The sequence below is a fragment of the Lycium barbarum genome, chromosome 12 (genome assembly GCF_019175385.1).
Source record: "Lycium barbarum isolate Lr01 chromosome 12, ASM1917538v2, whole genome shotgun sequence".
In the NCBI taxonomy this organism is placed as follows: domain Eukaryota; kingdom Viridiplantae; phylum Streptophyta; class Magnoliopsida; order Solanales; family Solanaceae; genus Lycium; species Lycium barbarum.
This window is the reverse complement of record NC_083348.1, coordinates 95,980,639-96,051,969: the sequence shown is the minus strand read 5'-3', so window position 1 is coordinate 96,051,969 and position 71,331 is coordinate 95,980,639. Positions and strand designations below refer to the sequence as shown.

Here is a 71,331-nt window from a genome sequence, read left to right as displayed (position 1 = left end):
TTTTTATGAATATTGATTGCGAATTGTTCTATGGTAGGTGTTAATTAACGATTCTCCCTTATCCCACATGTCACGGTTCCTTGAATCATAGGTTTTTGCGAGGACTGGAACTTAGCAACACTGATTTCTACCCTCTATTTTGTTTTATTTGTTTGCAATCATTGAGGAAATATTGTGTAGTTTTACCAATCTGATTACAAGATAACTTGTGCGTGGCTCATAATCCATTGAAAACTGTGCCAATATTCACAACTTTATGAAAGCATGGAGGATCGGCTATTAAATTTAAGCTTATGCAGTTAGGTTGATTATTTCACTCAGTTGCAGGTTCGAGTGCATGCAGCATACTCTGTTTAAAGTTTTTGTATGTATTTCACATTTATTACTCTTAAATTATTATTTTTCCCATATAATCAGCCAATAAAAACAGAATGGAGAAAAGTTAAGAGCTACAAAAACTAAAACAATATACTTTATAAAGACTTCAGAAGGAGTCTATTGACTAATTAATAAAAGAATAAAAAATGTCATGAAACTCAAACCATGTAGCTAAAATACCTTTAAACTTCCAAAAATAGTTACCTGTGCTGATCACTTATTCGGCTATATGATCGCCTTTTCTGTAGGGATTTTTACATTTACACAGTAGCCCAACAAATTATACAACAAAAAATAATCATAATATTTATACTTTTACAAATTTTAGTCTGTATACAGTATATAATAAGAATGTACATTGATTATACACTGAATATACACCAATGGCAACTAAATTTATTACATCTAGTCGGGCGAAAATCCTTTTAGCAGACTAAAATATTAAGATATCTTTTTTCACAAGCTACGAGAAACTAATATTCTATTCTGACATGAAAGTAACATGAGGTAAATAAGATTGCCAATTCCTAGGAGCGCCTCAAATGCCAGATTCATGGAATTCTGCAAAGTTAATTTATCCGTAAAACAAGAGTAAAAGATCTTCTATAACGAAAAGGTCTTTTGATCACATTATTTCGGTCATAATGATCCAAATGAGATAAATTCAGATGATTATTTAGGACAAATTTAATAATTTATGCTTAGTTAATGTTATTTCTATTTTTTTTTCTCAAAGTTTATTTTAATTTAAAATTATATAATAAAAATTTTGATAATTTTTATATAAGTATGATCAAATTTTGATCAAATTGGTGTGATCATTTAATAACTCTCCTTTTATAAACCCCAACACATTCAGTTCCCTCAATCTTTCCGCCTATCAGATCCCCAAGAGATATGTTTATAACGAGATTAATTGGCCATAATAATGGCATTGGAATGTGAAGCCTCGAAACACCGCCCCTTCCTGTATTGTTGGGAGAAACTACCATAATTATGAATATGAGTATTATCATATTCATAAATTCAAGTGCCAAAGGCACAGAAGCATGAAAGAGGTCCCACGCGTTTTGCGACAAAAATATTGGGCCAAGAGTTTTCGAGCCTAGTGGGTTAGTCCCGTCCTTCAATTTAAGGGTCATTTGCACGATTGTCTTTAATTTTTGGCCCTCAAATTGTTGGTCTTTAATTTATTCCCTTCGGCCCTCAAATTGTTGGTCTTTAATAAATTAAGCCTACTCGGACAAAATTAAGCCTATTCAGGCAAAGGTTTACCTTAAGGCAAACTTTTACCCAAAATTAAGCCTTAAGACAAATCTCTCCCTTAAGGCCTAACTTTGCCCGGCAGACTTTTGCTTTAAGGCAAAGCTCTGCTTGAATAGGCCTAACTTTACCGGAATAGGCCTAATTTTTGTTACAAACCTCTGCCTTGCGATTTTTTTTTTTTTTTAATATTTGACTAACGGGGGGTTCGAACCCATAGGTTTTTAGGCGAAGGAAAAAAATTAAAGATTTCAATTTTGAGGGGCAAAAATTAAAAATCAGTGCCTTTGAAGGACATTCCGCACAAAAGTCCCAATATTGAATGGGCCATTTGCACCTTTTTCCCTATTTTGTTCCGGTCTTTAATTTTTGTCTTCCAGGATCGAAGCCTAGAGGGCATAAGCTATGCATCATAATATGCACAAGTTATGCTAGCTTCCTTAAAAAATTTACAGCGAGCTAGGCATAAGTTCGATTTTGAAGGAAAGAAATAAAACACCAGCTTATTTGAAGGACAAAAATTAAATTAAGATCAGTTCATTTGAAGGCCAAAGCGTGCAATTAGCCTGCCAGAGGAAGGCCCATAACTTTTACTGCCATGTTATGGGCTGGGCATTAGTAGTCCATTGGAGCTCAAGATTTTGGATTAATATACCAGCTGGCCTTGTTGAAACAAGTTGAGCTTCTGAGAAAATGAAGATGGGGTTCATTGTGCACTTATGTCCCTATTTCGTGCTGGTCTTTAATTTTGCCCAGCATAACAAATAACATTTTCACATGTCATAAGTTTATATTTTTGTATTATAATATTTCATAATTTATGCCCCACATGACTTCTGCCCTTAAAGAACTTATGCCCCGCTAGGTATAAGTTCAATTGCTAAAGGACAAAAAATTAAAGACCAACGCATAGGAAGGACAAATCTTGCAATTTCTTCCTGGATTGACCTTCTAGGCTTTCATTATAAACTAAAACAAACATAGGAAGAAAAAACAAGCAAAAAAAGCTTTTTTTCCTCCATAAAATTATAATTTCAACTGATTGCATAAAGGATCGATTCGACGATATAACAAATGGAATGTATTTACTGTTATATTTAGTTAGGACCTTTATAAGCAGAACAAATAGCAATATGTAATATTTTTATTAAATTGCAATTATATTTCTATTGTTAGATCATTTTGTAGAAGAGATGGGTTTTATAATATTATTTTCCAAGAAAAACTTCATGGTAATAACCCGTGGATGAATTATATTATACCGCCTATCCTACTTTATGGATATTTAATAAGCAAAGGTTGGTTTAGAATAAAATAAAAAGATTAGCAAGTAGCGAGGAAACGGTGATCGTGGAGTGGTTGTCACAGCTTAGGCTAATTTAGTGCTATAATCACGGATTTGTTTGTTGTTTAATTATTTGATATAATAAAACTCAGAGACTACATTTATTTTAGTAGTTGCTTTTTGAAAGTTATATAGTTGTTTCTGCTGAGGCTTCAGAATTCCCTCTGACTTATATATAGAAAGTTATCGAAGTAAGCGCTCTTTGTCATTTGAATTTTCTATTCACATTCAATTTGTTAATTGAATTCTCCCTATCTCTGATCTTCTCCTCTAATCCCCTAATGTAATAGGAAAGAATGAAAATAAAATGAAAATAGCGGCACTTCCCTGATTGTAAAGAAGAATAAGGAGCTTCTTGTATTGTACTTGTAAAGTTGTTTACACTTTTTAAGCCTACTTTCGAACACAATAATTGTGACTTGGGCTTTTAAGTTGATAATATTGCAAGTTGTAGTTAGATGACGTTACTACTTCTTTAATGAACTCTATGATGCAATAAATATGTAATCATATCAATAAATAATCAATATTCAGATATACAGCGTCGCTTCAAAACAAGAAATAGAAAAAGAAGTAGAAGTTTAAGTCTTTATTTTGAATAGGCGTAAAGTTATTACTTTGAATAAAATGAAAGTCAGCTATTGGGAAATTTCTCGCATTGTTATCGAGAAATTAATGTGACAGATTTCTTGCCAAAGTTTAGGTGATTTTGATGAAAATGCATATTATGATAGCATTGGGCAAGTTCCCATTTCGAATGAGAGTTCTTCTCTAACAAGACTACAGATTTAAGGGAAAATTTCAGAGACCTTCCCCTATGTTTTGCTTCATTTCACCGAACTCCCTTCACGTTTGCAATATTACGGCTATCTTCTATTTTAACTTTTTGTAACAACTACTTCATTCTATTTATTACTAATGAAAAATAATATACCTAGACTAATTTGTCCTCTGTTCAATTCAATTTCATTTTTTTGTCCTTTATTTTTTTTGTTTCAATCCTTTTATGTAAATTGAGAGGAGATCAGTTCACAATTATTTTACTCTACATTGTTAAAGATATCTGGTTTTTTTTTTTAATTATTTCTTTTATTTGGGAGATCTGGCTTTAATTTCTTCAAGTCCTCGGACTGCAGAAGAAGTCTTCAAAGATGACAGCACTCGCCGTGCTGGGATAATTCATGCTTGAACTAATGGTGAAATCATAAATAAATGCATGCTTTTGCCTGTAAAATAAATGAAATTGGATTGAAGAGAGGGCTGAGTATTTGGAGCTCACATTTTAAAAGAGATATTGATAAAATAATAATTAATCAAAAGAACATGATCTTAGGGAGGGCAAATCAGTTCATGTATGTTACTTTTTCATTAGTAATAAATAGAATAAAATAATTGTTACAAAAAAGTTAAAATAGGGGAGGTAGCCGTAATATTGCAAACGTGAAAAGAGGTTAGTGAAACGAAGTAAAACGTGGCGGAATATCACTAAAATTTTCCCTTATTTTAATTCATATCCTTATATATGCTCGTCCCAGAACGTTATTATTTCTTACAAATAAAGTAGTTCACGTACGTACTATAACTTGATATTGGACTGGGGTGATTGTTTCAAAATGAAATAAAATGGAAAAAGACTTAAATGATATCCTCTGCTGACCGGGTAAAAATTATAAAGTGAACAGTTAGGTAACAATCCACATCAAGATGAGAAACAGATCCTAGTCTTCAAGATAGACGAAGAAATGTATGTATAAGAATATGTCACTTCTTTCCTTGCGGAGTTCATAGTAAAAAAGCAATAGATAAAGAGGGTTAGGGGTGTGAATGGTTCGGTCCGGTCGGTTTTTTGCAAAAATTTATATCATATCAATTTTTTCGGTTACTCTAATTTTTTCGGTTACTTTACTATATATAACTAAAATTAAACTTTTGAAAACCGTTCCAATGAGATCGGTTTTTCTTCGGTATCGGTATGGTTCGGTTAATATTCGGTATTTTTTTTAAAATCACCTAATGCAATACAAAAAACAAGGATTAAAAAGTTATGGAAGAAACAAACTGAAAACACTACATTATTGATGCTCACAAATACAACGACATCTACTTATAACTTATAAGGAACGCACTAAACGATAAATACGTATATTCGTTGCTTCTAAAAGAATATTAAAATTATTAAAAACTAGAATTATACAATGAATTGATGGATCTTGCAGCTAGCAAGCAGCAAACCAATAATTGTATCAAGACATGAAAATTGGTGTTTAAAGATTATTTTTATCATATGAAATTATTGAAAAGTAGAACTATATAAATTAATTGTCATATAGGTTATAGTGGAAGTGAAGAAAGAGTAATTGTACTAAAAAAATTAGTTAAAGAATTTGCAATATGAAGTTATATGTAGTTACTACCATTGCTAATTGGAATAAGAACTTTAAAAATTTAGAAAAAATATAAACAAAAAGAAGAGGAGGAGAAACCAAACCTTTTCTTCTTTTGGAGCAGTTGATGATATTATCGTATAGTAGTATTTCAGACTTTATGTATTTGGTTTCAATAGGGTCGACAGATAGGTTTAAGTTTTAGTTATACCTCTTTCCATTTAAATTCATCCCAAGGACAAAAAATCTAAAGCTATGTATTATAAATTATGTTACATAAAATATATTTCTACATATGTATTTATTCGGTTCGGTTTGATATTTTTTATACAATAAAAAGTTCACCCTAATTATTCGGTACGGTTATTGATTTATTTAAAAACCTTCAATTTTATTAAAAAAAACCTACAAATAGATTCGATACGATTCGGTAGGTTCATTCGTTTTTTTGAAAAATCATGGACACGCCTATAGAGGGTAACAGTTTAACTCCGGTTGACAAAGTAAATGAACTTGCAAGTTGAATCAACTAAAAGGAAAAGTAACACCAGGTCAATCTTTTTGGTGTTTAATTTTGTGCCCCACTTTTTCATCTGCTTTTGACTTCATTTCTTAGTTACACCAATCAGCAAGCCACACTGTACTGCAGTTTTGAAAAAAATATGTCAATATCCTGTCAAAGAGCCGAGTGGAGGGTGACGAATTTTTGCCTAGTGAAAATCTTTGATCAAATACAATTCTAAATCATGTGAGTGGACTACATAAATAATTTATATACGTTCTACTCTATCTAGATTTATTTATTACACTAAGATTCCTCATCACATCAATTATTTTTTTCATAAATAACCAATTTATTGCAACTCTTTCTTCTTATTTAGAATTAATACCAACTATCTTTTGAATCGAAACATAGGTGCAGTTCTTATCAAGTAGTACCATCAATCTTAAACATAAAAACTGAAAAACAAAAGAAACTGTAATTTCATTGGAGAATGGTACGTAAGAAAAGTGCCGTGTGACACTACAACAAATGTGATATTTAGCTACAAAATCATTAGCTACAACATAAAATTCGTCATTAATTATTCACTTTTTGTGACAAAAATTACATTTTGTCTTTAAATACGTGAGCTACATACTTTTAGAGACGAAACTCAAAATTTCGTAGCAAAGTTTCGTCCACTAAAGTTTCCCTCCAAAAAATGAGTTGGCGCAATTTATTGAGTAACATTAGCTACGAATTTTAAGTTATCAGTGACACATTATTTTGTCACTAATAATGTACTGAATTTGTGACAAATCATTATTTATCTTAAATTTGGACACAAAAAAAGATTCGTCACAAAGAGTATGTTCTTACAATAGCGACAAATTAGAATCTGTAGTTAAATGTTGTAAGTTTTAGCCACAAAATTTTATTTTTAATTGTGACCTTAGTTTTTGTCATTAATAATATAAACAATTAGTGTCAAACAATTTATTGTCTCTAATTAGCATGCGACTTAGTGACAAAAACGTTTTGTCACAAAATATGCAACGTTTTAAATAGCGACGACTTCAAATTTGTTGTTAAATAAATTCAACTATTTGCGACGAAAAAAATTCGTAGCTAAATAGAAATGATCTTTGGCTACGATTGTTTATGGTATGACAAGCGACAAGTGACAAATACTTTTCCAAGTTCTCTTCATAGGAACTAGAAAGACGAAACCATAGAATAATGTGGTAACGACAAGGACGGCTCAATAAAATTTTTGGCCTAAAGCCAAATCTTAATAAGAGACCTTAAACTTATTTTTTAACAAAATTCATATATACTTTTATTTGAATTAATTCTTCTAATTTTTGAGATAGAAAGTCATCAATTATTTTAATCAAACATAATTGAAATCAATGACAAATATATTCAGTACAATTAATATATCTTTATTTGAGAAATTTTTGATATTAGGTAAGACGTTATTAATTTTAATTTTAAAATATTTGTTTCTATTAAGTCAACAATATACAAAATTGTACTATACACAAATTGTGTAGATCAACAATTCGTTGATATTATACAAACAAATAATTTGATTCTGTAATCTCAAAGGACTTACTCTCTGACTTATGAATAAATCAAATGTAACAAAGAAAAATACTTGATTGCAAAAAAATTGAAACTAGAAATTGAACTCGTTTTAAACAGTATAAACGAATGGATGTACGAGGAGGAGTGAGAAAAAAAGAGAGAAGTAAATGCACTACTTAATTAAAGATAAAAAAATTATTTTAATTTTCTCACTTACTCGAAAAATTTAAACCAAATCCAACAAAAAAAAAACATAAAGTTTAAAACCTTCTAATATTAATAAATAGATAAATATAAAAATTTAGGGCCTAAAGCTTTTAATAAATAAATATAAGAATTTGGAGCTAAAGCTTTAGCGGCTTTATGCTTTGGCCGACCCTGGGTAACGACATCTACATTTTATGATAAGGCAAGTGTCAATGCAAACATAAAACATAATGTAAGGCAGTGTTTTGATTCCACGAAGAGAAATTATTCGAAGATAATGTGGACTTGCAAACCTATACTTGGTAAAGGTGTTTAATGTTTATGTATCTTTAATTAAATATTTACCACCAATGTGAAAATCGAAATATATCAAAAAATGAAAGCACTGATGAAAGAAATTAACCAACTATGATTTCAAATAATTATGATAAAAGCACTATAGTAATCAAAAACTATACATACCGAAGCGTGATTTTAATCTTTTCAGCGTCAGTGAATTCTCAAGATCCACTACAAATTTCAATACCCCCGAAGTCCTCTCGAACTTCAGACTAAGGATATAGCAAAGCATAACCTCCCATAGGCAGAGTAGATGAAAATGATGTTCAAATTATTCCAGACTAAAATATAATAGAACACTGAACTATAAGAAAGAGTCCCGACCCTGACGAAGATCCAACCGTACATCCACAAGTGACAACACACAAAGAGCATGACTATGTCGATAATGCCACCAATTAGCATTTACACCCCCATATTATGGGAATCCTACACTTACACCCTCTGTAAGGTATATCCAAAACTAAGTATATTGAAATATAATTATTAAAAGATAAATTAGAATCATAAATAGAAACTTTTTTTTTTAAAATGTAATTTTAAGATAATTTTGAAGTGAAAGAACAAATATACAAACTAAAATAAAAATCATATAATAAAATATTATAATTAATAAATATACAAATAACTTACATGTTAAAGTGCGGAAAAATTATTACTATTAATAGTCGGTATATCTTCTTTTAAGTAATTAATCTGTGTTCATTTCTTATTTATAAAGATACATGTTTCAAAAAAATCTTTGTTATAATCAATTGCATGAATAAAGATATCCAACAATTTTTTTTTATCTTTTTATGAAATTTCATAAATTTAAAGCATAAAACTTCTTATTTTAATTTTCTTTTGAATATTATATTTACTTTATGAATATCCTTCATAGGGAGTGTAAGTGTAGGATTTCTATAGTATCGGGCCTAGAAGTGTTTAATTTTTAAATGTGTATCCAAAACTTAGTAATATTATTAGAATGTTTAGTGTAGTTAACCTTGTTATTATTATAAAATAAATAATTATTTCAATGTCCCTTTTGTGTTTTTACTCTTTTTCAGATTTGCACCAATATTAAGCGGCAAAGTTGCCTCTTTTTTCTTTTCCCAAGTCCCTCTTTTAATATTCAAATGGCACGCCTCCCCCCCATTTTCTCCCCCATAATCTCCACTTCCTATCTCATAACCTCCAATGTTTACCTCTATTTAATAGTAATACTAGTTTTTTTCATTATATTTCAGCATGGAATGCAAAAGACTATATCGTCAGAGTAAGATAACACCCCCCCCCCCCCCCTTCTCTTTACTTTTTGAAATTAAGAAAAAGAAATTGAAGGAGTTTTTTTTTTTTTTTTTTTTTTTTTTTTTTGTGGTGCAGTATATGCAAAGGAATGCAAAAGTGTAGAGTTTTGTTCTATCAACACCAATTCGAATTCATTCATTGGGATTGAATTTTCAGGAAAGTATGGAGTATTTTCCGGGCAGGCAATCGCTGGTGGAGATGGTGTCTCCTACAAGAAGACTTTCAATTGAACACTAAAATGATGAATAAACGGCTAATTTACTGTGTAACTTCGATTAAAATTTGGAAATATTATTTTTTTAGATCATGATATCCAAAATTGCACTAACATCATCTATTCTTTTCTTTTCACACAGGTACATGAAGGTGGAAACTAATTCAAGAGTAAAAATTCTAGATGAGTGAAGCTACATGAGCATATGAGGAAGCAACATATTTTGTCTTTTAATTTATCAATATTCATGTATTGCAATTACACTTTCATGTTGAATAGATTTAATTTCATTATTATTTTTTAAATGTAAGGAATTTGTAATGAGATATTATCTCAATACAATTTTAGTCATTCTTAATGATTTTTTTTTAGTACCTTGCACGTTTTATTATGTTATCCTGATTTTGTATATTAAAGAATAAAATATATATTTGCTCAGTTGACTTAATAACTTTATAGAATGGATTCTATTTTTTGTTAATCCTTAAGGGGTTAATTTTGACATAATGAATAAATTAGTACCATTTTTAGGAGAATCATGTTTTCGTTACCAACAAATTAGTTCGTAGTAAATGATTATCTTTGGTGACAATAATTTATCCTGAAATCATCACTAACAATCACAATTTATAGTGACAATTTTATTTTGTCGGTGAAAGCAATGTTTTTAGCGACGACATGATTAATTTCAACTACAAGATTTTTTTTGTCACCAATTTGTACATTTAATGACGAAATATTTTTTGTATATAAAAGATAGCTTTTAGTGACAAAATTACAATTTTTCCACTACAAATTACATATGACTTTAAAGACAATCATGATTGTCACTAATTAAAATAAAAGTTAGTGACAATGTTGTTTCGTTGGCATTAATTGCCTTTTTAGTGACAAAAACACACTATCAACCACAATTTTTTTTATTTTTTTTTGACGAACTAGTTCGTCATAAATAGTATGCCTTTGGAGACAAAATGAAATTTCGTAGTTAATGCAACTTCATTTAGAGACGACGCACTAAGTTGTCTCTGTATACATTTAGCGACCCGCATTTAGGGACGAATGGTTGACGAAATTTTTTTCGTCACGGAAGATTTTTGGTGACGAAATATGAATCTTTAGTGACAAAATAAGTCATCCCTAATAATCAAATTTGTTGTAGTGTGACTAGCACTTTCTAATCAAAGAATGGGCAATGGGTCAGTATGCTCATGCAAAAGGGGCTTCCTTCGAACTTTATTTTGCTACGTGGGACTGCTTATTCTGCCTAGGAAAATAAAGAGCAAATAAACAAAAGTTTTAAGAATGCCAAATGCATGGAAAGCTAATTTGAATTGTGATTTTCAGTGCTAGGGCTCTTTCTAGGGTAAGGATATTCTTCGTTCAAATCGTCTCTACCTCAAAGATAAGGACCACTAACAGTAAAAATAATTAGTCCATGAAAAAAATATACTTATGTGTATGTCGTGCTAAAAACGTCGTTACTTAAGAATATTGCAGTTTCTAAGAGAGGACAAACAAGTAGTACAATATTGTTCATGTTGAAAGGCACCACTTGTGATACGGTGACATTGAAATATCGGAAAGCGATAGTTTCACTAAGTGTTGCTAACATGACTTTTATACATTAATTTTACATATCTTAAAACTGAAGAAAATATCCGACATTTCAGTCTTTCTGTTCCTGCTGGAACAACATGGCACGGACCTTATTATAAGTTCTTCCTCGGCTTATTGTTATTTGTATTAATTGAACTCAATATAATACTAAGAAGAAACTGCCATTTATGGATACCCTACATGCTAAATCCAATCAAGTTGTGGCCAAAACTTTAAAGTACCTTTCCAACTTTCATTGCCATTTGCCTTTTCCAATGGAGATTTCTAAAAATGCTTTTGTCGTACGCACACCTCAAACTCTATGGACCATGTATTAAATTGAACTATGATCAGTTTATTAATGTATCAAATATATATTGTACGTACAATGATGTAAATTAGCAGTGCAGGTCACTATCTCTAGGATTCCATACTCACACCAACCATATGAGCTGGTACAAAAGCAATCTAAGAATACATAGCCCGTATAGCTAAAAATATGCTCGCATACATCGAGTAAATACAAAGAATTTTATAGTACTGTAGTAATCAAGATGAAATTGCTAGTGGAGCAAAACATACAGAAACTAGGAAAAGTAACGTACATATATATATGGCTAAAATGTTTTACTGTTTCAACAAGCCCAGGTACCTTGGCTCTTCAAATACATAATAGGGTGATACGGTTTCGAATAAGGATGGGGGGTAATTAACAAGAGGGCTCAATTCTTCCCAGCTTGTACTTTGATCTTGTGATGTAGTGGTGCTAATAGTGCTGCTATTGACCATTTCAAACACACTTTTATGTATTGGCTGAGAATGAGTACTAGTACTGTTAGCCACGTCATCCAGCCCAACGGAAATGTAATTATTATACTCTTGAAGATTGCTGTTGATAACTCCGTTGCTAGGGTAATAGCCGCTGCTTGTCACTGAAGAAATATTACAAGTGTTTCCATTTAAGGGATTCATCGATGCAAGCTGATTGGTCGAGCTAATTTGACACAATTGATCGTGGGCAAAATAAACCTGATCACTGAAGTATTGAAAGTTGTTGCTGTTTGAACTGCTTTCTGCCAGGTCATTTTGTGGAGCAATTAGTGCAGAGAAGAGTAGTGGTTGTACTGGAGGCCAAGAATATGCATCGATAGCTTGCTGACTAGTAAAGAAATTTTCGTGTTCCTTCATCGTTTCTAGCTTATTGTGATTGTATCCGGTCCGTGGTCGATGATCCTTTCGCTGCTTATTGCCTAGTAGTAACTTTTTCTTCAGCCTTGTATTCCAGTAATTCTTGATATCATTATCCGTTCTTCCGGGTAATTGTGCAGCAATAATGGACCACCTTTGACATTGAAAAATTGTAACATGTTAATGAATTATATATCGATATATCAAGATGCTTAAAGTACCAAATTAAGAGAAGTAACAGATAGGGAATAAACTGTATAATAAAATAGCCATGAGGGTAACCCTACTGAAAAATGAGTGATGCAAGTTATTACCTACTGCCGATACTCATATAGAGACTGCAGATTATGTTGTCTTCCTCCTTGGTGAACTCTCCGTGTTTGATGTTTGGCCGGAGATAATTCAGCCATCTAAGCCGACAACTCTTCCCACATCTCTTAAGACCTAATTAAGCCATATAAAAACAAGATGAACTCTAAATTAAACCTCATCAAATTCTACAGAAAGAAGCAACATCACATAGAAATGTTTGCATGCTAGTAGGACTTGCAACGATAACTTGTTGATCATATAATTAAGAAAAATAAAATTTACCGTCTCTAACTGTTTACACAATTTCATCATTACTCACCAACTTTCTGGGGAAGGGTAATCCAGTTACCACCAGTGCCATGTTGCTCAATATAGGCTTTGAGTTTGGAATCTTCTTCAGGTGACCATGGTCCTCTCTTGACATTGGCTTTGTCACAGCAAGGAGCTCTACCCATTTTGATCTCAAGTATAATTAGCCACTCCTGCTGAGTCTTATCTCTGAATATTAATCTCTTTATTTATATAGAAGATAGACAGATGGAAGAGGGGAGAGAGTGTGAGGGTAAAGATATATGGGAGACTATAATAGCTGGAGAAGGAGAGACATGGGGATGGGAATGATTAGCGGCTTTTTCAAAAAAGTGGAAATGGAAAAAGATAGTAGTCTTTTATTAGATATTAAAATAATAGGGGAATTTGAATGCCAGAAGAGTGAATCAAATGTTTTCTCATTGTCTTACTTAGTATATCGGAATCTATATACCATCATGCAATTCATCATCCACCTTCTGTTCACACTCACAAATACACACACTATTTCTCTGATATCAAAATCTGGTATTACGTAAAGTTAGATCCTGAACGTTCATTTTTGGGTGTGTATACTTGGACATTTACGGTCCGATTTGCTTTACGAATAGTTTGTTCTTTACTTTTAGTTACTAGAAAGGTACTTTGGAAATAGTGATGAGTTTTCTGTTTGGGAAAAACTTGAATTACGTACATTGGTATTGAATTATTATGGGGGAATTAGTGAGGTAAAAAGAAAAAAATAATGTACGGTCCGATCCATGGAGTACATAGTGTATGCATACAACATGCATAATGGTCTAAGAAACACTGTGCCTCATTTATTCATCCTAGCTGTATGTGGAAATTTAAAATGGTACTCCAATTTATTTAACTCTTGTGTTATTATATTAATAATTGTTGGAAATTTTTTAAAAAGTTGTTGAAAAGTTATAAGGTAGAAAGAAAAAATATTAGAATTCAATTTTACCCAAAAGGCCGAGAAAGGTATGTATATTATGCCGAGCAAGGTATGTATATTATCTTTCTTATTACATTGAAACTGACAAATATAATTACTTTAGCGGAAAAAGAAAAAAGAAAAAAAACTAACAAACCAGACCTAGCAAACTAACAAGCTAGACCTAGCAAAAAAGTTTCCTATTCCTATATATTCTCTTTGCATATTTTCTATGTCTCTAGATCTCAAAATTACTATCCAGCACCTGATCAACCCTTCAAGTGCAGATTCCCTTCATGAAATTGATCAGCAATTAAAAGATGAAGATTCAAGAATGGAAAGATAAGAGTGTTGACAAACTTTGATTTTCCAGTTACATCTTACTTTCCTCTACTATTCTTTAAGTCATATACAGTATATAATTAGCTGTGATATCTTCGTCAATTCCCCTAATTAATTATCAGTTTTCCATTTTCTCCAATATAATTAAATATCTTATGGGGCCAAATACTAATGTTCAGTTCCCTCTAACTTGAGGTCAATTTGGTCCCGTTCTCTTCAAACTCTAGTTGGAATAATTCTTCATTCGATAGGGGGGATAAACTCTAGGTAAAAATAGAGAAGTAGAGAATCATTTGCTGATAAACCTATAGCTAGCTAGCTACAAACCTACAATACATTGGTGTGACACAGAGGTGTATCAATGCTAACGCGATTGGTATAAGTAAAAATTGAATCTCAAGCTTGAGAGACTAGCCTAATAAGCTATAGCAATACAACGCTCCACTCATCATTACAGTACAATGTGAAAGTAAAATTAAATGTATACTCGTTGTTTCTTGAGGCTAATACTTCCACCGCTTCTAAGAATAATTCAGCGTTAAGTACTTATATTCACCAGGTTGTACCGAATTAATGAATACAAGGTACATCTATATTCATTAATTAATTAAGTCTTAAGTATTATAAGTACAGTTTTTAATGTCTAAGTCTAAATTATTTGATTTGATGTTTACACTGAATACGAATAAGTATTTTATCTAATGAGCCGTGGGACTTTTGTCTCCAAGCATATAATACATGTAGATGAAACAAATTAAGAAAAACAGGCGCATGATGCTCTGTCTAGGCCAAAGGAAGGAAGATACATCATAATCCTGTATACGTGAATGATGAATATATCTTATTTAGAAGAGGTGATTGAAAAGGAATTTAGGATTAAAAATACATTCCACTATCACATCTTATGCCACAATTGTCGTCACCGGAATTGACTGCTGCCCCTACTTTCCTATTGCTGTAGTTTCTTGGACGTCATCTTCAGCTTTCAAGTTTTAAACTTACTGTAAAAGGAGATTCATTTTATTCATCGTAAACTATAAAATAAATAGCTCAAGGCTACCAAATAGGTTTTTTATAAAAAAAAAAAAAAAAAAACTACCAAAAAAGTAATCTTGGTTACGTATAGATGTTTTTCTTCAATTTTAAAACAATGGAAAAATTAGGTGGACTCTGGTTAAAAAAAAAATTGAAGAATATTATTTGCAAAAAAAAAAAAAAAAAAAAAAACAGTTTTGTACAAAAACTATTCTTCAATCAAATGCCAAGAAAGAAACGTTTTAACTTTGGAAAAAACTAAAAGCTACTCTCGAATAGTCATAAATACGACTCTGTCAAAAGCAGAGGATGAAATGTATATATGTCCATTAAACTGTTACTAATATTCTATACTAATTCTTTTGTTCCCGGCCGGGATCACCATTAAGAACGAGTAGTAATTAATGGTCTTGAGACTTGTTCTTGGTTTTCCAGGAACAATTTTGAGTTCTGTGATGGTTATTCACGATCTTAAGGGCCCGCTTGGCCATGAGAATTTTTCACTTTTTTTCGGAAAATTATTTCATTTTATTTGAAAATCAGTGTTTGTCTATGAAAATTCCAAATAGAACTTGGAATTTAGAAAACAACAAAAACTTTGTTTCCACTTTTAATACATTCAAACAACTAAATATTGTTTGCAAACATTATAACCAAACACAACTTCATTTTCAATTCCAACTCCAAAATTCCAAATAAAGTGAAATATTTGGGTTTCATGGCCAAACGCCTACTAAAGACTCGGTACTTATTTTTCCTCTATGCAGTCACAATTTTGAGTAATTGCCTTAATAGAAAAATTCACCAGATTATACAAACTGTAAAGTTCTTAGTTTCTCTGAAAACACATGGGCTTAGTAGCAATAGCAAAATTTCCTTTGCATGACGTCAATTCCTTCCTTTCTGAAATATATATATTATCAAGGGAAGAAGTCAAGTAAATAACACCTGGAGTGCAGCTATAAAGCAATGGAGATGAAGTTGTTTGGTACGTGCTACCTGCACACACACACAAAGGAAAGGAGTAAGAAAAAGTCCATCCTAAAAGTAATCAATAATTCGGTTTCCATAATATAAACACTGGATAAGAATGTCACAAACATGAGAGAGAATATATGGTGGTGGCCTACTCCATGGACTGTTTCCTCCTTTCAGTGTTGAAAAATCTATATCTGCTTTCTTAACAATTTTTTAATTTCCCGAATCATTATCTTTATGTACTTGTTTTTACAATTAACAAGTTTTATAATAAGGAAAGACAGTGAAATTCAACACCCATTTATAAGTAAATTATATAAAATAAAAAGCCACCTTTGACTTGTTGCAATTTTCATCGCCCAAAGTCAGTCCTCAGACATCGCTCTTATTGTCGTTCTGTTCATACACCTTTCTTAAGCGCAATATCTCTCTATGTGATATCCCTGTTTTTTCTACATTTTGTTTTCTAGTGGTTTTTGTGAAGAGTCTCACAAGCCCTACAGGCTACAGCTTCTATCCTAATGCCTTTTTTCTCCTCTTGTCATGACTGGAGTGGAGTTTTCCCAAGCTCCCAATGCTATTTTATTTCTCTTCCTTTAATTAAAACCTATATATTTGTCTAAAATAACGATAATATTGCGAAAGTTTATGATAAAGCTCATATAAGTTTGTCCTCGTTGATGAGAAGACAAAAGAAAACGTGGAATTACGAGGAATAAGATAAATAATGAGGAAAAATAATAATGATGATGCATGTGTAATCTGTAAAACATAAAAGTTAATGAAGAAGATTGTGATCTACATTGGCAGTAAATTCTCGAGGTCATTCAGCAAACCAAAGAAAAAGAAAAAGATAAAATTAGACGGATGGAACATGTAATCACAGGTTATGACATGGACAGAGTATTTACTATTCCATTTGTGAAATCCGTTTGAAAAGTAGAAATATTGTGGTCACTTTTCAGTCCTATCTTTGAAAATTAGCTATTGTCTTTTACGGGTGAAATTTCATGAAAATTGATAATGTATTAAAATTTCACTTGTAAAATTTGAAACTAAGTGACAATGACTATTTTTCAATTACTAAGATAGAAAAGTATGAGTAGTTATTTGTGAATTTTACCTGTTTGAGAGGGTAAGGATATGATGGGCTTCTGGTGGTGATTGAGAGCCATATTCAATTTTTTGCGCGGAGTGCCTTCTTTTGGCCTGGTCTTTATATTTTGCCCTTCATTTATGTCTTCTTTAAATTTTGCCCTTGCCGCCTGTTTAATGAAAGTTTTTTGACAAAATTACCCTTACCCCATTAAAATCCTTTTTATATCGTCATTTGCCCTTTTCTTTTCTTTTTTTGCTTCTTCTTTCCTCCTCTGTTTTGTGTTTGTCTCATCTGTTCTAAAACTTAGGTACGAATTTGGATCTTTTGCTCGTTTCAATATTTGTTTTTATGTTAAATTGTTATTTGTTGAATTGATATCCTTGTCTTCATCGTTTTTTATATTTAATTGATCCTTTTTTTATTTAAAATTATAGTGTTTTGTTATAGTGTCTGTATGATTTTTTGAACTTTAGTTTCATTCCCCATGTATATATTTTGGTTTTTTGAATGTCGTATTATGAATGTCGTAATATGTTTTAGTTGATTTTGATATGCGTTTTGGTTTTCTCTTTGTTGAATCGTTGAAGTTTTGCCTGTGAACAGTTGTTTTATGTTGTTGCTGCTGTTTTTATTTAATAATCTGGTTTTTGTGAAGAATGTGTTTGTCTGAGGCAACATATGTCGGGTCCGGCAGAGTTCTTGGTTTTTGAAATTGAAGTTATGCCGGTTCCGGCATAAAGTTATGCTTGTTCCGACATAACTTCATGAATTAAGTTAATTTATGTGTGCTTGGTTTTTTGGTGTTGTCTTGTTAATAATTTTGGTTTTTATGCAATCTTATGTGTTTTTGGTGTTTTGTTAATAATGTTTTGTTTTGGTTATGAAAAATGAAAGTTTGCCTCTCACGGCATACTTTGTAATTTTGTAAACTGAAGTTATGCCGGTTCCGGCATAAAGTTATGCTTGTTCCGGCATAACTTCATGAATTAAGTTAATTTATGTGTGCTTGGTTTTTTGGTGTTGTCTTGTTAATAATTTTGGTTTTTATGCAATCTTATGTGTTTTTGGTGTTGTTTTGTTAATAATGTTTTTATTTTGCTTATGAAAATGAAAGTTGTCTCTAACAGCATACTTTATTCTTTTGTAAAGTGAACTTCTGCCTCCTCCGGCATACTTTTCTAGTTCTTAACACTTGCGTAAATTTTTGTTTTGCTCATGAAAATAAAAGTTTGCCACTAACAGCATACTTTGTTCTTTTGTAACGTGAACTTCTGCCCCCTCCGGCAGACTTGTCTAATTCTTAACACTTGTGTACTTTTTTATTTTGCTTATGAAAATGAAAGTTACCTCTAGCAGCATACTTTGTTCTTTTGTAAAGTAAACTTTTGCCTCATCCGGCATACTTTTCTAGTTCTTAACACTTGTATACTTGATGTTTTGCTTATGAAAATGAAAGTTTGCCTCTAACAGCATAATTTGTTCTTTTGTAAAGTGAACTTCTGCCTCCTCCGGCAGACTTGTCTAATTCTTAACACTTGTGTACTTTTTTTATTTTGCTTATGAAAATGAAAGCTGCCTCTAACAGCATATTTTGTTCTTTTGTAAAGTAAACTTCTGCCTCCTCCGGCATACTTTTCTAGTTCTTAACACTTGCGTAAATTTTTGTTTTGCTCATGAAAATAAAAGTTGTCTCTAACAGCATACTTTGTTCTTTTGTAAAGTAAACTTCTGCCTCTTCCGGCATACTTTTCTAGTTCTTAACACTTGTATACTTGAAGTTTTGCTTATGAAAATGAAAGTTTGACTCTAGCGGCATACTTTGTTCTTTTGCAAGGTGAACTTCTGCCTCCTCCGGCATACTTGTTCAGAACTTTGCCTGATTATTTTTTGTCAACTGAAGTTACTATAATTTCAAGTCTAAGTCATTGAGCATTGTATACTGATCAAATGGAACGTATAAACTAATCAAAATCAGAACAAAGCAATAAATTTGATCAATTCTATGTTGTTGAGTAAAATTATGATTCGCAATGTTGAATCTCAACTGAATATCAGTTGTTTAGTTCATAGAAGATGATTTGTTGTTATTTTCAAATATTAACAAATCTAAACTTAATAAAACATCAAATTGAGTTGAATTACGTTCAATATATTATGTATTTATCTTTTCCGATGTTGTAGCACCAAAATCAATGGAGATTTCTCCGGTGAAATGTTGGAACGATGGAACGATTGAAAGGTTTGTTGTTGAAATGATGGATAGGTTTAATTGGATGTTTGGGGTTCGTTACAGACTTTCAGATTTTTATATGTGATGGGTAGGGGTAGTAACGTCTTTTCTTATTATTTTTTAGCTTAGAAGGGCAAATATTAAAGACCACGCATTACGGGGGCAAAAATTAAAGACCAACGCATTTGAAGGGCATTCGCGCGAATTGCCCAGCCATATTTGGATGTGGGCTGCCCAAGGGGAAAGCCCAATAAACTTCATATTGGATAGCAGCTACTTACTAAGTCGGGCAATTCGCAGGAATGTTCTTAATTTGGGGTGGTCTTTAAATTTTACACATTAAATTGGTGGCCTTTAATTTTTGTCCTTCGTTAGAATTTTTGGGTTTCGGCTTCAAACCCCCGCTCAGTCAAAAATTAAAAAAAATTGCAAGACAGGGTTTTGCATGATTCGGGCAGAGTTTCAAACTCTACCTTAGGTAAAACTCTGCCTTAAGGCGGAATTTTGCCACATGCAGGTAAAATTCTGCCTTGCGAATCCAAACCTCTGCCTTGTGAAATTTCTTCCTTTTATTACTGAGCTAGGTTCGAACCCAAAAACTCGAGTATTAGACGAAGGGCAAAAATTAAAGACCACCAATTTTGAAGGGTCAAAATTAAAGACCCCACAAGAAGAAGGACAATCCGCATAAAAAAAATGTACTAAGTCCAATCTTAAGTCCTTTGGATCAAGAAACATAATTAACAATGGCTCTTTCCACAACTACAACATACTGGATAATTTACGAGAATGACCTTAAAAATGAGTGATTCTAAACTTTTGTCCCCATTTGTTTCATAGAAAAACTTCAAGTTTAACAAGTTTTTTCCTATGGCCAACCCTTTTAACTTTTAAAGTTTAAGATTTGGCCATGGAACAAGCGGAGGTGAAAAGTTCAAGATCATCCATTTTTGAAGTCATTGGGTGTAATTTCCTGTCGAGGTGATAGACCTACACGTTGCTAGAAAGGAAAGCCCTGCATTATTTGCTTATCTATCTGTATGGGTCGGCCCATTTTCAGAATAACTATATCATTGGGATCACTGGTGTATTTAACCTCTGCAAAATTCTTAATCTTCTTGCACCAATCCAAACTATGAGAAGACCCTTTGTAACGTTTCCACCAGTTCGTTTAAATTAGCATGTCAGGAATCATAGATGAATGGAGGAAGGCGGAAGAATTATTAACATTTTGATAGATTGTCCTGACAGATAAATTCTGCTGAATCCAAGGAATTATTAACATTCTGTAGTTCATTGCATATGGATTGTTTGAAGCAATGAAATGAAAAGACAACAATGGAACAACAAAAAAAAAAAGAGCAACAAATATGTTAATACCAGAACATTGGTCAGGAAAACTAAACACAAAATTCGGATTGGAACCAAACAGATTTCAACAACCAATACCGACATGTTGTATAATCATTTTATCGTATTTAAATCTAAGCGGATTACATTCATGATAGGGTATATTATTTGAACAAATAGAGTAAAAGAGAGACAATGCTGGCCTGTTTTAATCATATACGTAATATACCTAAGATATACCCACAGTGGTGTGTATATCAAATGTATATCGAATGTATATTTTCTTCTTATCTTGATAACCCACTGTATATCCTATGTGTATGCGGTTTTAAATATGTCCTAAATCCTGTAAATTCATTCTAATCATCCAACTACAACAGACATCTTTCGAATTCCATTTTTTTGGCGATTAATATCCTATCCTAACAGCTCCCAAACATCAAACAAACGATACAACAACAAAGAAAATATATAACTACTAAAGACGGCAGAATAACTTGAATTCTTAAACCGAGCAGAGATTAAAGACGATAAGCGATAAATGTGTCGAAGTTTACCTTTTTTGTGCGCAGTGAAGTGGGTGTCGACGTCTCGAATCTACGCTCGAACCGAACGAACCCGATTAAAGTAGTTAAAGTTTCAAAACCAAAAACGAAAAAGGTTGAGTGATTGTTGGTTGTTATCCTTCGAGTAAGGCTCCTTTTTATGATTAAAATTGATGTTTTTTTGTAGGGTTTTTGCGGTTCCAGCTCCTTGTTGATTCGGGTTTCTTGCTAATCCAAATCCTCTCTATTCTAAAAAAAATTCCCCTTTTATGTTGAGTGATTTTGTTCTTTATAGAGAAATATGAGGAGAGAGAGAGAGACGAAGGAGCGGAGGAGGATAGGCATGGGGAACAGAGGGAAGTGGAAAGAGCAGAGGACAAGGAGAGGTGAAGGGAGCGTGAGAGAGAAGGGAGAAGGGGTGTGCGGCTGTGAGGGTGAAAAGGAAAAAAGAAAGAGAAATTAGGTTAGATGTTGAGATGTAGTCAAAAAACAAAAAAATGTGGAGCCCATTAAAGAAAAAGGGGAAAAAGAAATCAGATTGTGGGGAGATGTGTGGCGTGGAATGGAAAGAGGAATACAAATGCAAAGTTTTCTTTCTTTCTTTTTTTTTTCTTTTTTTTTCTTTTGGGGTAGATAACTATTATCAAGAATTTACCCCTTGTAAAATAATATTTTGATGAAATAAAAATTATAATACGTTGTTTTAAAATATGAGCTTCAAAATGAGTCCAACATTGATATACTTCCGAGCAATTGCTTATGAGGTGAAATTTGTTGATTCTTCCTCCTCTATTTAATTATTCTTGGGTTTCTAATTTAGTAACTAGTACAATATATACTATGTGAAGACAATTAATAATTAATATGTAGAAAATAAGGATTTAACAAAGTGTTGTCTTGTAATTAATTTTAACTATTCTAAACCCGAAAAAATGGAACGATGACGAATATTTAAAAATTTGTGATAAAGTAATGCTCGTGATGTTGAAAATGAAAGTAGTGAAAATAATAGTAGTGAAAATAAAGTATTTAGCTCGTCAATAAATTTAGATGCCCGAGTGAATAAAATTAAATAAGGGAGGGACAAAATTGGGTGTCAACAGATGCCCCTCTTCGACCGGAGATGATGTAAGAATCTTCGGGCGAAGAAGTTGACGTAGTAGCCAATTTTGTTTGGACCGACGAATATGAATTTATAAGAAAGTACGGTTTAGGAAAATTGATGGAAAATATTGTGAGGACCGAAGGAATTATGGAAAATTATGGCCGAATCTCAGTTTCGAGTTGCCTACATATCTCGGGCTGCACGAGGATCAGGCCATGTGTAGTTCGAAAGTTTTTGTGGATTCGTAATCTTGCGGGTATTGTAGACAGGTGATGAGAACGTTCAAGAATGGAACATATGCTTATAGCCTCCTAATTATAAATGTGGCGCGCAACACACCTTTAAGTAGGACTCTAATGGGCACGATGTAAATTCTTCAAAGATGCCCCAGTGTTGAGTTATGGAGACACTGGGGTGTAGAAAGGAATATGAGATTGTGAGAAGAGTAAATTTAGTAGAGTTTTAGCGGAGGATGTGAAAGAGAAATTAACCTATGTATCACGTGTTTGTGGACATACGCGGATTGAGTTCGAGAGTAGATTCGCGACCTTTGCTTGTGAGTTTGGTATTCCTCTTTAGCAAATTTGCCCCAATTCACTGCGTAAGATAAAGTTCCACGTTGTGTTGCATCTCTGCTGGTTGTATTTTCTGCCAAAACTGAAATTCATGTCAGAATTAGTAATAAAGTTGAAAGTGTAAAATTATAAAGAGTGTAAAACGATAGTAAATATGAGTGTGGGAATAAAAATGAAGCCGTGTGGCCAATGTTGTCTCTGGTTGTCTTCAGGGACTAGAATGAATGCATGATGCGTATGCTGAGGATGTGATAATATCTCTAGTTGCAGTTGAAGATGACAGTGATAAGGCCTCCGGCTGTCTTCCGGGACTCGATGATAAATGATATCTACGAAATTTAAGGTGAACTCGTTAAAGTAGGTAAAGTAGATGATGAAATAAAGAAATGAAGTAAGGAGTGAAGTAATTGTATAGCCGTTTGGCTTATGCGAGTGAGGCCGTATAGCCATGCGATGTCTCCGGTTGTCTTCGGGGACTTGATAATGCGTCTCCGGTTGTCTTCGGGGACTTGATGATGTGTCTCCGGTTGTCTTCGGGGACTTGATGTTGTGTCTCCGGTTGTCTTCGGGGACTTGATGTTGTGTCTACGATTGTCTTCGGGGACTTGATGTTGTGTCTCCGGTTGTCTTCGGGGACTTGATGTTGTGTCTCCGGTTGTCTTCGGGGACTTGATGTTGTGTCTCCAGTTGTCTTCGGGAACTTGATGTTGTGTCTCTGGTTGTCTTCGGGGACTTGATGCTATGTCTCCGGTTGTCTTCGGGGACTTGATGTTGTGCCTCCGGTTGTCTTCGGGGACTTGATGTTGTGTCTCCGGTTGTCTTCGGGGACTTGATGTTGTGCCTCCGGTTGTCTTCGGGGACTTGATGCTGTGCCTCCGGTTGTCTTCGGGGACTTGATGTTGTGTCTCCGATTGTCTTCGGGGACTTGATGCTGTGTCTCCGGTTGTTTTCGGGGACTTGATGATATTCCTGTAAAGTTCAAGGTAAATCATTAGAGTTGATGATGTGTAGCCGTCTGGCTTATGCATATGAGGCAGTATAGCCAAGTGATGCCCGGTTGTCTTCGGGACTTGATGATGCATCTCCGGTTGTCTTCAGAGATTTGATGATGTGTCTCCGGTTGTCTTCGGGGACTTGACAATATGGTTAAAGCTGGTAAAGTATATGATAAAGTAATTGATAAAATATGGAGCAAAGCGGTAGAATGGCCGTTTAGCGTATGATGTTGATGGTATCGTGACAGGCTGAACTAATGACGTGCGATCCTGATTTAATTCGCCTCCAACTTCGTCAATCTACAAAACAGGTATATAAAGTCATAAAGTTATTGTGATAAAATAAAATTAAAGATAGAGTTAGAAATAAAGCCGTTTGGCTTTTTAGGCGAGGCCATATTGAGCCAGATGATGCTTTTCTGCCATGATTGATAGACTTGACTGTTGATCTCGCGGTCTTAAGTTCCTGCACTCAAAGAAAAATTCTTAGTTTGGGAGGGGGAAGTTGATTCGTGTTGACTCGAAGCTTGACTTTGTTGGTGCTCCGTTCGTCTTGTTTTTTTGGATCTTGAGATCTCCGTTCAAGCCTCGGTAGATGAACAGTAGTGAAACAATTGCAAGAAAGTATTTTATTTGAAAGGTAGGTATGTAGGTATATGAATAAGGAAACGTGACTATATGTATATAAGTTGTTAAATATAAATATATATATATATATATATATATATATATATATATATATATATATGTAAATGTATGTATCCAAGGAAAGATATATATGTATGTAATGAAAGATATATGTGTAAATATATGTATGTAAGTTGTAAAATGTTCTGTCAACTTCGGACTGTGACATTTCTAAAGCAATTGGTTTATAATATTTCCTGTCTGGTAGCCTTAATCTTGCCAATGTCCCCGTTTTTTTGTCTATAAAAAAATATGCCCCAGTTTTGGTTCTGAAGGGTGTACTAAATTTATGTTGCGGTGTGACCGAACCTTATATGGGTTGCCTACGTATCCGCTGAGGAATCAGGTCAGAACGTAGTTCGTAAGGGTGAATGGTCTGAAGTTTTTTCTAATAAAGGGACCGAACCCGATGTGGATTGCCTACGTATCCCACCAAGGGAATCAGGTCGGCGTAGTTCTACTATATCTATGGTAAAGGGTTTGTTGGATTTTATCTAGGTGTGACGGATCTGTATGTTGATAGTCTATGAATTCCTCCGGGGGAATCAGGCCCTATGTGGTTTTCTTTGTGTAAGGATTTTTTGGATTTTCTGTTATAGCGCAACCGAACCCTATGTGGGCTGCCTACGTATCTCACCATGAGAATCAGGTCAGAATGTAGTTCGTATGCATGCAAAATCTTTTGATTTTTTGTTCTAAATGCAACCGAACCCTATGTGGGCTGCCTACGTATCCACCGAGGAATCAGGTCAAGCGTAGTTCGTACCTGGTTGTTAAAGGAAAGGTTGCAAACTAGGTTGTCTTACCTAATGTCGTCCTTTGATCTCTTCTTGGATTGCTAGCTTTCAGGCTTATGTCATCACCCATCGGTTATTTCAATTCTTTTGAGTGGAATCTTGTCTTGTCCCCTAGTTTCTTTGTTACTCTCTCGGGATGTATGTTGTTTATTTGTTCATTTCATGTCACAATCGTAGAGTTGACGTAGTAGAAAATAACAATATTAGATGATTAAGGAAAAACAGAAATGCATTCATAAATTTATAATCCAAAAGATGAAGCAAAGCAACAAAAGTTTTGAGCATGATTCCAGCCCTTTTAAAAAAGTTCACTACATGTTCAATCTACCAAGACTCCTGACGAATCAGGGACGGAGTACAAGTCCAGTTCTTCAGAGTCTCTCCTGGTTCTGCACCCTGGATGGTTGGTGTCTCAGTAGTTGTACCAGCAATCTTCACTGGCACTTGTTTTCGGATCATCCTTACAGGCGCAACGATCGTTGATGACATGCCCCTCTCCATCTTTTCCAATTGGTGCAATGGCCTCCTTCAGACTCTTAATTTTTCGATAATTATCATGTTCACATCGGCGTTTCTGTGAGTAGGGAAAGGGATGGTCACCCATATCGGGTTGAGCTCTAGTGAGCTGGATTGCTCCTTCTTTAATCAAGGTTTCGATTTTGTTTTTGAGGCCATAGCAATCCTCAGTGGCATGCCCAGGAATTCCAGAATGATATGCACAATGCTTGGAACTGTCAAACCATTTTGGAATAGGATTGAGAATTTTCCCTTCAATAGGTTGTACCACGCCTGCCGCTTTCAGTCTTTCAAATAGTTGAGCCAAAGGTTCAACGAACCGAGTGTAATTACGGGTGTTTTTTAGAACAGGGTTTGGACGGGCTTTATGTGCGGTATGTGGTCGATTTTGGTAAGTGGGAACTTGAACAGGTGGTTTTTGATAGTGAGGTGCTCGAGATTGGTGGTAATTTGTTTGGGTGTTATAGACAGGGTAAAGGAATAGTGGAATCTGGTAGGGTTCAACGTAATGGTAAGGGTAGAAAGGTTGTTGTGGATGGTCAAGGTGTGTAATGGCTTGGTTTAGAGGAGTAATTGTACGTGGTGGGTTAGTGTTGATGGGTAAAGGAATGTAAGGAGTATGACCTAGTGATTGATTTGGTGGGTTGACGGGTGGTGGATCAGGAGTAGCATGGGTAGTGTAGGTTGGAGGTAAGTTGTTACGGGTAGGTACAATGTTTTGCGGAGGAAAATGTTCAGGGGCTGGAGATTCAAGTGATGGAAAACGAGGCGGGTTTGGTGCGACATCCCTAGGTTCAGGAGGCGGACTTTGGAATGTGACAGATGAGTTGGTCATGTTTCTAACCCGATTCAGTTCTCTGCGTAGATCCTCAATCTCTTGAGTTAGGCGGGCGAAATGTTCATCCCGTTGGATAGTGGTGCCATGTTCAGAAGTCTCAGGGGGATCATTAGAAACCATGATGTTTTCCGGACCAGTTGAAATAAGTGCAGCTGGATCAGACGTAATATTTGCCTTTCCTTGAACAACCCAGCTGCGTTGAGGTAACGATGATGTCTTTGACCTTGTGATGTAAGGATGGTCGTCCATCGAGTGTCAACACGAATCAACTCTCTTTTGGGAATAAGAAACATAAAGTATAAATGATGTTAGTCTCGTGAACATATCTAGGTAAAGTCATGATCACGTAAAGTCAAGTAAGGCATGTGGCAAATAATTCATCAAATAGAGTCAAACAAGTTGTCAAACAGATGTAAACGATTATATCAAAAAATAATAACGCTTCCTAATATGCATTTGACCTCTTTGTGCCAGAGGTAGGCCTAACGTTTGTTTGAAGGGTAAAGTGTGCCATAATATGTCATCCCGTTGCTTTGATTAATTAAACAGATTCTATTTCTCAAAAAATAAAGTACAAAATAATGTAATATTTATTACATGTCAAATGAATACAACATAAAGTGTTTCCTAATCTAAATAAAGTAAATAAAATTTATATGCCTAACTTCTAGATCCATTTGTGATGCCCTTGATCTTCGTCATTTGTTGTACTCCGATGCAAATGCATACCTGTCATAGAAACGTTAGTCATTCTCTCCTTCCTAAAGTTTAATTAATTAGAGCAAATAGTCAATATTTAGGCACAGTTATCCTTCAAACGTGCATATAAAGTATGATTGGTGTCACTCGGGGTCGTGAACCCGCTTGGACGTTCGGGTAAAAGTCATCTAATGGGCTTAATATACCAAGGGTATTAAACCTCCTAGGTTATGAAATGTATGTTCTTAATAAAGTGTGTTGGTTTAGTTCTATCTTAGGCTGACTAAGAGTTGGCTTCTTATGACACAAGGTTCCCCCAAGCGGACAACTTGGGAGTGGAAAGTATGTGGCCGTCGACTGCACCGCTGATCGACTAAATCCACAAGATCAATCCAACTAAAGGGATAATTTAGTAGTGAACGGGCGCGAACCGCGAAAGCGTTTCAAGTGTGTGAATATGTGTGAGTTATCCAGAAGTGGAGGAAATATGAACGGAATGACAATTTTATCAAAGCAAGTAACACATAAACAGTTTATATCAAACAAAACAATTAATAGCACGTAAAAACAGTTAACAAGTAATAAACACACAACCTATTTAAACTAAGTCCGTTATGGTTAGAACCTAGGTATCTCCCCAGCAGAGTCGCTAAGCTGTCACACCCTATTTTAACCCGGAAGAGTTAAAGTTAGAAGTACGACGTATTGGAGATTCCTATGTTTTTTTGGTTTTAAGGAGTCGCCACCTAATTATTTATGGTGAATTAGGACACCTAAAGTTTATTAAAGTTATTTTTTTAAAGTTAGCCCTGTTTAAGGTCTGCGAAACTTAAGATTCTAAGTAAGGGTTCAATTAGTCTAAAGAGAATGTATTAGGCACCCTTTAAGACCCATTAACAATGGTTAACCGACCGGACTTATGATTGATTAGGCTAAGTGTAAATATAGTATTGTAGGAAAGAAAATAATTTTGTAAATATAGTTAAAGTTACAGGTAGATATATAGAAATGTTGTTTGAAAAAATAGGATTTGTAGAAGGTAATAATTTGTATAAAAGAATACTTCTAATGTTATTTTAAAATACGACTTATAAATGTTGTTAAAGTTTTAAATGAAAGTGTAATAGTGTTGTTTAAAATAATACTTGTAGAAAACACGGTAATTTGTATAAAGAGTTTAGTTAAAGTAAACTAAAAGAGACAGAATATGTGATGTTTATATGTATTTGGAGAAAAGTGAGCCATGCGACTCACAAATTCAAAGAGTTATTAAGATTAATGTTGAATAAATATTAAAGGCTTCATATAAATATTAGTAGTTTAATATATATATTGTGCTGAGATTGTTTCAAATAATTATGTATTTCAAGTGTTGGAAAGGAATTAAAGTGAAAAGGGCTATCCGTTAAAATTGGCTTTTCATTTCTTAGAATTAAGTTAACGTTAGTATAAGATTGATTACGTTTTAAACTTCTAAGATAGTAAGAGTAAATCTTGATTCTCAAAGTATGTAGTCATGCCATTCTAAAATAAATTATTCTAATAATAGAAAATGACAGTATAGATATTATAAGTAGTTGAAACTTATGGAATTAATAGTTGATTTTCCTTAAATTAACTACTCATTATTAAAACCCAAACCCCACTAATTTCGCTAAGGTTTACTTAATCTAAGCAAATAAACAAGTAAAAGTATCAGTCATACAATTACCAATTAAATGCACAAAATAAAATAAAATAGGGGAGTAAAATGATTTAAATGGGCTCAGCCCATTTTGGGCTGCTGCTGTTCGCTGCCACTGCTATGGGCCTCGGCCCAGAATTTTATTTTTTCGCTGCAGGTGGGCTGACTCGAGAAGATTTTGTTGGGCTTTGCCCGAAGCCAAATGCGGGAGGAGATGACAAGTCGCTCGGACTCGTATGCGAGATGTCATGCATAGAAAATAAAAAGAAAAAGGATTAGTATACGATCAATGGATAATGTTAAAACATATAAAACACGAACTCAAATAAATCGGCAGAGCATATATATTCTATGTAAATATATAGTCATCAGGTGCCTAAACTGCCTTAAACAATTTTAAGGAAAACCGCTTAATGTTCAGCAATAAGCATTTTAGCACCTCTATACTCAAACAAAAAAAAGCATCAAAGTGTACCAAATAATTCCCTGAAGAACAACAATTTGCACCGTTAAACTCATTGATTCCTTACTATATATACCTTTTACAAAGGTATTCCCATAATTAAAGTGTTTGGTAAAGTGGAAAGTGAAAACAAAATAATGGACCATTCAAGGGACCCTCTTGAACTAATTCTTGACCAAACGGCTGACACAAACATGACTATGATTTTTTGAAGTGTATCAGCAGCTATAAACCTGTAGTTCATTGCATATGGATTGTTTGAAGCAATGAAATGAAAAGACAACAATGGAACAACAAAAAAAAAAAGAGCAACAAATATGTTAATACCAGAACATTGGTCAGGAAAACTAAACACAAAATTCGGATTGGAACCAAACAGATTTCAACAACCAATACCGACATGTTGTATAATCATTTTATCGTATTTAAATCTAAGCGGATTACATTCATGATAGGGTATATTATTTGAACAAATAGAGTAAAAGAGAGACAATGCTGGCCTGTTTTAATCATATACGTAATATACCTAAGATATACCCACAGTGGTGTGTATATCAAATGTATATCGAATGTATATTTTCTTCTTATCTTGATAACCCACTGTATATCCTATGTGTATGCGGTTTTAAATATGTCCCAAATCCTGTAAATTCATTCTAATCATCCAACTACAACAGACATCTTTCGAATTCCATTGTTTTGGCGATTAATATCATATCCTAACAGCTCCCAAACATCAAACAAACGATACAGCAACAAAGAAAATATATAACTACTAAAGACGGCAGAATAACTTCAATTCTTAAACCGAGCAGAGATTAAAGACGATAAGCGATAAATGTGTCGAAGTTTACCTTTTTTGTGCGCAGTGAAGTTGGTGTCGACGTCTCGAATCTACGCTCGAACCGAACGAACCCGATTAAAGTAGTTAAAGTTTCAAAACCAAAAACGAAAAAGGTTGAGTGATTGTTGGTTGTTATCCTTCGAGTAAGGCTCCTTTTTATGATTAAAATTGATGTTTTTTTGTAGGGATTTTGCGGTTCCAGCTCCTTGTTGATTCGGGTTTCTTGCTAATCCAAATCCTCTCTGTTCTAAAAAAAACCCCCCTTTTATGTTGAGTGATTTTGTTCTTTATAGAGAAATATGAGGAGAGAGAGAGACGAAGGAGCGGAGGAGGACAGGCATGGGGAACAGAGGGAAGTGGAAAGAGCAGAGGACAAGGAGAGGTGGAGGGAGCGTGAGAGAGAAGGGAGAAGGGGTGTGCGGCTGTGAGGGTGAAAGGGAAAAAAGAAAGAGAAATTAGGTTAGATGTTGAGATGTAGTCAAAAAACAAAAAAATGTGGAGCCCATTAAAGAAAAAGGGGAAAAAGAAATCAGATTGTGGGGAGATGTGTGGCGTGGAATGGAAAGAGGAATACAAATGCAAAGTTTTCTTTCTTTCTTTTTTTTTCTTTCTTTTTTTCTTTTGGGGTAGATAGCTATTATCAAGAATTTACCCCTTGTAAAATAATATTTTGATGAAATAAAAATTATAATACGTTGTTTTAAAATACGAGCTTCAAAATGAGTCCAACATTGATATACTTCCGAGCAATTGCTTATGAGGTGAAATTTGTTGATTCTTCCTCCTCTATTTAATTATTCTTGGGTTTCTAATTTAGTAACTAGTACAATATATACTATGTGAAGACAATTAATAATTAATATGTAGAAAATAAGGATTTAACAAAGTGTTGTCTTGTAATTAATTTTAACGATTCTAAACCCGAAAAAATGGAACGATGACGAATATTTAAAAATTTGTGATAAAGTAATGCTCGTGATGTTGAAAATGAAAGTAGTGAAAATAATAGTAGTGAAAATAAAGTATTTAGCTCGCCAATAAATTTAGATGCCCGAGTGAATAAAATTAAATAAGGGAGGGACAAAATTGGGTGTCAACATATGTCTTAAGGAAAAGTTATGCTTTGTGAGGCATACTTTTAGTTATGTCTTAACTAAAAGTCTGCCCCATAAGGCATAACAAGGAAAAGACTTTTAGTTAAGGCTTAATTAAAAGTCTGCCATAAGTATACCAGACCCGGCATACACTTATTAAGGAATAACCAAAGTTATGCTGGACCTGGCATACTTATGCCAAGTCTGCCCATAAGGCATGAGTATGCCGGGTCCGGCATAACTTTGGCTATTCCTTAACAAGTGTATGCCGGACCCGACATACACACGACCCAAACCTTGCTTTGCGATTTTTTTTTTTTAATTTATGCTTGAGCGGGGGTTCGAACTTAGAACCTCATTATTTCTGCGCGAAGCTCAGGATTGCAACGCGAAAGACAAAAATTAAAGGCCAGCAATATGGGGGTAAAATTTAAAGATCACAAATATGAGGGGCAAAATTTAAAGACCACGCCAAAAGAACGGCAATCCGCGCAAAAAAATATGGGCTGACTACATATATATACATATATAGAGGGAGTATTTACAAAAAATACCAATACTTTCAAGTTTGCAAAAAATAAGATTAGAAAACTTACAAACCCTATACAAAATAACAAATACAGTAAAAGAAGTTAATATACGGTACAAGAAAACCCAAAGATCGCGGTGTAACCGATTAGTATCCTGCTCCCCATAATTTCTCTCCCCTTTTTTTTCTCCCAGATTTCAGCAATCCACGACAATTTAAAGTAGAAACCATATTTTCACCATCATGGTTGAAGAGTCTTGAAAATTCATTTAACTGTAGTTGAAAATTGCAGAATTCATAAAACATTCAATATCAAAGTTCCGGATAAAAAATTGTGTATGTTTCAATGGCAGATGAGACAATTCATTCAATAATGGTACAACACAATGGAAGATGGGACGCATCAGGTGTTCATATGTTAATGCTGAGTTTCTTATTATTTTGTTTTTTTTTCATGTTATTTTTTATTATTTTTTTGTCGTTTAAAACCATATGATATGTATAGTTGTGTATAAAATATGTATGAATGATGAATCTAATATGTATATATTTGATTATGTAATGTGTAGTTAGTGTATATGCACTTTGTATTATATTTGTATCATATTGTTCGTATAATGTGTATTTTGTTTTAATTTTTTGACAGGTAGATACGTAAATTTTGAAGTTGAAGGAATATTATACGATTCCAAATCAAAGTTTAGTGGTTTGGTAACAGTGATTGCTGCTCAACTAGGAATAGATACAACAATTCAAGGATTGGAGATTAAATACATTGTTAGTGACAGATGCCCGCCAATGACCATACACAACGATATGGGTGTCCATGTATATTTAGACCAAAAAAAGGAAAACAAAACTTCTTCAGTAAGTATCCTTTATGTATTACATTGAGGGATGTAGCTTTGGATTTAATTGAAATCCAAGACGATGGAGGCAGCGGTTCGAATTCTATACAATCCGTACCTTCACACGATGGAAAAACTGATAAGTTGAATGCCATGGTTCCCAGTGTTGATTTTGAGGTTGTGGAATGTGAACGAAATGGAATTATAAGCGAATATCGATATGAATTTGTTGCTGAAAAACAAATTTATAAGGACAAGGAAACAATTGTTGCGGTTATGAAGAACTACGCCTTTTCGAAACAATTCCAATTTTGGGTTAGAAGATCTAGTTCTAAAAGGTATGAATATTAATGTTATTTCAATATGTTGAATAATATGTAAGATATAATTTTTAAACAATCCTTTCAATTATTTATGTTTAGGATTGTTGTATGATATATGTATGAAAACTGTATATAAAATTTGTTTCTGATTTTTTTCTTTCTTCCAACAATAGCTATTGTCTTGAGTGCCCTGCGGACGATTGCTCTTGGAGTTTTAAATCGTCAAGTTTGAATGATTCAGGGCTTTTCAAAATTAGATCATTTTGTGAACAACATACATGCTCATTAAAGGATAGGATTTATTCAAGACGTCAAACAACTACGGCGGTTGTTGGAATTATGATAATGGATAAGTATGAAGATCCAAAAAGAGTATACACACCAAAAGATATAGCATTAGATATGAGGAAACAACATGGTTTAACAATGACTTACATGCAAGCTTATAGAGCCAAGGAAAAGGCATTAAACATGTTGCGAGGGGATCCAACTGAATCATACAATAAGTTACCGAGCTACTTTTACATCCTAGAAAAGACATATCCGGGCTCAGTTGTTAGTTTGGAAAAAACAGCAGAAGACCGTTTCTTGTATGCATTTGTAGCATTGGAACCTTGTATTAGAGGATGGGAGTATTGTAGGCCTATAGTAGTTGTTGACGGCACCCATCTAAAATCAACTTACGAAGGAACTATGCTAATAGCAAGCACACTAGATCCAGGAGGTTTGTATTATTATTTTTTAAAATTTATGCTTAAATTTCAATTATAAATGACCGTATTGATTGCATATAGTTTTTATACAAAAACAGGTAGTATACTGCCACTAGCATATGCAATAGTTGATTCGGAGAATGATGCATCTTGGACATGGTTCTTTGAGAGATTTAGGATAGCTTTTGGTGGAAGGGAGAATATGTGCATTGTATTATATAGACATGATAGTATATGGAAAGCTTCTGCATTAGTATATCCCGGGCTGACTCATTATGCATGTATTTAACATTTGTGGAATAATTTACTTAAGAAATGCGGGGGAAATAAAGAACAGGTCAGGAGACTATACTTTGCATTAGCTAAAGCATACACTCTTCAAGAATTTAGTGAACTCATGGGAAGGCTGGACACAATAGATAAGAAGTTGGGTGTATACTTATTTGATAGTGGGTATCATAAATGGTCTCGGGTACATGCAACAGTGAAAAGGACATGGACGTTGACTTCAAACATTGCTGAATCTATAAACAGCAGCATTGCCAAAGCTAGAGAATTTCCAGTCTGTAAGTTAATGGATTACATGAGACAATTGATTGAAACTTGGAATGAAAAACACAGTGAAGAAAGGAGAAATGCATTCACTGATCTTACTAATGAGTACAATGAAGCTTATGAGGATAACAAGGAATTATCACACCGTATGACTGTAAGTATTTAAACTTTATGAATAGGGTATGATTTATGTATTTATGTTGTATGTATTTATGTTGTATGTTGTATGTATTTATGTTGTATGTTTTTTGTTAAATTTCTGAATTTAAATTGTGATCCAACTTTTTTATGGTAGGTAAGGGCTTCCACTGAATTCCTACATACAGTGACAGATGGTATGAAGAGATTTACTGTGTGTCTTTGAAGTAAGATTTATAGTTGTGGAAGGTTTCAACTTGATGAGATACCATGTGGACATGCTTTGGCTGCTATAATGTACAGGCACCAACATGGAGAGGACTACTGCTCTGCCTACTACAGCAATAAAAATTTCAAAGATACATATGCCATACCAGTGGAACCTCTTCTATGCGAGAGTACATAGGAGATACCATTTGATGTGTTGGAACAAATTGTTTTACCACCAGATTCTAAAAGACCTCCAAGGAGGCCATCGTTGAAAAGAATGAAACCATTTTATGAGGTGAAATTTAAGAGGGCAAAGATGACACGTAGCAAGTGTGGCATAGAGGGGCACAACAAGAAGACATGTAGTAATTTGCCCAAATGAAATTAACTTCCATATAGCCAATTTTCTTATTTTTTTACATTCACTGTTAGTAGACACTCATTACTTTATAAATTCTAAATTTATTTTGACGCAGCATTGTCTATTGTAATATGGCTAGCAAGAATTTTTTTTTTATTTCATGGCTGGAATTTTTTTTTGTTCCATGTTGTTGTAATAATAAACTTGTTTTTCAATGTAATTGGTTGGAGTTTTTTTATTTTTTTGGCATATTTAATGCATCAGAACTTTAGTTGTTTAGTTTGACTGTAAAATTTGTATCAAAACCGTTGAAATATCATGGCATTCTATTTAACAACTCACTATTGTATAAAACTTCAATCGGTAGAACTTTAGTTGTTTAGTGTATCAATATTGTATAGATAATGTATCAGGAGCTTTAGTTGGTATTAGTTTAGTTGTTTAGTGTATCAATATTGTATAAATAATGTATGACATAACATGTTTCATATTAAAAGGAAAGTGTTATGTTAGTGAATGATCAAAATTCTTGTTAGTGTATCAATATTGTATAAATAATGTATGCACCATACATTAGAAATGACCGTATTGATTGCATATATAATGGAAATTGTATCATTAGTGTATACATTATTGTATAAATAATGTATGAAACATATGTATATATAATGTATGCAACATTATGTATGGATATTGTATCATTTAGTGTATCATTATTGTATAAGTAACGTATGAAACACAACAATTTTCATATATATATATATATGAAACACAACAAATTTCATATCTTTTTAGTGTATCAATATAGTATAAATAATGTATGCAACATCTGTATATCTATATAACACGTTTCATGATGTATAAAATCTTATATTGTTTAGTGTATCAATAATGTATAAAAATTAAGATGGAAGAATTTTATTTGTTTACTGTATCATTATCGTATAAATAATGTATGAAATATGTATGGATATTGTACATTTTATGTATTAGAAGATCAAATTTGGTTGATCATTGGTTTAATATAATTTATATACTTCATGTGAAAACATGTGTATATTATAGATACTGTATATTTTGTGTATTAGAGAACAAATATGGTGGATCATTGATTTAAAATTAAGAACTGTATTAACATAACTGCATTGGTAAACAAATTAAAAACTAATGATATAAGGTGTAAGAATAATAAAAGTATCATATTAATCAAACTTAATTCACCAACAAAATCAGTCAACTACTTAGGCCAACACCAACAAAAATCATCTTTCTTACACCAACAAACTAATAACTAGTCACTAATTCTAAGAATTCTAAACTTTTCGTTTCAGTCTCGGTAAATTTCTCCCTTTCAGGTACTGGTTCCTTGCAAATTTTTGGACCACCCAATCTGCTGGTAACATTTCCTGTTACTTCACTCTCACTAATAGCTCCATCATCCTGCTTTTTTCTTGCATAATCCCACAGCAGGGCACCATACCTCCGACGATGAAGAGCGGTATCAAAATCTTCTTCAGAAATTTCAAATACACCTTGGCTGATATATTCAATAAATGCACATATGTATAACCCACAATCATTGTAAATAATCACAAACATAATGAAACAGTTAATATTTAATATGTATGAACACCATTATAATACGTTAAAAACATTATATAAAGTAGAGATACATACTTAGATTCTGGATGTTGTTCTGGCAAATGATCCACAAAGACATATTCCAAAGGATCATCAAAGCTCTTCCCAACATATGATGGTTCAGTTATCCAGTTTATGTCATTCCTTTTCCCATAAAATCTAGTGCAATTGAAAAAGAGAGGTATCATGGTGGCCAGCCTTTCAACAACTTCTCGAATTGAATTAGTATGCATCGCCCCACCCGGGAATGAATCATATACATAGAGACACCTTCTTTTCATACATAAAACAACCAACACCCAATGGTATTCTTTGCTTATATTGACTGCGATGAGCACATTATCAACTCTATCCCAAGCAATATTTGCAATCAATTTAAACCCACGAATAATTTTTGCCACATTATGATCAGCAGTAATAAAACGCTTATCATTTTTATATTCCTTGTACTGCTTGTGGATAGCCTCAACCCACTTTATGAAAAAACAATCTGTTGTTGTGTACACTGGGTTATTTGGACCATACTTTGCTTTTTTCCTCAAGTAATACATAATGACATCAACATGCTGAAAAAAGAATGTCAATTAAAATATAAGTAAGAATGGTAAAAAAATTCTGTTATTAAGTATTCAGTTTAACAGTCATATATCAGTTTTTATAATATGCATACTGATATATGCACATTTCATACACATATGGATATCTCAAAACAACATTCCACACAAATTTCATACATATAAACGTCAAAATCATATAATCCACATAGCACTTGTGCCAACAATGGCCACACACATATCCTAATGCCATCTCAACATAAACTACCATTCTTGCAACACCCAAAAATTCAGCTTGAAAGTATTTTTCATACAACAAATAAAAAATGAAATAAACAAATCAGAAGTTTGGAGACAACATACCGAGTCTTCCCACGCTTTCCCAGTTTGAATGACATTGTAGAACTACTCCATTTTGTCAACTTTCTTAACTCCCAAATCATAAGGATTGACAATCTTGTTGTCCTTTAAAGTGTATGCTGAAATTCTGGAACGCAAAAAGCCATAAATGTTTGCAAGAGAAATAGTTAAATAAATAATATATTTTATACATACCTGTTCTTTCGTTTAGAGACTTTAGCATATACCCAAGATGTAAATTCATTGAGCAGTGCATCATCAACTTCGAATCCATTGTAATTTGCAAAAGGATGTTTTATGTTGAAATATATAGGTGATTTACCCGAGCTGCTGCCAGCTGAACTAAAACCAACATACGGAGATGATTTGTATTTTCCAGTCTTTCTGAGTCTTGGCTGTTGTTCCGGAGTGACATTGTTAGAATAGTAACTATTTTCAATAGCAACAATCTGGGTCTCGCTATATGCAGGCAATTCAATGTCATCTAGAGTAGGGGTTTTGGAGACAAAATTGCAGAAACTACCCATTTTATCAATTTCAACAACCACATCATCTAAAGAAGTATCTGCAAAATTCAAAATTTCAAAAAATTTAATAAAATATATTTCATAAATATTTAAAAACTGTATGAAACTAACAGTGTTAGCATCTATACAATTTAACATCCCCATCATGCACAGTAAGTTCATGATTCAGACAATTCACAAGTCAAGCATGAATGTACATGAAAGTTAACAGGTAGTATTAACACATATACTATCAGATATATACATGAAAATAAATGGAAAGCTACTGCATAAAACCCTCTGTCAAACAAATACATTTCAATGAACAGTGAAGTCCTTACCTAAATTAGGAACATGTTCAGTATGAATCATTGAGGCTTCTTGATGAAATAGACAATTATCACCGGCTCCATCATGCACACCAACTACATTTTGCATAAATAATTATGTCCAGAAGTTAAATACTGAATTGACAATTAAATATATTTTTTGCAACACTTTTTATATAGTTTTCCGAATGGATTTATGGGTGAGAAATATGATACCTACTAATATAATTAACACCAAATGGAGTACACTCGAAAGATTCAGCTAAAACTCTATTTAGACCATACATTCATACAAAGTAATTTCAATTGTCATGTAATTAAAATGAAAAATCCTAGAGAAATGATGCCAATATATTCTCTACTAAATAGAAGCTATGTTAATACACTTTATATATAGTTTTCATATATGATTTTTTAGATGGACGTCTGGAAGATTCTAATTATATCAAGCAAAAGAATGACCTTGAATCTTCAATTCTTCTTGATCATGGAGACTCTTCAATGCTTCTAGATACCTACTAATATAATTAACACCAAATGGACTACACTCGAAAGATTAAGTTAAAACTCGATTTAGACCATACATTCATACAAAGTAATTTCAATTGTCATGTAATTAAAATGAAAAGGCCTAGAGAAATGATGCCAATATATTCTCTACTAAATAGAAGTTATGTTAATACACTTTATATATAGTTTTCATATATGAATTTTTAGATGTACGTATGGCAGACTGTAATTATATCAACCAAAAGAATGACCTTGAATCTTCAATTCTTCTTGATCATGTAGACTCTTCAATGCTTCTAGATCATCTCGATCATTATCACATGCTTCACCAATCCCAGCATGCATACCAGCTACACGTTTCATACAAAAATAAGAATGATAATTAAGTTTAAAAAAATATTAACTGAAAAAAATTTCATACACATTTTGATACATCTATGATATATCTATTTAAGGATGTGAAATATGGACATTAATATAATTTACTTGAAATTAAAAGATTACTTTGGGTCTTCAAATATACTGCAGCTTGACCAGATATTGGCACACTTCCATCAAGCCCACCAACCACACCCTTAGCCGCTTGTTGATCAACCTCAGCTTGTATGTCATGATACTTGTCATTCTGGTCACCACTATAGGTTCTTTTTCCATCTACAACCTTAACACCTCTAGTACCCTATATATTAATGTATGCTTTATTAATTTAAAATTGAATTAATAATATAGAGGAAATCCATCAAAGTTTTTTTTTTTTAAAAAAAAAAAACATCATATTCATTATTTTCCGTATGCCTGCCATGTAAGGACTTGATCTCTGTAAGTATGTCCAATATTGATTTATCCAAGTGTTGCTTCAACTGTTTAAAATCATCCTCTACCTGAAATAAGCAGTAAACAATAAATTTATGATCATTTGTTTATTTCAATAGAAAAAAAATAATGAACTTTATAATTTATAATATCCGACAAATACCTTCTTCTGAAATAGTTTCAAATCTTCACGAACCTATAAAGAAGTAGAATTTATGAGCCATATATGTGTTAACCGACTCATAATCATTCCATACCTTTTTAAAAAAGATAAAAAATAGTGAATTCGATACCTACATTTACAACCTCATTCTTCAATGCCTCAAACTCAGAACCATGTACAGATGGTGTATCGCTTGTGGTAGTACGTGGTCGTGGTACATCTGGTAACTCAGTGAGAAGTGGCAATTCATCGTTTGCTGGTGTGATGTTGGAAAAAACCACCTAACAAATACAAAAAATTACACGTGTATTCATGCAGGTTAGCAAGTCTATTAAAACATTCAGATTTAAAACGTGTATTAAAAGTGAATGAAAAATGTATGTATGATGTTGAAAGTGTTCTTATTTACCTGATTCCCATAAGTTTTGAACATCCCCCTCTTCAGATAGTCAAAGTACAATATATCTTGGGATGTTTGCCAATTAAGAATGCGAGGAATGTGGTTTCGAATACGAGTAGCAACAAAAGGATCAACCTTCGAGCAACATTCATAAAACCAAACTTGCAAAGCAAGTGGAAAGCCCCCAACCCTATAATACGATGGATCACCACTCAATTGGTGACTAACAGAAGCAAGTGTTTCGTTAAAACAATCGTTTCCCCAAGGATAGTTCCTATATTCACCACTCTCAACTAAGTCAAAGTGCCGCCTAGATACGTAAGATTTGGAAGGCTCAGTTGAGAATAGGAATGTGCTAATAAAATACAAAATGGAGATTTTTACAAGATCATCATCACCCACACAAATGCTTCCTTCATAAAAACTTATCAACTCACTCTTGAGTACCCTTTGTTGATTGGGAAAGTAACTATTCATTAACCTGTTTGGTGAATTATGGTCCCGAACAAATTCACTTGGCATGCCGCATTTCAAACCACTAATAATGGCAAACTCTCTTATCCCAAAATAGAGCTCTTCTCCATTCAACTTGATGATAAACATATCATCTCTATCATTATCAATCTCCGCATACATCAAGCTGCGAATGAGTTGTGGGTGAACCTTGATATTCGGTAAATCAAGAAAATGAACAAATGGGGACTCCTTAAACATCTGCAATTGCTTCTTAGACTTTAATCGCAACTTTATATGCTCAATAGCTTTGATGTTGGTGTAAGTACAAAATCTGGTTTGAACCTTCTTTACCTAAATATATAATAAATAACAAATTACTAAACAAACTCGAAACTATGAGAAAATCTGATACACTGAAAAGGTCTTAAAATAGTAGCATTTATTCCTTTTCATAGGCATGTTATTCGACTCAGAATTAAGAATATCGATGCATAACTTTCCAAGAAAACAATTTAATAATACACAATTAAGCTTAGAACTTTATATTTATTTAAAGATTACAACAGTGAATGTATTTTAAATGTGTATGACAAGAATATGTATTACCACAAGAGAACAACTACTGAAAATATATAAAAATTATGTTTGTTATATATGGCTCAAGTATATATACAAAAAAAAATACCTATATTATACAACATTGATACACAAATAATAAAAACCAAATTAAAAAATGAAACATAACATTTACTATACACAATTCATACCAATTATTTTGCCCACAAACAACAATTAAAGTATATGTATTTTAAGCTTAGTACAATATATGTATTTTAAGCTTATAACAGTGAATGTATTATTGGTGTATAAAAAGTGTATGTATTAACCGCAGATGAACAATAAACTCAAAAAATATAACAAAATTATGTCTACCATATATGGCTCAGGTTTATATACAATAAAAATACCTAAATTATACAACATTTATACACCAATAATAAAACCCAAATATAAACATGATACATACCATTTTCTATCCAAATTTCATACCAGTTAATTTGAACATAAACAACAATTAAAGTAATAAATACTTGCTTTTTACCTTCAATTTCGGTTTTGCACGGTTTCTCTTTGATGTTTGACCTTTTTTAACATCTTTTTGTAAAACAATATGAAACTCATTTTCTTTCTTCGGATTAGATGTTTTACCACTGTCAACCTTATTTTTCTTAGAAGAAGGAGAAGCGATTTCATCTTCAAAATCAGAATCAGAAGCGATTTCATTTGACATTCCAAGCGAAATTTCTTTCCCCTTCCGTTTGCCTTTGCTTCGTGTAACCATTTTTTGTTGAACTACCTTGGGGGTAACAATATGTTGTTTTCCATCTTCCTTAACAGGAGATTGAGTGAATGCATGCAAGTCGAACGATGGATCCGGACCAATCTTCGGGCTGGAAGAAGCAAAAAGCCGATTGATTTTAGGAGTTGAAGTCCCCATTTGAAGCTTTTTACTGTGAGATTCAAACAAGAAAGACGAATAAACAAAACAAAAACAATGTGAGTTGTAGAAGATTTGATAACATCAAAGAAACAACGAAAAAAGTGTATAATTTTACATCTGGAAGTTGAAATCGATATTTACTAGGAAACAAAATGGAGTTTTGATTTTTTTTTTTAAAACACAGTATAAAATGGAAGAGAGGGAGTTTGTGTGTGTGAGAGAGAGAGAGAGACAAAAAAGACCTATTTGATAAATGTGAAAAACTGATCGTATGAGAGAGAATATCTTTTTGATAAGTGTAAAAACTGATCGTATCTTACAATAAAGTCAAAATTTTTAAATCCATTTTTTTTCCTTATTAAAAGCCTAAAATCAAGGCACTACACATTAAACTACAATCTGGTATATGTAGTAATTAAAATTGTATATTTTGTAAATAAGAAAAAGTATTAATATAATTTATAATATTTAACTTCAAGTGGTATTATTATGTGATTTTCCCAAAAATCAAAATGAGCTACTCCAAAATAGTATTGGGCCTTTACAGTGGCCCAGCTGGCCCGTTGAAGCATTTAAATCAGGTTCATCATTTATCATTTATAGATGGACCCTCACAGGGTTACGGATTAACCGACGCATATTCTCAAGGACAATTTGCACGATTGTCGAGCTCAGTAAAAAAGAAAAAAAATGTAGAGTTTAGTAGCAAAATTAAGCCGATAAAATCTTAACATAGTAAAAAAAAAAATATGCCTTGTAAAATTTTGCAAGATAAATTTTGCCTTATAAGGTAGAATTTTTCGTGAAATATTACCTTGCGAAATTAATTTTTTTCGAAATGAGGTTCGAACTCAGAATATGAATATTTTCTATCACTTTCTGAAGTGAAGGGCAAAGATTAAAGACGAGCGCCTTTGAAGAGAATCCGTGCCAAAAAAAATAGTAAATGCTACGAAGAGTGACAGGTAGGATTTAGCGTTTTAATGAAACGGGCTGAACCACTCGTTCTACATTGAGAATATTCAAAGTAGGGTTTAATTAACCATAGTACTAATTACTTCCTATGATTGGCTTAGTCAAGTCTATGGAATAGAGATAGTAACAACAAAAGTGATCAGATTTGCCAAAATTTCAACGCCGGAGCAAGGAGAGAGATAACAACAAGAGAAAAGATAAAATGGAGAGCACCGCCGTGTTTGCTGGGCTTCACCCTAATCCCGGCCACCTTTCACGAGCAGCTGTTTTTAAGCTTCTTTCTCCTTCCATTGACAAAACTCATTTTTGTCCTCTCCCTCTCAAGGTCTTGCTATTCAAATCTCATTTTTGAAAATGTTGCTATTTTTGAATAATAAATCCGTGCATGCTTGTGGTTAATTTTCTGTGTTGGAATTTGTATTGCAGCTTCAAAAGCAGGCGCATTTTGCTTCTTACATTGATAATAGTGCAATAAACAATGGAAATACATTTCGCGTGGCCTCTCCTGCAAGGTATTTTGCTTTTTATTTCTTTTAGTTTTACGATTCAGATGCCCCTGCTCTGAAAGCATATATACCAAAATGTTTTAGGGTGAATTGTTGTAAAATATTGTAAACTAGTTGATTTTGGAGCAAGGTAATAGAATCAAGGGAATCAACATCATGTCCTCGCGAATTATTTAAAATATAAAATTATTTTTTCAACAAATATCATGTCACGAATTGTTCAGAGACCCAAGTTATAAACTTTTAGGTATGTATGGACCCTAACTGCATTTAGGAACCACATACTGTATTTCAAAAGATTAGTCAGGAACACCAATTATGGAAGGGTGAACAGTAAGTGCATAAAATGGCAAGATTGCAAAAGAGGTGTCAAGAAGCTTGCCACTTATATGGTGGACTGTTTGGAAAGAGAGAAATCAGAGATGCTTTGAAGATAAACATAGTGACATACAGAAGCTGAAGATGAATTGTTTAGCTCTTTACTATTTTTGGTGTAAGCAGGAATGTCTAGTCGATATCTTTGATGTTTTGGACAATATGTAACTAGTAATAGAGGAAGGCGCTTTTTTGCTATAATCTGTAATAGTTTGGTTGGGGGACTATACTTTTATGGTATAATATAGCTGTGGATATATAGAATGTTATCATTGTAAAAAAAAAAAAAAAAAAAAAAAAAAAAGAAGCTGGCCACTTATCACTTTCTCATTCATTTCTTTTCTTATGCGTCACCGCCAGAACACTCCTATAAAAATGTCCAATGATGTCTGTACAAAGTATCACCAATGACTGAGTAATCATTACCTTATCATAGCCCACTTTCCAACTTTCTGGTTTTGTTGTTCGTGCTTCTCTTATAGAGAAGACTTGTTTAATCCTGGAGAAACATTTAACATTGTTGAAATAGTTTCTTAGGACAGTGCTCAGCACGACTCAAGCATTATTTGTAGTTGTTTATCAATAAATATTACATTTACTGTTATGATCTTTATTGTTTCCTAACACCATATTGGGAAGAACCAGGTCAAACATAGAAATTCATAGGTCTTGTCTGTTCTCAAGCTGCATTGAGGTGACTCAAACTACATTACACAAAGACATTACTTCTCTTTTGCCACTTTTTCCTTCTATCATAAGAGATAAAGTCAAATGCAGTTTCCTGTGGGTTATAAAGTTCTTAATTTACAGATAATCTATGAACTATGAAGTGGATCTAGATCCTTTGCATTGATTGTTATTGCTTCCAGTATAACTGATAAAAGCTTTATTTTTATAACAGCAACGTAACATCTGAATTAGCCGACATCGATTGGGACAACCTGGGCTTTGGCTTTATGCCTACTGATTATATGTATATCATGAAATGTTCTCAAGGTGAGAACTTTTCTAAGGGTGAATTACAGCGTTTCGGTAACATTGAGTTGAGCCCGTCGGCTGGAATATTAAATTACGGTCAGGTTAGTGTTTGCCCTTTTGTATTAAGATGGTATCTGAAGAAACCTTTCTTAATATCTTATATATTTCTTGCTTGTTATTCATTTGAATGATTACAGTTTTACTTCATGTGTCAGACTCACCGAAAATGCTTGAAATTTTAATAGGGATTGTTTGAAGGTTTAAAAGCATATCGAAAACATGATGGCAATATACTGTTGTTTCGACCCGAGGAAAATGCAATGCGCTTGAAGATGGGTGCTGAACGTATGTGTATGCCTTCTCCGTCGGTTGAACAGTTTGTGGAAGCAGTAAAAGCCACTGTTTTAGCGAATGAAAGATGGGTAATATGTCACTTCAATCTTCATAAGAGACTATGTTATTGAGTGACTTGTGCCCACTAAATTCGTTTTCTTTGCTTACTTCAGATTCCTCCTCCAGGTAAAGGTTCATTGTACATAAGGCCACTGCTTATGGGGAGTGGAGCTGTCCTTGGTCTTGCTCCCGCTCCTGAGTACACACTTCTGATTTATGTGTCACCTGTTGGAAATTATTTTAAGGTATTTTCTCTGCATCCCTTCCATTTTTAATGCATTAATGCTTTTGTTGTATCCTCTCTTTTTAGTGCTTTCTTCTGCTAGTTTCTACATGTCAATATCCGAAGTACAGCTTGTAGACTATTAAATGTTTGAAATGTAGTTGATATGTCTTCATTAATTTGACAATTGCTGACTAAATCATGAGAAAAGTTAGAATTACAATGTAAGAATGTATAGTATATCAGAATAATTATTATTTACGAAGATATATTTGATTAGTCATTTGAATTACTTCAACTAGCTTTGAGATCTTGAAACTTGAGCATGGTGTACTGCTTATCAAAACAAAGAAAAGAAACTTGAGTTTAGTATATATGTCTTGACATGACGGATACTAGCAAATAGTAAGTATCTCAATAACTGTTAGTTGAATAAGTGAGAAATATATAAAAGTAATTAGTGTTTTTTGTGAAATGTTGCGAATGTGAAAAAGTTGACTGCAAGACATATCACAACGTAAAACACAAAAGAGTGTGGAGTCCATGGTCCATAATTTAGGAAAGGACTGGTCGATTGTTGATTTGTTGTTGATTATCAGAACTCGAGTGTGCATGGTAGTCTTTTGCTATAAATTTTCATGTCTATCTCTCCGACCTTTTGATAATCATATTGTACGGCAGGTCCCTCTCACAGATCACTCATTCTCCTTTTCCCTTTTGTCTTTCTCCGCAGGAAGGTTTGGCACCAATAAATTTGATTGTTGAGACTGAAATGCACCGGGCAACCCCTGGCGGTACTGGAGGCGTCAAGACTATTGGAAATTATGCTGCAGTAAGCTAGCCTTTTGGACCGTTAGTTTATTTAAACATTTGTTTCAGTACAAGTTTTATCTGCCGAACACCTTAATGGAGCCTTAGTTACATTTTCTTCTTAGAGGTTGACGAGAATAAACATACACGTGTTCCCGCTCGAGCTTTTCTACCCTTCTTTATGTTATCATCATCTCTTTGTATTCACTGAGACATATGATCAAATCTTTTGCAATTAGCTCTCCCCTTACACTTCCATATCTTTCTTACAAGTTTATAGTCATTTTATAAGAAATGTTTGCATTCTCACGCAATTCACCTAACTGGAGTCGATCTCATTCTTTCATGCTTTTTAGACTTCTATTCCATGCCTTTAATTCACATGTATCCGAGGTGTAGAATATTAGTCTAATATTTTCCTGGACATATGTAAAAAGAAATGCAAGATTGTTTCATGACAAGAAATGCTACTTGCACCCTTCACCAATTATTTGATATTTTTCATCTTTGGGTTGTAAATGTAGGTACTGAAGGCACAGAGTGCTGCTAAAGCAAAAGGCTATTCCGATGTTCTGTACCTTGATAGTGTTCAGAAAAGATATCTGGAAGAGGTTTCCTCTTGCAATGTCTTTATTGTGAAGGTATAAAGTTAAACCAATGTTCTATGTCCTCATTGTAGGATATTTTGCTTGTGGTGCCGGAGTGAGAATGTGATTCTGGTTTAATAGTAATTAGTGACGTAGGAACTCTGTTTTTGATAAGGATGAGACAGGAATTTCTTTTCGAAACTTATCTTGCAAAGAATACTTTTTTGTCTTATTATTTTTATTCTTTATGTACTGCTTAGGAACATGTGATTTTTCTGCTTTTAGATGATTTTTGTAATTTCTTAGCATTTCACTTCTCACAATCTTTCTTTGTAAATCTTGATTCTTGTTTGAAAGTTTAGCCCTTGAGCATATGTTCCTTTCTACACTTAAACTTGGTTTCATAGAAGATGATGTCTCATGGATATGTGAGCTATTATTTTGTCTGTTTAGTAATCAATTTAAAATTTTCAGTAGTCTTAGAGAAGAATTGGCTCGATCAATCACCCCCAAAAAATGATCTTAGATTTCTTATCTGTTCAAAATCATTTTCAACTTTCTCAAAAATTTCACATGACTTTCTATTATTTTATTTAGTTGTTTTCTTACATGGATGCTATGAGTTATTTGAACAATCTTCTTAAATTTTCTTTTTTGAAAGTGTAAATGAGTCTTCTTTACTTAAATTAATGCAAAAAATTTCATGTTGATGAAAGCAACTATGTTACTTGATACCATGTTCACAGGGTAATTTGATAGTAACTCCTGCAATTAAAGGAACCATTCTACCTGGAATTACGCGGAAGAGCATAATCGACGTGGCTATTAGTCAAGGATTCCAGGTACCCCAGTTTGTCTTCAACATAACATGCTTATGCTAATGCTGGTTTAAATTTTGTTTATTTTTTGTTGTAGGTTGGGTTTCTTTTAATTTATTTAGTGAGTTTGAGTGAAAGAATTAAGATCGAGGTGTGCGTAAGTTGGCCCGGACACCACCTTTATTAAAAAATAAAAAAGAATTAAGGTTTTGTTTGGTAGTCATTAGGAAATTGACCAATGAGATAAAAATTATCATGGAATGGGATTGTTATCCACCATTTCTGGGAGCATTTTGCCCCTGGTTGGTGGTATTAAAATGCTCTGATTATTTTCCCTAAAAATAAGGTGCAAAAGTACCATTTTATCCTCACTGTAGTTAGTTTGAGGAGGATTTTTTCCGAGTTCTCTTCTTCCTCTCAGCTCCAGATATCCACATTCTCTCAGTTTCCTGTGAATGTTAACCACTCTGGCAACTATCCCCACCACCATCTGGTCGCCATGCACCCCTTTCCCCCCTTAAATGAGCAACTCTTTTATCCCCCCGCCCCCCCGGGCCCCCACAACCCCTTTTCCAAATCCTCCTTACTGTCAGCGTTTTCTCCTGCGTCTTCTTGCACTGTGCCAGCACTGCCTCCCTTCTCTGTTTTCTTTGGGTTCATGAACTTTCTCCTTTTTTTTTTTTTTGGTGGGTGAGGGGTGCTCTTTTTTCGTCTTCACTTACGCATTTTCTTTTCCCTTTCCCCAATTATTTCCTGATGTGCCTTTGACCTTTGTTGTTTTAAGAATTCTAATTCCAGGATGTATGACATGCTACTGAATAACCCATAATAAGGTCCCCTAGTTGACCTAAGGAGGAGTCAAAACTTATTCTGTTATATTTGCGATAAACCATAGTCTAAAAGTCTCCGAAGCATTATTGTGCTTGCAAAACCAAAAGCAGATACAATCAGGATCAGTGAAATGAATATCAGGGAAGATTTATGTTTTCAATGAACAAGCATTAACAATATTAGAACAACTACGCCTCAATGCCAAGTAAGTTTGGTTGAATTTTATACAAGCGTTGGAAATATTGAGGACTGAAAATTTGAATGAAGTGAAATACATACCATGAGTGTTGATGGTTGAATATTCTTCATAGAGAACCATGTTTGCCGGTAGATTCACCGTCTCATGTAGACACCTGGTATCCCGTGTTTTTTCTCATCACATCAATGAATTCACCTTCATTAAAAAAAGACACGTTAGCATCAAAATGCTTGAGGTATCATTCTAGTTTATGCAACTAGAACTCTGATCTTCTGTTGCTTAAATCAGCTGGTTAAGACCTCATTTGTTTCGAAAAAAATAGTACTTAACTTTACCAACTCTGATATTGATCTTCTTGCTTCTGAATGTTAAGAAATTCCTTCTAGTTCGGCTTACTAGTAAAAGTCTGCTTTTGCCCCCAAAGCTTTGGTCTAGTCTAAGAGCGCAACGCGTGATATGACGGGTTCGAACCCTACTGAAAACAGAATTCCAGTATTTAAGTGGAGAAGAGTAGCGAGTGGGCCCATTCTCCACTGACCATTGGGGATTTCTCGGTTATCGAAAAAAAGTCTGCTTTTTCTACTTTGCCAGATTTATACCATGAACGCTGGAAAGATTAGGTTCCTGCCATAATAACATTCACCTTATGATTGAGAATTGAATTTGGAAAAAGAATGTGCAATCCTATGCTTATTCCTTCTAGTATTTTTGCTGGATTTGTCAGTTCGACTAATTTGGTATGCATAATAGGGCTTTAGTTTTGCATCACTTCAATTATGAGAACAGAATATCAATGTGTAGGTCGAGGAACGGCTGGTGTCTGTGGACGAACTGCTTGATGCTGACGAAGTTTTCTGTACGGGAACCGCTGTGGTTGTATCTCCTGTTGGTAGCATTACTCATCAAGGGAGAAGGTATACATATTTTACGATTTTGTTTTAACCCGCTGTTGATGATGAACTAATGTATCGGATAATTTATTCATGCAGGGTAACATATGGAAATGATGGTGTTGGTGTTGTGTCGCAGCAATTATACTCTGCGCTTACTAGCCTACAAATGGGACTTTCGGAGGATAAAATGGGTTGGGTTGTTGAGCTTAAATGAGCTCTCCAACCAAGGGTAGTTCTTTCTGTTGGTGCAACAATGTTTGACTTGGAAGTTTTCAGGCACTTGTGATCCAGGGTTTATCCTTGACCATTCATTACATGATGCGTGTCAAGTATATCTGTATGTTTCATATGTATCCGTCATCTATAAAACAGTCGTTTCCACCCCAATTTGGTGATTTTCTCCAGTTAAATTTTGTGATTCCGTCAGGCCCTAAATCTCAGTGAAATAAAATCCGATAGATTAGATCATCTATGGGAAAACAAAGAAATTTGACTTCAAAGTAAGTTTGAAAAGCTCACTTGAGCAAGTCCATTATTGGAAAGTTGTCTGGAATAAAATCATTGTCGGACTCAGCTCCTCTCTAGTCTCTGGTGAACGTTTCCTTAAACGAGCCAAGATTTAATCAGCTCAGAACGAAAGGAAAAAAAAAAGGATTTAATCAGCTCAATTAATATGCTAGCAATAGCTAAGAGGCTATAACACCCCCTTATTCTGGACCATAAATCATGCAAAAGGAAAGGAGAAAAAAGGGAGATTGAACCTGAAGGCTTAGTAAACAGAGATATACTAACATTAAGTGTTTTCTTTAATTTCATTATATATAGGGTAGAAGGGCTAGGAAAACGGGAGAGGATTACAAAGTCGAGAACTGAACTCTAACCACTCAAGGTGAAAGTAGCCAACCAATTCAACTGTTGAGATTCCGTATTAACATCAGCTAACTTCGTAAATGTTAACAAAGAGCTCGAGATGTTTTCCTAGACTTCTCATGCAATTTACATTATTATATCTTTTTAATAATAAAAGAACTCCAGAGATCAACATCTCACAGCAGATTGCCAGATTGTGTTTTTCTTCTGTGGAGAACAATAACCGTATGATAGCTATAATATTGCTTGCCCATAATGGGCCTACCTAGTAGTAGACACTTGGAAATAAGCGAATGTTAAGGTTAAAAATTTAAGTTGAACTCAGATATACATTTAACTTGAAAAAATAGAAATTTTGAAAGCGGAAAAAAACAATTACTTGAAAAACTAGTCAAAATCACTCTCTAAAACTTAAAACTCATCTTTAAAAAAAAAAAAAAAAAAACAACTCACCGCCGATACGGGAAAAATATCCTCCCTACAGAAAGCGACCCTGATATCTAATCTTTGCTTAAGGTGTCAAAGATGCCGTATAAGCCAAAAAGTACTTATAAGCATACCGAAGCACCTTCATAAGCTATTACAAACATGGGGATGAAATAATGTAATGAAATTGATCAACAGAATATTATACTGTGTCGGTCTAGAAACTCAGGGAAATGAGGGAAAAGCACAAATAACTCTTGAATTCCTAAATAATCCCCAAAATCTCAGTACTAAGTTGCATTTACCACAACAAGCAGAAGAATTTAGCAGACAACACACAAAACCACTTTGATATAATGTTTACTTACAACCACAGCTCTTTGATAAACACTAAACATTCACAACTGCTAAGAATACCTATTCTTACAATTTACAAAATACTTAAGGTTATGAGTTGGCCTGAGAAAATTTAAATGTTTGGGACGCACATAAAGTCACCAAACATGGCATACCACCAGTCACAATCAATCGTTAGCTTGAAAATTCTGGTAGGAAGTCCTGGAAGCTTCAAATGAAGAAAGCAAACAGCAAAATAGTCGAGGCTCAACTCTTCTCACATCTAGCAATCTCACTACTTCCTTGTTGCCCTGGTTCTCCGGGATCTCCTCTCGGCTTTCCCATTTTGATCTGATTCCAAGCTACCGTTGTTCCCAAGCTTCTGACCACTTTCCCCAGAGAGAGTCTCCTGCAGAAGTATGCTTTTATGATTTGCATTGAACAGAACATGAAAAAAAGTATGTCAGCCTCTTCAATCCAAAGAAAGAAGAGTCTTCATCATACTTTCCCCCAATTTAACTGGGCGCAAGCACTGGTATTAAATTGAGAGTTGGAATTTTATGCTACTTAAATATGTCAGAGTCTAAAAGTAGGGAGAAACTAAAATTTGAGAAAGATTTCAAACTTTCTTGGTGCGAAAATGAGCCCCACGATAACATCTTTACAATTGGATGTTAAAAAATGTATTAGATATTATAGGAAAAGTTTCCTTTCTAGGAGAGTGGACACAAATTTCAGACAACTCAAAATAGAATCAAGGACTGATAACTGAGACGACGAAGTAGAAGTATGAACCTACTTTTAGTGCATACGACAAAATTAGACTTGCCTCCCAATAAGACATCTGTCAGTGCATTGCATGCACTGCCCGAGTTTTGTACAACTAGAACGGTGGATAGTCATCAAAAGTTTAAAAGCATAAAAGATAAAATAGAAAAGAAGCTAGAAAAACAAGCACAGCAAAAAATATGGGTTATAGGAAAGAATTAAATTAGTTCTGAAACAGAGTATACCAGAGAATCAAGACAGAGAAGATTACCCCTATTGATCACATACTAACACTACCTAAAAATATATGGAGAAAATTACGGAAGTTGATAATTTCAAATCATCATGAAGCTGTAGCACGCTTGCATTGCTCGAACATATAACCATAAAGAGAATTAGAGCTTACCTGACTTCCCTCTGCAACTTTTTTCACATTGATTTCCGTCATTTCATGAACTGTAACAATTTTATCAATGTATACAGTAGTCTCCTCTGCAGCAATGGGATTTTGGTCAGGTGGTACTTCCAGGTGTTCAACTGCTGGTGCATCTGGTACTTCTAGGTGTTCAACTGCTGATGCTTCAGGTGCTGGTGACGATGGGCTAGAAAGAACCAGAAAACAAATGACGGCAACAAACCAATATTCAATTTCTATTTTATAACTAATAACATACAGAACAGAGTGGGATAACAGAAAAAAGTGTGCTACTTGACATGTCAGTTATTAAGACAGAAATACCGTGATGCACCATTCTCGGTCAATTGAGATATAGTATCCCCATTTTCCCTCCGCCTTTTGTTACTTGGTGTACGCTCAAGCAACGTATCAGCACATCTCTTAAGCCATGAGAATGGAGTAGAGATAGGAGAAGATGAATTTCTGTTCTCTCTCATGACAGAAGAAATATTTCGTCTAACACCATTATTACAATTCCCATCCAGACCAGAACCCATCACCGAGGGATGCTTCAAAAATCTTTTTGCAGAAGGTAATTTTTTGGGTGTGACAATACGATCCGGTATAATCTTAACATCCTCCAATTTTTTCAACTGCTCAATCTGAGCAAGAATCTCCTCCCTATCAGCATGAAGTAATTCCCTTTGTTTCTCTAATTTCAGCCTTTGCACCGTAAGTTCTTCTATAGCATTATTTAGCTCTGCCCACTCTTTATCCCTTTTCTCACGATCCAAATTAATCTCTTTTCTCTCAGCATCTAGTTTCTTCAACTCCAAGCCAACATTTTCCAATTCCTTCTCCACAGTCTCCCTGAGAGATGCAATATCCTGAAGTTCTCTTTTCTTTTGCTCCTCAAAGGCTTTCTCCTTTTCCTTTAGGTCAGTTTCTATTTCTTCACGCCTTTTTTCAATGCGGTTCTCTAGCTCCTTTTTCTGCATCTCAACATCCAGCAAAAAGTTTTCGCGTTCTTTCTGAATTTTGCTAAACCACTCTGCACGTTCACTCTCAATCTCATACATGAAGGTTTCACGGTCACGAGAAAGTGACTCCAGATTTTGCTTGTATTCTTCTTGAATTGCATTTTTCTCTGCTTTCAGGCTGTCACGGCTATCCTTAAGAAGCTTAGAAATGGCCAATTTCTCTTCAGCCACACGTTCAGCTTCCTTCTGTAACTCTTCTCTCTTCTCATCGATTACCTCCCATTCAGTCTCAAATTTAGCTTTCTCTGCTTTCAGCCGATCTGCCTGCTTCTCAATTTCTTCCTTCTCTGCTCTAATCATATCAATCTCTTGCTTTAGCCTTGTTTCCAGAATCAGCAACTCTTGAGTTTCACTTTTCATAGCCTCCACTTGCTCTTCCTCATGGTCGACACACTTTCTTTTTTCATCCAGTATTTTCAGAGACTTTTCAAGATCATTTCTCATTTTGTTGATTCCTTCCTTTTCTTGCTGCAGAACTGTTCTCTGCAACTCTACCTCTTTTTCAGCAGCTTGGAGGTTTCTTTCTTTTTCCTCAACTACACGTACCCTGTCTTCCAACTCTTTCTCCTTCTCAGCTAGTGTTCTTGATTGCCTCTCCAAATCATATTCCTTTTCAGTAATTAGGTCCTCCCGATACTTAATATCCATATCTTTCAACTCCCAAGCCCGCCTCTTGGTCTGGATCTCATCTTCCACCAATTTCCGTTTTGTTTCCAGCTCTGCCTCGATAGAAGATATCTTAGTTACTAATGTGGCCTCCTGATTAACCACAACCTGCTTCATGCCATCCTGCATGGTTCAAAATAGTTAAGAAGATAGAGGGATTTCACAGTGAAGGATGGAAGCATAGTTTTGCCAAAACTTACCATCTCCTTGCTTTGGAGTTTCCCCTGTAATAGCAGTAGCTCTTCCTCTTTATTGGTAAGTTCAGTTTCCCTTTTGATTACGGCCTATTAATATACAGCAATTGATTAAACAAATTCCTCGATATCTTTTATCAGAAAAAAATCATATACATAATAAGCACAATATTATGTAAAAGAAGAGAAATAGGCTCACTTTTTCTCTTGCTGATAGAGACTTCAGTTTCAGCTCCAGATTGCGCTTCTCCTCATTCAGGGCTTTAACGTCATTCTCCAGGTTTAATTTTTCATCCTCCAAGTCTTTCTCACGTCTGTTCAGTTCTAGAGATCTGTTACATATAAAATCTTCTCTCTTGTTGAGCAAAGCCTGAGCCTCTAGTAACTCTTCTTGAGATCGCTGTAGAGTTTTCAGCCTTTCAGAGAGAGATTGTTTCTCCAGATGGATCTCTTTCTCTTTTGCTTCACAACTGACAGATCAAAGGAAAAACAAACTTAATGATGTGCATGAGGATAAGAATAGCACAAGTGCCTCCATAGAGGATATCTTCATTCCTACCTACACTACCTAAAGATATGATCATTTTTCTGTTAGTTGAGAGGAACAAAACAATTGATCCTTTTGGTGGGGAAGATTCACAAATGACAGCTATAAGTGCCAATTTCATGAATGCATTCAATCCCCTTTTTTTTAAGGATAGGTAGAAATTCTACTGATAAAAATTAGGACCAAGTGGGTAAAAGTATACCACCATATCTATGAATTTCATTCCTTTAATTTAAGCAATAAATCCATGAAATCCAGTCCACAGTAAAATTGCTTACAACAGTGTTTACAACAAACACGACATTCCCAGTATTATACCACAAGTGGGAATTTACAACAGCCTTTTCTATGCCAAGAATACATATTCCATAAACACCTAAATTTTACAGTAGACAAAGGTAAATTATTATCCCCAAAAAACATCCATAATTTCCTTTTAACCAGACTGTCCAAAATTCATAATGCAGTCAATCCTAAAAATCATACTTCAATCGCGAAATCCTCTTTCTAAGGTTTGAAACTCGGGGAATAAATAGGACCGTCCCTCTACCCTTTTCCACTTAAATAGCAGACTAGGTTCATAGCAGGATGCAAACCCGTGACGTGGGTCAACCATACATCCCTGTTTGTAAACCTTTGGCATTGATCCAAAGTCCTAACGAGCTCGAAGAGAATAGCATTTGAACCAAAGTCCTAACGAGCTCGAAGAGAATAGCATCTTAGTAAACAAGGTACAACACATCACGAAGTAGAACCTGAATGGTGTTTTGACAGTCTAAATACTATGGAAACATGAGATCAGCAACGATCAAAACCACAGTATAGACAAAAGAACATCCTCGAAATCAACATTAAGCACATACTCTGACTTGAATGATAATGTCTGTCTCCTAAGATCATCTTCTCGTGACTCGACTTCACGTAATTTTCTTTCTGCGCTACGATTAAAAAGGCTGGCTTCTGCTTCCAAAGATTCTGCTTTATGCAACTTTTCTCCCGCATCGGCATACTTCTTTTGAGCATCCTCCATCATGCTTTGTGCTTCAGCCAATTTATTCTCCGATGCAACTTTTGCTTCAGCACACTCTGCTCGCATCTCATGCAACGCTTTCTCAATCTGTTTAAAATTCAAAAACATGTCAGCAAGATAATGAAAGAACAACAAAAAAGAAATCAAGAAAGTGAAGAGACAAAGCATTCTAAAAAAGAAATAGTAACTACAACAAAAATGATAATGAAAGAACACGGAGAAAAAATAAGTGGAGTAATCATACGTTTGCGACACATTCTTTCTCAATTCCAAGCGCTTTCTTCAGATTATTTTCAACTTTCTTTGCTTCAGCCGCATCAGAAAGACGTGCAGCTTGTTCACGCTTGTACAAGAGTTCAGCTGACTCAGCAGCTGCTTTAAATTGCTCATTATTGGAAACCCACTCCTTCCTTTCCAGGATGAGAAGACCCATCTGATATTGATGGTCATACAGCTACATCCAGAATAGAGATGCAACCATGAACCAAGTTAGCGAATAAATAGAAGACATCCAGATGCAATAAAGACAAAAATAGACACTAGAAGCCTAGCTTTTTAGGAGTTGGTCCATCTGTTAAGTCAACCAATATTCCTGAAGGGGCGGAAGGAACATTACAAGAAAGGAACATTAAGCAAATTAAACAGTAGGTGCATTTAGTATGGAAGAAGATGGTTTCCATAAACAATGTTATCCGTGAAAACTGTTTAAGGGGTGTGTTTGGTATGGAGGAAAAAACAAGTCCCATAAAAAATAAGGAAAATGACTTCCCTGATGGAAGTAGGGAAAACACGTTCCGAAGTAGCTTTCCAAGCTCTTTGACCCTCAACGGCTCCCAACCCCCACCCCCTTGATCGTCCCATCCCCCGCCACCCCCAAATTCCCACTCCCCACCATATCCCACCCCCATAATGTTTTCCTAAATTACATACAAATTTACTTGGACAATATTTTTTTGTTTACCTACCAACACTAGAAAATAAGTAAGAAACTCACTTATTTGTCCAAGAACGCATTTTCTAGGAAAACATTTTCCTTCATACCAAACACACCCTACGTTGAGCAAACATTTTCTAGCATTTAAGGTAACCAAATACTGAAAAAATATTTTTCCTTGATGAAACCATTTTCCAGGAAAACATATTTTGCTACAACAAACACACCACAACGCTAAAGCCGCATGAACAAAGACAATGCCCTGCTCATATTTATTTTCGTCCAACAACATACCCAGTGTAATCCCACAAAGTGAGGTTTGGGGACGGTAGGATGTACGCACGCACGCAGACCTTACCCCTTACCTTTGTGGGGGTAGAGAGGTTGTTTCCGATAGAAAAGAAATGTAACCAACGCTCATATTTATTTTCCTACAAATTAGAAATTCAACAAAGAAACAGCAACCTTAAAAGCTAAGGATTTAGCCTTTGGCGTCTAGTAATAGAACAAGAGAAGTATCCCTCAACAAAACAATAAGCTACATCATTAACAATCCTGTAACAGTACCATTTGGATGAGTCCCAAAATTAAGATATACCTGAGTTTCGAGTTTAGCAATATAGGCAATAAGAGCAGATTTATCTCTGCGTTTAATAGAGTCTTCATCAAATCCAGCTTCACGGAGTCTCTTCCATATCACATCATCTGTCAGAGGGGTTTTTGAAACCCTAACTAAAGCAGAACTAGGCGTTGGATTTACCGGAGTCAAAGCTAATCTACTTGACCCTGGACTTGCCATTCTTGATTTCACTAAAGAAAATTCCAAGATTTCACCTTTTCTTGATCAATTTGTTTTGAGTTCTTGAATTTAATTATCCCTTCAACGAGGACAGTGGAGTTGTGGTAATGTTGGACTCCACACAAACCTTTTGTGCTTTATTTATTCTTTGCCTTTTTTCTCTTTTCAGTCACACTTCACACTTTGCTTTGTTGGCTTTGATTTGATTCTCTCTATGCAAAGTGGGGACTTGGCTGCTCCACCGTTTTGAACTATCTTCAAAATTGTACTGGCTTTTTTTTGCTTCTGTTATAAGCTAAGCGGACTACTCTAACGGCAACGTTATAACGGTAAACTTTAGGTCGAATTTACCGCTGATTTGTTCATAAAAGAGGAAGAGGAAATTTTATTACCTTTATTAACAGCTAATTTTGAAATTTAAAAGTCTGATTACTTTAGAAAAAAAATTAATTAGAGGAGGGAACCTTAGCTGGAAAAATCTCGACTCAATCTAGGAAATTCAGTTTGTGAGCGGGTTTTTTGAACTAAATTTTACATTCAATAGGACATTTTTAGTTTTTTATGGAGTATATGATTTTGATACTTAAGATCCCAAATGGATTATTAAATTCTAGTAATAATCTAAGGTCAACCAATTGACAGAACTGTGACATAGCATGGATCTAGCCTTGATGTTTTTTCCTTTTTTTTTATTTGGTCTTTTTGAGTTTGATAATATGCCTGTGATTAGAAATAAGTACTTTCACCATCAATCTATATCGAATTGTTTATATAAGAGTAATAACGCATCTTGTGTGTGGAAAAGTATTATGAAGGCTAAAGTTACTTTGTCCAAGAGGATAAAATGGAATTTGGGTCACCCATAATTTGTTAAAACACATTTTTTAATTGGTGGTACAATGGCGGGTCACTCATTAATAGAGTTAATGTCAATATTAATCAAAATGACATTTTCGATTAAAGTATTTGGCGTGTTACCCGATACAGAATGAGATATAGCTTCTTTACCTTAACTCATCTAAAATAAAAATAAAAATAAAATACTATTTTATCTCTTTTTATTTATGACAATATTGTATTTGCAAATAAATCCTGATTGGATATGTAATGAAAAATTTAACAACCAAATCTGTAATTCTGTATACGAGATGGATATTGATGATGATACTAGTCCAACAAAGAAAAAGATTCCCTAGTCATTTATGTCAACTAAAATGGTCCAAATTCAGTTTGCATTTAGTTTGACTATTTAAAAGATGCTCAATTTTTTCTAACCTCAATTTTGTGATCTGGGTTTCCTATTGTACAAGGAAATTATACATGATATACTTTACAATATTTGTTTTAGGTCTACAAGTCTACTCATATCCAAATCAATTCCTTCTTTTTCGAGTTAAACACGAGTACATATTTCGTTGATAAATAACATTAAGACTCGAAGTTAAGATCATAGTTTGATCTGATGCCATATAGTGATGTATTTATAGCATTAACAATATCACGATTTGCTGGCAAACATGTGCTTCTTACAATAATTTTGACCAGATCGTTTTCGTTGGTCATCTTATTGTTATTGTTCCCTCTTTTCGCTTTCAGTTGATAGTGGCACATTTAAATTTAGTTGTTCCTCTTTGTTTTTTTTTTTTGTTTTTTTTTTTTATTTTCTCACCCGGTGTCGGATATCTGCATTGGAGCCTAATTAAATTTTAATTCACGCCGGAAAATTTCACATTGGAAGGTAAAGTGCTCCCTAACAAAGATAAAATTTAGTTCCTCTGCAAAGTGGTTAAAAATATTGAGAATATTGAGACTAAGGATTTTAGTTTATATGAACCGAAACAGATCTATTTAGTATCTCCGTGAATAAGTCATAGGAGGGCAGAAGAAAAAAAAAATGTCTCTCCTTATGGAAACGAATTCATTTCACTAGGCTGAAACATGCCTCTCAGATAACTTATACTCTTGCAGTGACCAATTTCCAAGTTGTTCCACTAATTAGAACTCGTAAAATGCTTGGGGTCTTGATTGATAAGTATTTTAGCACTTCCTCTGTCCTAATAAGAAAATCAAGACTTGGAGCTCGAAACTTAAAACATTTAAGTTAAAAGTAAAAGTGTAAATTCAAAAATAACTTTCTCATTTTTTTTGAAAATAAAAATAAAATAATTCAGAATCTACATAAATCTTTATGTTTTGAAGAAAAGGGAGTAAAACACAATTGCTCAATTCCCAATATATTATAATGTCATATAACAAAAGGGACAACAGGCGTACTAGACTGCAGATGCAATGATGCAAACAAGGAACTCAACAGAAGTTAGTCTTCAAATTCTTACATCCTTTTCCTGCAGATGTAGTTGGCGTTAGGAAGAAAAAGCTTCTGTTCCATTTGAGAAATATATGTTTAAGGTAATGGTCTGTTAATGCCCTGATATGTTATCTTTGATAGTTACCACAAGTGATCATGTGATGGTGGAAAGAAAAGGCATTTCAGTTCCATATGCTGCACTGCAACTGATGACCAATCTCTCGAAAGCAATATGTACAAGAAGGAAAACACCGAGGTGTTTGTAAAAAGGTGGTTTCTCATGTTAGCAAAAGCAAGTATAATTTGCCAGTTTTCTGGTGAAGGAAAAATACTGTCTACATGCTGAAAGTTGCCATCTTTTCATCATAGTAATCGTCCAGCCAGCCCTTGATTAGCTTAACCTCACTTGACCTTTGATCCAGAAGCCAATCAGGATCTTCAGCAGTTGCAGCACGCAGATCTAAGTGATGGGCACCTAAACATAAACAACAGTGTTCAGTTATTCAAGTTTTTACTTCTCTCCTCTTGTTGTTTTCTGACAATTATGAATTACCAACATTATATAGAAACGTACACATTGATGTCAAACCGTCAAAGCCGTTATATTCATTGAGCTTCTATAAAGAAAAATGAACTATATCCTTGCACTCAAGCTAGTCAAGAGAGTTGATTATGATCTTTTTTCGGTGAGCAGAAATTTGATCACGATCCTTCTTATTTTTTATGATGGTGGTGTTTGGGCCAGCTTGTGGCACCTCGACTATTCCACCGGGTACATATTACCCCCCACCAGTACAAATAGCAAGTTGATCACAATCTTATGCTCAAGAAATGGTTTATCAACTAGCAGATATAAAGTATAACAGGGAGTACAAACATAGATGACAAATATAATTGGTGGAAGAGAAAAACAAAAGACAAGAGGGACTTAATAATGGAGTTCCTTCTCCCAGAACAAAACACAGTTCATGATGAGGGGGCTTTCTGTTACCCGCTCACATAAACTTTGATGAACTTACTGTCTCATTCAAACCTAGCATCACACAAATAGTTAGATTACATTTTTCATTGGTAGCCCTAATATTTACTGATGAAGAGGTTCATACAGTATCACTAGCTGAAGTTGCAACTTCATCAAGTTGAGTTTCAATTAGGAGACCCGGAGAGACCAAATGGCTAGTTGCTCACTAACTATAAACGTGAACAGAGGAAAGTAGTCAGCCATCACAATTCACAAATTTGTCGTTGAAGAGTAAAACAGAAGAATCCTTTAAAGAAAGCAAGTGTTTGAACTGATTGCCATTCTTACTGAAAAAAAATGCTGGCGATGGCACTTACGATGGTAGTAATGTGGCTATCCCAGCCTTGTGCAGTAACAGAAATTCATAAATGAACATATAAGGAAAAGAAAAGGAGAGATTGGTGATAATTGGTATCAATCATAATTGCTTGAAGAAACAACTAAAGGATGAGGTCACATTAACTCAGCAGACAGAAATAACGAAAGCCATTCACTCAGATTGATGACTGCTTATGAGAAAAGATGGCACATTTTTGCACTGTTACTTACATCAAAAGAGTGACGAGAATGAGGAATTATCTAACAATGCAGTTAGAGGAATACCTTTCTCAGTATTTAGAGCAACTATAGTTTCTGACACATCCTCCAGAACACTACAAAAAATGTGGACATATAATTTTAGCAAAAATTTTTGGATTGAGTTTCCATAGTCTACATAAGAAACTAAAGAAAAAAGAGTACCTGCCACCACTCCAGGGATCTAACAGGCCATTTGAGAATATGATGTTACTGCCAAAAGCTTTTAGCGCACTCTTGAATGCCTTCAATACAAGAAAGAAACAGCAAATAACTCAAACAAGGGAGCTGAAAGAAAATGAAAATCTAAAAACTAAGCAGTTTAGAACCACTGCTACATTTTAGACTCTGTACAAATTCCTTCAAAGGAAACATCACTTGATTGCACATTCTATGTATTTTCCAAATAACCAAATTTATAATATACTGAGCAATTTAAACATAAAATAAGTATTTAATCCTTTTGAAAGTTTTAAAATACTCTTCTTGTCTTGTCAAAAAGATCAAAGATTTCAAAATTGTTACCCCCCTTCTTATTCTATCCAAACCTACAAGAACATGAACCTGTCATAAGCTCTTCAGAGTGAATAGATCAGGAGATATAGACCTCAAAAGATCTTATTTTCTAACTCTACACACAGTATATATAGCTTCCTCGAAAGAATATACAGAGCATTGACATAGTTTTTGCACATCGTCATACATGTCCACCAAATTCAGTTGTTATCCATGTCGGCCTTGGTTTGACATGATAATCTTTCAAGCACTGCTCTTCATTCGACTTTGGGTCATAATAGAACTCTCGAAACATACTAGTCGTCTTGTTACTTGCCATTGGCATAACCATCTCAGTGCATGCCTGAATACATTGTACGAAAGATAAAAGCAACTTAGTTAGGAGGAATTTTTGTAGGAACACATCCTTTTATGACTTAAAAACTCAAATTATGAGCAACTACGCAAGGGTATGTGTATTTATCATCACCATACCTGCCAGCCCCAACCACTCATACCATGAGGATCATCGTCCAGATTGAAACAGTTAACTTTTCCAGTGTAATTATAATAGACACTAATTCCTTCAAATATACGCTGCAGGACACTAGCACCATCAGGCAAACCATCAATCTTCCTACATACCTGAAAGCAAAGAGGTTGGAAGGATATTATTCACAGGAAAGAAATTGCTCCACACAACTGACTACTTGCTGATTACCAACAACAACATGCCCAGTGCATTCCCACAAGTGGGGTCTGGGACACACAATTGACTACTTGTTGACAACCATGCAGGGAAAAGACATCTGTTATCTGCAACACAGTATCCATTGAGAGGTGAATGCTTTTCCTCATAAAGATGGCTTCAGCATCATTTATTGTAATCTCGAAAATACAGGTAGCTTCACTGAGAGAATAAGGTCCAGTTCTAACCTCTTTAATGGGGCTTCCAGGTAAAGGCATCAAGAAGTCGGTAGGATAGGGGTAGTTGGCCATTGCCAAGTAACTATAAGCAGATTCCAACCAGTTAGTCAGGCCGTCAACACTCTCCAGTTCCCTGCCACTCACAACGTTGGATCAAATTGCCTCAACTTGAAACTTGAATCTTGAGATTCTATAGGTTAATTACACTGTTAGCTCACAAGCTATATTGCTCAGACTCTCCAAAAATGATGCCGCACCCGTGTCGGATCCTTCAAAAATGCACTACTTTTGGAGGATCCGATACGCACCCGTGTCCATTTTTGAAGAGTCCGAGTAACATAGCTCACAAGACAGCAAATAGTGGTGTCGTAGGCATCTTACCTACAGATGTGGAAAGTCTTTGTCAGTTGTGCAAGTCCGCCATTTATCTGTCCCACCTTGTTAATCACATCCCAAGACTCTTTGATTGTGTTAAAGCAACTCATACTCTCACGCTGCAGAAGGTCTTACAGCAAAGATGTCATAAATGCTAAACTAGAGTTTTAAGAATGGAATTACAAGAACTAGATTAGTGAAGGATCACTGTGCTAATTTGGCAAAGCAAAATCTGGATCCAATCAGTCAAATGTGATAAGATCTTTGGCCAAGTCCATACTAGATTCAAATTATGGGGTTGAGATTGATGTTAATGTGAATTAAATATCAGTCCTGAAGTGGACAGTGTAAAACTTTGCTGTGGTTTGTAAATCTACTTTATAGTTTATAAATTGCAATGCCTAAAGTTTTATACATTAAACATTTACATAGGTTAATGTGCTCTAAATCTGAATTATAGATTCCAAATTCAGATCCATTGAAATCCTACTAGTCTAAGATATGACGGCATGATAGTCTACAATTGCACAAAAGTTGTACAGAGAATTAGTAAAAGTTGTGCCTGCCCTTCAATTTTTGACTCATGGCAAGATTACTCTACCACTCTATAAATTGAAGCTAGATATGTATCTTCACTTCATCAAATTCAAATCAAAGAATGAAGTAGACCAAAACTGATGGGATTTGCCAAAAAGAAAAAATTCTTCTTATAAGAGATTTTATTGGGTTAGAATTTATCAAATAAGATCTGATTCTACTCAAAAGTTTCCCAAATAGATACTAGTAAATTTAGATATCACTAGAGATAGAAACTCAGTCTTACGGACCCTGAAATCATTGGAGACAATGTTATAAAAGGTTTCAGGTGGCACGAGATCTTCAAACTGAAGTATTGGTGCAGAAGAAGCAAGTGCACCAATGGAAATATGGGGATATTTGAGCCTCATCCAAGCTGCAAGCACTGTTCCAAACACAAAAAAATAGAGAACCGCTAAGTGAAACACAACTCATAAGATTGATTAAATACAAATGCACAGAACACATTCTAGCAGAGTTAAAATTACTGATGCACTAAACTAGTAAATGCTACAGTACTTACTTCCACCATATGATCCACCAAACAACACAACAGGGCATGCCTGTGCAGATAAATTTCTTTTAAGCTCAGTGATTAACACGGCATAATCAGCTAGTGCTTGTTCAGCTGTTAGATGTGACAAAGTTGTAGCATTCTTATATGCTTCTTCCTTACTTCCATACGGCATTGACTCCCCATAGTATCGATGCTGCAAAAACCAAATTGTAATTATTTATCAATCTTCACTATATAATAATGTAAGGAAATTTTCTGATTACAACTAGTCTACGATGGTGAGTGTAAGTTTACTCCATTTTCTTCAATAAGCTATAATGCTTCTTATTCACTTTCTGATTCATTAATCTACATCTCCTCTTGTGAAGTCTTTAACAACCTCTAAGATGTTGGCTGGCATTCATCTGTCAGCATCTCCTCTTGTGGAGCCCTAAGAACCTCCCAATTTTCGGGCTCAGCCAGCCCAAGAGTGACCCTTAACATGGTATGATACTATTCCTTTTGGACAAAGCCTTGACTTTTTCCCCCAAAAAATATTGTCATTTAAGAGCATCGCTTATTGAGAGTCAATTTGACTAAACTTCAAAGTTAAATTGGATTTGATCAAATCAAGATTTAGATACTCAAAAACTATAGGAAAAATACTACAAGTTGCAACTTTTGTCACGTCAATTTGATGAAAACATACAGTTTAAATTGTTTGGTCAAAGTTCAAATAATTTGCCTTCCGAGAAGTTAAACATGACAACTAATTTGGGAAGGGGGGAGTAGGACTTTGTTCGACACTCAGCATAAGCTTGTCCCTAGGCTAAGTGAGATTTGCGAGTATGGGGCTTGTTATGTAGCTATTCAAGCACTCAATTCATTGCTAACAACAAAAATAGAAACTTTATGAGTAAAATAAGAAGAATGGCAAGTAGTTTACCTCAGGGAAGATAACCATAGCGCCAAAACGAGGAGCAATTTCCCAAACGAAGCCTGTATTAGCAGCGAACCATTCGATATCACCTTCATTCCCACAGTAGAGGAAAATAGGGCCCAATCGAGAGGGACCCACCCAGTGTTGAGTATTGATCAGATAACGCTGTTGAAACGAAGGTAAATCAGCGAAACTGAAGTGATCCAGCTTCTGCTCGATATATTTAGTCTCATACTCGTATTTTGGGGCTTTGCTTTTATCAACAAGTGAAAATGTCCTGCTTGAGCTCTTCAAATTGCCAAGATAATGAGCACCTGACAATTTAATAGCTGATGCTTGACATAAAAATGAGACAATGATCAGTATAAGAAGAGTGTAGAGAAATGAAGAAGAAGAAGAAGAAGAAAAGTTGACATTTTTGCTGGAGGATTTGTTTTCGGAGACAATGAGGAATTGACACTCTAAACTCCAACATCATCTGTGTTTTGTTGCGCTAACTTTATGTGTTGCTTTCTTTTGGGATGATGATGTTATGGGTCCATAAAATTATGTTTTGGTACCATAAATGTCGAGAAAACGCCATAAATAGTTCCTTCGCTGTAGGCCTAAAATGATCCATTAAATATATATTTATTAGTTTTAATTTTTTAACTATCCAAAAACTTATCAAGTTTCGTCTCTGCCTATTTTTATACAAACAGCGTACACAACCCGGTAAGTGTATAGTCAAGGAATTATTTATAGTTTTTTCTCGATAAATGTTTGATGCAAAACTTGTAACCCTTATGTTTTAGAACATTAATTTCAAAATGGGAATGAGTTTAACTTATATAGATCGTTAGTGAAATAATGTTACATCCCGTACTTTTGTACGTTGGGATATGTCGTAGTAAATTCATATGAGCTTGAAGGAATTAAGGTCATTAATGAGGTCATAGAGGATTTATGACGGTGTTATTGTAAGACCTTGTAAGTTTGACAACCATGATACCGTTAGATATTATTTTGATATGACATATATCTTAATATTATTTTGATATGATATATATCTTCTTTTAAGTAAAACCTTTTAGTAAAGATTTGATAAGTATAATTTCAGGTAGTTACTATTATTACTACTTTCGAATATGCTTTAAATTATACACCTGATATGAGGAAGTTATAAATGAGACTTTCATAAATTATAGGGATAGACATTATTTTTCTGACAAGAAAAGTTATCTTTTCCCATTTTGGAAATTAATAATACAAAAATTTGTAATCTTGATACAATGTTGGAAAAATTAGAATTTTGATAAAAATATATTTTTGTTACCATTTATAATAGTTACCCATTAATGGATAATTTGGTATAAAAATTATACTAGTCATATTGCCCAACTTACTTTAGTTTTAATTAAATGATTTGTCCCAATCATAAGGATATTCTTTATTACTACTATATTAGAAGCACCAGTTTGGGCACTTCGTCGTCCGTTTGTGGGCCCAAAAAAAAATTGTGGGCCCACATATTTTAAACAACTACTAATATTTAAAAACAACTACTAATAGTTAAAAAAAAAATTGTGGCCCACATATTTTAAACAACTACTAATATTTAAAAAAAAATTGTGGGCCCATATTAAACACCAAGCAGTAATAAAAAAAGAAATAAAAAATAAAAAAGTGGGACCCACCACATCCAAACTCACGGGAAAAAAAGTGGATCCCATATTAAACACCAACCATAATAAAAAAAATTACTACTATATTAGAAGCACCAGTTTGGGCACTTCGTCGTCCGTTTGTGGGCCCACATATTTTAAACAACAACTAATAATATATATTTTTTTTTAAATTATGGGCCCAAATTTTAAACAACTACTAATATTTAAAAACAACTACTAATAGTTAAAAAAAAAATGTGGCCCACATATTTTAAACAACTACTAATATTTTTAAAAAAATTGTGGGCTCATATTAAACACCAAGCAGTAATAAAAAATAAAAAAAATTAAAAAAAAAAGTGAAACCCACCACATCCAAACTCACGGGAAAAAAAAAAAGTGGATCCCATATTAAACGCCAACCAATAATAAAAAAAAAAAAGAAAAAAAAAGTGGAATCCACCACATCCAAACTCACGGGAAAAAAAAATGGATCCCATATTAACAAAATCAAGCAATATTAAAAAAAAAAAAGTGAATCCCATATTAAAAAAACAAACAATTTTTTTTAAAAAAAAAGTGCTTAGAAAATCAAACAATTAAATCAATAATGATGGATTCATCGCCACATGCGTATCAACCCATTAGAGGGAGCAAATGAAATTATTGTACAGCAACATACTTAAAATACAAAAATGCTTAGAAAATCAAACAATTAAATCAATAATGATGGATTTATTGTCACATGCGTATCGACCCATTAGTGGGAGCAAATGAAATTATTGTACAGCAACATACTTAAAATACTTATATATATATATATCCGTTTTTCAATTTTTGAAAAAAAAAATGTGGGCCCATATAGCCTGATGGATTCATTGTCACATGCGTATCAACCCATTAGAGGGAGCAAATACAATTATTGTACAACAACATACTTAAAATACAAAAGTGCTTAGAAAATCAAACAATTAAATCAATAATGATGGATTTATTGTCACATGCGTATCAACCCATTAGTGGGAGCAAATGAAATTATTGTACAGCAACATACTTAAAATACTTATATATATATATATATATATATATATCCGTTTTCCAATTTTTGAAAAAAAAATTGTGGGCCCATATAGCCTGATGGATTCATTGTCACATGCGTATCAACCCATTAGAGGGAGCAAATACAATTATTGTACAGCAACATACTTAAAATACAAAAGTGCTTAGAAAATCAAACAATTAAATCAATAATGGTGGATTTATTGCCACATGCGTATCAACCCATTAGTGGGAGCAAATGACATTATTGTACAGCAACATACTTAAAATACTTTTTAAAAAAAAGTGTGGTCCCCATATTAAACACCAACCAATATGAAAAAATAAAAAAAAAACACCAACCAATTTTTTTTTTTTTAAAAAAAAGTAAATAAAATGGAACCCACCATCTCCAAACTCACGGGAAAAAAAAGGTGGACTCCATATTAACAAAATCAAGCAATATAAAAAAAATGTGAATCCGATATTAAAAAAATAAACAATGTAAAAAAAAAGAGTGCAGACTTTGTATTCGTAGCAAACACTAATATAATAAAGTTTTAGATGCGGAGCACAAACTACAATGTTATATTAATCGTGCTTTGAACATAGTATCCCATATTGACAAAATCAAGCAATATAAAAAAAAAAAAAAAAAGTGAATCCCATATTAAAAAAACAAACAATGTCAAAAAAAAAAAATGCAGACTTTGTATTCATAGCAAACACTAATATAATAAAGTTTTAGATACGAAGCACGAACTATAATGTTATATTAATCGTGCAAACTAATAATGTCCAAAAGGGAAATGGAACTCACCATCTCCAAACTCATGGGAAAAGAAAAAAGTGGACCCCATATTATCAAAATCAAGCAATATAAAAAAAAAAAAAAGTGAACCCATACTAAAAAAAATATAATGTTTAAAAAAAATGTGCAGACTTTATATTCGTAGCAAACACTAATATAATAAAGTTTTAGATACGGAGCACAAACTACAATGTTATAGTAATAGTGTTTTGAACATAGTATATGTATATATATTATATGCATAAAAATAGTACAAACTAATAATGTCAAAAAAAAAAAAGTGCACCCCATACTAAACGACATCAAGCAATATATATATAAAAAAAAAGTGAACCCCATATTAAAAAAAAAATAATGTAAAAAAAAAGTGCGTGTTTTGAACATAGTATATATATATATGCATAAAAATAGTGCAAATTAATAATGTCCAAAAAAAAAGTGCACTCCCTATTAAAAAATCAAATATTATTCATGTAATTTCCAATGTATCTCATTAAGTCACTAATGATGAATTCATTACCACGTGCGTGTCAATCGATGAAATTGTTTTTCTTCAAAAGGTTAAGTAGTCAAACCATACAATTTTCTTTCTTTTTTTATATTAGCCTGAGATCTAATCTAGATATTAAACTGTTGTATTTGTTATTCCGCCATGTCATTTATTTGTTATGTTTACTAAAATAAATATACTTAAAATATTTATATTTTAAAATAAGATAGAATTTAATTACTTTTTTATTTTTATTCTTACTCTAATAAATGTGAAAAGAAATTAATGTCATAAAAAAATAATATACCAAATGCAGATCAAATAATGAATAAGGTAAATTAGTCAAATTATAATTCTAATCGACGTTTTCTTAAAAAACCATGCAAAAGATAACATGACAAGTAAAATGAGCTAAACCGAGAATATTTACTAAAAATTAAAAAATAGTATTTCTTAGTTTAAATAAAAAAACGATTTCTACTTTGTTTCGTTTTAAACATGTAAAATTAATTTAATAATTTGAATTGGAATCGTCCAAATCAAAATTTGATAAAAAATAATAAGTATTTTACACCTTTAAATTAATCAAATTAAAATTGAAAGTATCAACTGATGCTTAAATATTGCTATTGTTTTATCTCAAAGAGAAGAAAATAGTTTCCTTTTAAACAAGTCTTCTCTTTTAAAAAATATTAATAAATTTACCGGTTTTGTGTTCATAGCGAACATTAATATAATAAAATTTTAGATACGGAACACAAACTACAATGTTATATTAATCGTGTTTTGAACATAATATATATATATATATATATATATATATATATATATATATATATATATATATATTCAAAAACAACTACATACACATAAATACACTATAATCTAAAGTGTTAGGTCCGTGCACAGCACGGGCAAGCGTCTAGTTATTTAAAGAAAGGGGACAAACTTTCCATTAAGTGGGACCACTACAAGGATTTTTTTTTTTTTAAATCCTATACTAATCTATTAGTTTCTTACGTGTCACAAATTCCATTTGCTATATAACACTAAGCATTAATCATTCTTTATAGTGAAGAAAGTGGGGGTTAGTGGGTTAGCCAAACTTTGATCCTTGGAAAAATTTAACCAACTCAATAATCCAATTCTATATGTATGTATTGAAACTTCAAGTTACGGATCTGGAAATTATTTTACATACTCAGCACATAAGAGTGCCTCTAGTCCCAAAGGCCGGTCATTCTTTTAACTCCCAAATAAACCACGACAATTACGAATCGATGGTTCGAAATCAAGCCTTTAAGCTAGGATTCAAGGTTAGATGTTGTTATATTGTTTGGTCGTGTTGTTCTTGTGTTGTTGAGACACTGGATATATGGATTAATGGTGGCATGTTATTGTTAATG

General features: G+C 33.8%; 6 protein-coding genes and 1 long non-coding RNA gene across 10 annotated transcripts; 2 read left to right on the top strand and 5 right to left on the bottom strand.

Moving 5' to 3' along the window:
• Positions 1-11,608: 11,608 nt before the first annotated feature.
• On the bottom strand, positions 11,609-21,889 carry LOC132621743 (transcription factor RAX3-like). 4 transcript variants are annotated; one of them, XM_060336118.1, is made up of 5 exons: positions 21,437-21,889; positions 16,171-16,221; positions 12,916-13,078; positions 12,599-12,728; positions 11,609-12,438 (listed from the first exon to the last, which is right to left on the bottom strand). In XM_060336118.1, exons 3-5 carry the CDS (start codon positions 13,049-13,051, stop codon positions 11,724-11,726), a joined length of 981 nt encoding a protein of 326 aa, XP_060192101.1. In that variant the 5' UTR covers positions 13,052-13,078; positions 16,171-16,221; positions 21,437-21,889; the 3' UTR covers positions 11,609-11,723. The 4 variants fall into 4 exon arrangements, with proteins under 4 accessions (XP_060192101.1, XP_060192100.1, XP_060192103.1 ...); XM_060336117.1 differs by having other exon boundaries at positions 12,916-15,188; positions 21,437-21,888; XM_060336120.1 differs by lacking the exon at positions 16,171-16,221.
• Positions 21,890-32,596: 10,707 nt separating this feature from the next.
• Positions 32,597-35,053, top strand: LOC132624702 (uncharacterized). Its single transcript, XM_060339441.1, has 7 exons — positions 32,597-32,657; positions 32,897-33,070; positions 33,154-33,436; positions 33,595-34,145; positions 34,233-34,345; positions 34,448-34,843; positions 34,985-35,053. The coding sequence occupies exons 1-7, from the start codon at positions 32,597-32,599 to the stop codon at positions 35,051-35,053; spliced, it is 1,647 nt and encodes a 548-aa protein (XP_060195424.1).
• A 2,035-nt stretch (positions 35,054-37,088) lies between these two features.
• On the bottom strand, positions 37,089-38,467 carry LOC132625044 (uncharacterized). The gene is made up of 3 exons (XR_009576624.1): positions 38,149-38,467; positions 37,957-38,080; positions 37,089-37,605 (listed from the first exon to the last, which is right to left on the bottom strand). It is a non-coding gene; the product is annotated as an uncharacterized LOC132625044 (long non-coding RNA).
• A 1,061-nt stretch (positions 38,468-39,528) lies between these two features.
• On the bottom strand, positions 39,529-41,474 carry LOC132625148 (uncharacterized). The gene is made up of 5 exons (XM_060339962.1): positions 40,684-41,474; positions 40,409-40,555; positions 40,275-40,307; positions 39,803-40,179; positions 39,529-39,648 (listed from the first exon to the last, which is right to left on the bottom strand). The coding sequence occupies exons 1-4, from the start codon at positions 41,386-41,388 to the stop codon at positions 40,054-40,056; spliced, it is 1,011 nt and encodes a 336-aa protein (XP_060195945.1). The 5' UTR covers positions 41,389-41,474; the 3' UTR covers positions 39,529-39,648; positions 39,803-40,053.
• A 2,117-nt stretch (positions 41,475-43,591) lies between these two features.
• LOC132622554 (branched-chain amino acid aminotransferase 2, chloroplastic-like) lies at positions 43,592-50,606 on the top strand. The gene is made up of 10 exons (XM_060337165.1): positions 43,592-43,931; positions 44,033-44,118; positions 45,389-45,566; positions 45,711-45,887; positions 45,972-46,103; positions 46,815-46,913; positions 47,416-47,532; positions 48,225-48,320; positions 50,128-50,240; positions 50,316-50,606. The coding sequence occupies exons 1-10, from the start codon at positions 43,809-43,811 to the stop codon at positions 50,431-50,433; spliced, it is 1,239 nt and encodes a 412-aa protein (XP_060193148.1). The 5' UTR covers positions 43,592-43,808; the 3' UTR covers positions 50,434-50,606.
• A 1,143-nt stretch (positions 50,607-51,749) lies between these two features.
• LOC132624995 (protein CROWDED NUCLEI 4) lies at positions 51,750-58,484 on the bottom strand. Its single transcript, XM_060339762.1, has 8 exons — positions 58,026-58,484; positions 56,738-56,947; positions 56,327-56,580; positions 55,116-55,386; positions 54,923-55,006; positions 53,359-54,845; positions 53,026-53,221; positions 51,750-52,260 (listed from the first exon to the last, which is right to left on the bottom strand). Exons 1-8 carry the CDS (start codon positions 58,224-58,226, stop codon positions 52,147-52,149), a joined length of 2,817 nt encoding a protein of 938 aa, XP_060195745.1. The 5' UTR covers positions 58,227-58,484; the 3' UTR covers positions 51,750-52,146.
• A 2,032-nt stretch (positions 58,485-60,516) lies between these two features.
• On the bottom strand, positions 60,517-67,275 carry LOC132624701 (uncharacterized). The gene is made up of 11 exons (XM_060339440.1): positions 67,272-67,275; positions 65,947-66,401; positions 65,028-65,214; positions 64,756-64,889; positions 63,935-64,047; positions 63,563-63,686; positions 63,122-63,271; positions 62,835-62,990; positions 62,297-62,376; positions 62,159-62,208; positions 60,517-61,009 (listed from the first exon to the last, which is right to left on the bottom strand). Exons 1-11 carry the CDS (start codon positions 67,273-67,275, stop codon positions 60,870-60,872), a joined length of 1,593 nt encoding a protein of 530 aa, XP_060195423.1. The 3' UTR covers positions 60,517-60,869.
• Positions 67,276-71,331: the final 4,056 nt, after the last annotated feature.

Bases quoted from the DNA above. Each gene is read 5' to 3' on its own strand.
- LOC132624702 (XM_060339441.1), top strand. From the start codon at position 32,597: ATGGCAGATGAGACAATTCATTCAATAATGGTACAACACAATGGAAGA. The intron at 32,658-32,896 runs GTGTTCATATGT...ATTTTTTGACAG, and splicing joins TGGAAGATGGGACGCATCAG to GTAGATACGTAAATTTTGAA. The intron at 33,071-33,153 runs GTGTCCATGTAT...TGAGGGATGTAG, and splicing joins GACCATACACAACGATATGG to CTTTGGATTTAATTGAAATC.
- LOC132624701 (XM_060339440.1), bottom strand. The intron at 65,215-65,946 runs GTAAACTACTTG...TGGTTTTTGCAG, and splicing joins CTATGGTTATCTTCCCTGAG to CATCGATACTATGGGGAGTC. The intron at 62,991-63,121 runs GTATGGTGATGA...CAATGTATTCAG, and splicing joins TGAGTGGTTGGGGCTGGCAG to GCATGCACTGAGATGGTTAT.
- LOC132625148 (XM_060339962.1), bottom strand. From the start codon at position 41,388: ATGTTTAAGGAGTCCCCATTTGTTCATTTTCTTGATTTACCGAATATC. The intron at 40,556-40,683 runs GTAAATAAGAAC...TGTATTTGTTAG, and splicing joins TCAAAACTTATGGGAATCAG to GTGGTTTTTTCCAACATCAC. The intron at 40,308-40,408 runs GTAGGTATCGAA...ACTTCTTTATAG, and splicing joins TGAAGAATGAGGTTGTAAAT to GTTCGTGAAGATTTGAAACT.
- LOC132621743 (XM_060336118.1), bottom strand. From the start codon at position 13,051: ATGGGTAGAGCTCCTTGCTGTGACAAAGCCAATGTCAAGAGAGGACCA. The intron at 12,729-12,915 runs GTGAGTAATGAT...TGGCTTAATTAG, and splicing joins TACCCTTCCCCAGAAAGTTG to GTCTTAAGAGATGTGGGAAG. The intron at 12,439-12,598 runs GTAATAACTTGC...TCAATGTCAAAG, and splicing joins TATATGAGTATCGGCAGTAG to GTGGTCCATTATTGCTGCAC.
- LOC132622554 (XM_060337165.1), top strand. From the start codon at position 43,809: ATGGAGAGCACCGCCGTGTTTGCTGGGCTTCACCCTAATCCCGGCCAC. The intron at 45,567-45,710 runs GTTAGTGTTTGC...AAATTTTAATAG, and splicing joins GAATATTAAATTACGGTCAG to GGATTGTTTGAAGGTTTAAA. The intron at 45,888-45,971 runs GTAATATGTCAC...TGCTTACTTCAG, and splicing joins TTTTAGCGAATGAAAGATGG to ATTCCTCCTCCAGGTAAAGG.
- LOC132624995 (XM_060339762.1), bottom strand. From the start codon at position 58,226: ATGGCAAGTCCAGGGTCAAGTAGATTAGCTTTGACTCCGGTAAATCCA. The intron at 55,007-55,115 runs GTGAGCCTATTT...GTATATTAATAG, and splicing joins CTCTATCAGCAAGAGAAAAA to GCCGTAATCAAAAGGGAAAC. The intron at 54,846-54,922 runs GTAAGTTTTGGC...TGAACCATGCAG, and splicing joins AACTCCAAAGCAAGGAGATG to GATGGCATGAAGCAGGTTGT.